General features: G+C 28.3%; 5 protein-coding genes across 5 annotated transcripts; 3 read left to right on the plus strand and 2 right to left on the minus strand.

Moving 5' to 3' along the window:
* Positions 1-10655: 10655 nt before the first annotated feature.
* Positions 10656-14349, plus strand: LOC114376519 (zinc finger CCCH domain-containing protein 30-like). The gene is made up of 2 exons (XM_028334681.1): positions 10656-10950; positions 11484-14349. The coding sequence occupies exon 2, from the start codon at positions 11579-11581 to the stop codon at positions 13682-13684; it is 2106 nt and encodes a 701-aa protein (XP_028190482.1). The 5' UTR covers positions 10656-10950; positions 11484-11578; the 3' UTR covers positions 13685-14349.
* An 11071-nt stretch (positions 14350-25420) lies between these two features.
* Positions 25421-26164, plus strand: LOC114373276. The gene has a single exon (XM_028330776.1). The coding sequence runs from the start codon at positions 25421-25423 to the stop codon at positions 26162-26164; it is 744 nt and encodes a 247-aa protein (XP_028186577.1).
* A 1670-nt stretch (positions 26165-27834) lies between these two features.
* Positions 27835-34081, minus strand: LOC114375152 (protein DETOXIFICATION 43-like). The gene is made up of 12 exons (XM_028332902.1): positions 33891-34081; positions 33513-33634; positions 32466-32792; positions 31909-32099; positions 30491-30626; positions 30276-30372; positions 30087-30187; positions 29526-29689; positions 28941-29129; positions 28744-28839; positions 28531-28652; positions 27835-28112 (listed from the first exon to the last, which is right to left on the minus strand). The coding sequence occupies exons 1-12, from the start codon at positions 33962-33964 to the stop codon at positions 28058-28060; spliced, it is 1674 nt and encodes a 557-aa protein (XP_028188703.1). The 5' UTR covers positions 33965-34081; the 3' UTR covers positions 27835-28057.
* An 11741-nt stretch (positions 34082-45822) lies between these two features.
* On the minus strand, positions 45823-48307 carry LOC114375727 (transcription factor MYB83-like). The gene is made up of 2 exons (XM_028333578.1): positions 47939-48307; positions 45823-47147 (listed from the first exon to the last, which is right to left on the minus strand). Exons 1-2 carry the CDS (start codon positions 48226-48228, stop codon positions 46502-46504), a joined length of 936 nt encoding a protein of 311 aa, XP_028189379.1. The 5' UTR covers positions 48229-48307; the 3' UTR covers positions 45823-46501.
* A 16509-nt stretch (positions 48308-64816) lies between these two features.
* LOC114375169 lies at positions 64817-65523 on the plus strand. Its single transcript, XM_028332928.1, has one exon. It carries the CDS (start codon positions 64916-64918, stop codon positions 65114-65116), a length of 201 nt encoding a protein of 66 aa, XP_028188729.1. The 5' UTR covers positions 64817-64915; the 3' UTR covers positions 65117-65523.
* The last annotated feature ends 6566 nt before the right edge of the window (positions 65524-72089 follow it).

The following is a 72089-nucleotide window of genomic DNA, read 5'->3' on the forward strand; positions in this document are numbered from 1 at the left end:
ATAAGTAAAATTTTGTGTATATAGAACATGAATTGTTTCCTTTTTTTTTTATAGAAAAAACAAAAGAAGAACATGAATTGTTTAACCCGCAATTTATGCGGGTTACAGACCATGTAATATGTGACCCATTTAAATGTGGATCTTTTTAAATTTGGTTTGCCTAATTCATGAATTTAACGGGTTTAGTTCGTGCGTTAGGCTAATGGGCCTTTGGATTTCTAACTTTTATTTTTTTAAGTAGTGCTTGAATGAATTATTTTTAATTAATGTATAAAAAAATAATTATTTACTTGAATATTGGTTTTTGTGCTTCAATATTTGGCCAGGTTATATTAATTAGTATATATTTAGTGTCTGACTAATTAAGACTTTTCGTCAATAAAAATAATTAAAACTTTTTGTTAGTTATTTGATTGGTACTTTATCTGTATATTTTTTATATCATAAAATTTAATCAATTATTAATAAATAATAAAAGACAAACAAAACAAAATATCACAATTCTTTAGAAGTTTTTCATATATTTTAGTTATTTTTATTTTTTAGTTAATTACACATTTATTTATTTAATCCTGAATTATATAGAACAGGCATAAATTAAGAAGAAGTATATTTTTTCATATAGACAAGATCAATTCAAATTAATTATGGACAAATATATTAAGAGGATCTAGTTAAATTACTTAAATAAAGTAAGTGAGTGTTATAACTAAATATTATGATATTGTTTTCAATTCTTCTTGATAAAAAAATTGCATTAATGTTTAAATAAGTTGAACTGAATGGCACATTCAACTCTACTCATAAAATAACCAACCTGTAAAAAATTTTAATTTTTAGAAGTAAAGACTAGTTCTTATTTAAGATTGTGTTTCCTTTAAAAAAATTATGAGTGTATTGGCATGAAGGAGAGAAAAAATGTATCAAAAAAATTTTGTATTTTATTTTGTAGAACTTATATTTTTTACACTTTATTTTAATTTAAAAAAACTTTTATTTTTGTCCTCTAAATCAAATACACACTAAAAAATCCATTTGAGTAAGCTGAATTGGAAGTTAGTGTAAAAATTGTTCTATTATAAAAAAATATTATTTTTAGAACACGAAGTATAAAAAGCGAGATTATACGTGAGACTATTCAAAAAAATTAAATAATTTTATCATTAAAATAAAATAAAATAGTTAAAATTCTTATATTTGATGTACTATCATAATAGGGCTAAAAAAGTTGAGAACCGAAAGAGAAAAATAGACCATTAAAGATGCTCTCACAATTCTTAATTTTCAGTCCTTCAAGTCCACACACGTGGCATTTTTCAAACCCATAAATGGGTCCCACCCTCAATTGCAACAGTGTGTATGGTAGCAATGATTCATCATGTATACTTGCGTAATCCATTTGCCAACGTCTAATTTTTGGTCGTGGATGTGAAAATTTTGTTATAATTGATAAATAATTTTTGTAAGCATTTATTGAGTTTTGTGAGATATTAGAATCTCGATCTGAGACTTAATAATAAAATTTATTTTGCCAAATTTTTGAATCAACGGTTCACCTTCATTGTCAGATATTATTCGTTTAGATGAATTTTCAATCGAAAGTGCAACCCACCATGCACCACCGTCCCTTAGCCACATAGTTGGTTTTGAATCATATATTATATTCCACAAGAGACACCTTCTGATGTCACCCTGAACCCGCCAAGTGTACGATGATTATTGAGATCAATAATGCACAAATAATGGATAGTGACATTATTATTATTATTATTATTATTGAAATATAATGCTTCCTTGCTTGGTGAGAGCACAATCTTTTCCCTATTTATGTGGGGATTTCGGTATTTTTCACCATGTAGACATTGTCTACTCTTGATGGTGTATTGGATGTGACACGGATATTATTATTCTCTATACTACTCTTGATGGGTTTGAGAAATCATTTATTATTGTTGATTAGGTCTAATGAATTTCAGGTATTTGTGATGGGAAATCAAACAATGATTAATAAATATTAAGTATAAGAAAGATTTCTTGCACTTTTTGATGCTTAGCTCTTGTAGATGTTTTTTGGTTTGTTGAAAATATGGGGATGATTAATTTTTTGGTTTAATGATAAATTTGTTCTATATATGATCATGATGACATTTATGAGATGATATTTATTATTATTATTATTATAAGTTTAAAAGCACAAGAAGGGTCCAAACTAAGACCCATACAAAGTATAGTTCGTACATAAATATTTTGATGAGATGGTATCCAGATCCACATGAATCTTTTGATTTAGTTTATCTCTTGGACCTTGTACTAGGATGCCTTTATTTTTCACTAGATAAAACTAAGGTGCCTTAATTTTCAAATTTGAGTATATATTTGTCCTCTAGGTACAGTGCTTGAAGCAAAGTTATAAACAGAGTCGAATTTGGACTTTATATGAAGCATGGAGCACTACAATATTATTAAGCTAAAAAAACAAATATATAAGTTCATAAAAAAAGTAAAAAATTAATGTAGCTCTTAAAGGTCTTAAATATTAGTTGTATTAGTTTATAGGTGATCGAACACATTAATCTACAAGAAATGTTAGCATGACCAATATTCGTAAATATTAGAAATTAGGATATAGAACTTTTGAGGGAAAAAAATGAATTTGCCTAAAAAAAACATAGATAAAGGATTTTTTTTTTAAAACAATTTTACGTAGTGAACATCATATGATATGCTTCAAATTAAATACATCAATGAGAAATAAGCATGTGAGATGCTTACTTTAGTGAAAATAATTAATTATTTAAATTTTAATATTTCCATAAACTAATGTGCAAATTATGAACTTTTTTTATAAATAAAATTAAATAATTATTTATTAAAATCTGTTGTGAAAAACTGAAAATGACTTTTAAGGATAAGAATAGAAGCAGAAATGGGTGTAGGGGGGCCACATTCGAATGGTACCCATTAGGGAGAGCTAAAATAGAAAGTTTGAAAGAGTCCAAAAGAAAAGCCATCGTTTTCCATTGAAATTGAAATTGAATACAAAGTAGGTTTCATTTTCATGAGAGAACAAAGATGGGGACCATATTAGGTTAGGTATTGTCTATTTATGAAGCATTAACCTAACCAAGCCCACAACGCAGAATCGATTTCCCGCCTTCATTTATCTTAAGGTTGTTTAGGTTGGGGAACCTCTCTGCCTGCTCCTCCATGCCTAACACCAACTAGGACATTTCCTTTCCTTTTTGGAGTCTTATGGTTATGCCCTTATGGCTGCATTTCATTCATTTTAATTTCTATCTACTTTTATAAATGAGAAAATTTTTGTACAAATTATCTCAAGTATGTGTATAACGTAAATCATTAAAAAAATTATTACTGAGTGATTTATAAGTTTGTGCCACTATTATGTCTTTTTCAATTAGTAAATGATATATAGTGACTTTATGGTATTAGACCATTAGTTAAGAAAACAAAACTATTTTTTATTAAAAATATTCTTTTTACTGCATTTATTAAAAATAATGCTGATTATATATAAAATTCAATAGTAATTTAACAGTAAATTTTAAAAGATTATAAATATATATATATATATATATATATATATATATATATATATATGATGCTTCTTCATTGGTATTTCTTTCTAGCTGAAATATAAGGAAAAAAACGCATTCACACCAATTTCATTTAAAATATTAATTCATTTCTTAAATTATACCTTTTATGTTTAACGGCATAGGAAAAGAAAAAAGGTTGTTGAAAATAAAATACTAAATGAAATATTTTAGAGATGATATTATTAAATGAGAAGAAGTTAGATAAAGTTTATTTGTATTTTAGTCCATCTTACATGATATTTTTTCATATTTAAGTTCGGAAATTAATTTATGTGAATATTTTTTGGGTTATTATGATAATTCATTTTTGTTGTTATCCATCACTTTGATGAGGATTTTATAACATTTGTTAATTTGGAAAATAAAAATATTATTTATTTAAAATATTCTTTTACAATTTAAGTTAAATGCTTAATTAATTCATAATTATATTTTTACTTTTTTAAATAAGGATATTTCAATTAAATAAGATTTTTATGTTAACTGATATAATTAGTGATTGATAAACCATATTTTGCATGTGCTAAGAAGTGAGTTTTGCTCCCATTTTGTTCCTATTAATACATATTTTATTGACAAAGTCATGTTTTTATGTCAAGTGTGCACGAAATATTTGGACACTTCCTAAAAGCACGTTCATGCTCAGTACAACACAATTGTGTTAGGAGCAACACAACTATGCTACAAATTTCACAAAAAGAGAATCAACATCACTTTTCCAAGCACGGTCTGTTATCCCAAAGCATAGTCGCATTGATCTATTAAAGCACAAAACAAATTCAAATTTTAAAAAGTTTGCACCTTTAGCACAACCGTGCTAATGTAAGCATAGTCGTGTTGGATTCCACGTCGATAAATCAGAACATTTTTTTAAATAGAAGAGGGGGAGCCAAATTAATTATCTTTTTACTTTGTTTTGAAAGAAGAATAGTGTGAGTGAGAGAGTGACTTTGAGGGAGCTTTAGAAGGTTGGAAATACCCTGGGGGTTCTAAATTGTAAAACTTCTTACTCTCTTTTATTTTTCATCTATCTGGGGTTGTTAATTTACCTTCCTATGTCAATGACCGACTAATTTTCCCTTTTATAGGATTATGATGTAGTTGTGCTTTATTTTAATTGAATTTTGCATTATTCAGTCAAATATGAATTAGATTAGGGGAAAGACGATTAATAGCGTTTGTTCAAAACATGTAAACTATTTTAAGAGAAGGTTAGCAATTGTAGAGTAATTAAAAAAATCAATTGAAAAATTACATTGATGGTTGAAATCATAATTCTAATCTTTTCTAATTGATAATCTCTTGACTTATGAATCTTCCTTAGATTTGCACCTATTCCACTCAGTATCCCTTCATTTGTTATGCTTACAGAAACCCCCTGATTTTTCATCAATTTAAAAGTTTAACAGAGATGACTCATGTGCATTAGACATGATATATAATGATTTTTCGTTCCTAAAATATCCTTTTCTTCTCCTCTAAACACATTAGGAAAAATAAAATAGGTTGTAGGGGGGAACATATTGTTCTCGCCTTCTTCTGGTAAGGCTGTAATTTATCCAACCAAATATTGAATTGATAACTTAGTGAAATTAAATTAACTACAGTACATTAGAAACACACTCCAGGAAAAATCTCACATAAACAAGGAACTAAAACACACTACAAGGCAAAAAAAGTATAATAATAAAATGAATAAAAAAATAATAAATGAATGCAGAGATTGATTTTCATGGAAAAGCCAAATGCAACTTCCTTCATCAACAAGAAGATCCAATCATTTCACAAGAAGCCTAATCAAGTCGTAGGATTTTTCGACCGTGGAGACGAAGTCGATGAAGCAAAGACACATCACGAGCATCACCGTCTGCCAGATCTTGAGGTCGGCCAGTTATCAGCAAGTTTGCTTCCGATGCCGGAGCCGCCTCCAACGAAGGCGAATCTGCTTCCTCCGACCTCCGCGTTAGAACACAAACCCACCAACAAGCCTTTGCCTTTGGCTTCGACGCTACTATTCGTCTGCTCCACGCTCATCGACATGTTCTTCAAGTGCGGCCGCGTGCCACCTGTTTGATGAAAAGTGAAGGGCTCGGAGAATTCGGAGAATCCGCGTCGAACGACGCTGTTTTGCGGCGGAAACCTAAAACGAGTAAGAGAGAGAGACCCCAACCCTAATCAATCCACGTTGAATGAGAGGGACAAATTTGGGTTATCATAAAATTAATGTTTGAAAATGAAGGAGTAGATGTAATAAGAGCAGAACTACTCAAGGAGAATCGATGTAATTATCTCTTTAATTAAAATCAAATTATTTAGTTTATTACAAAATTGGATTATTTTGGAATTGTCCCTAATCCTTTGGATATGATATCCAGATATAGGCTCGAAGTTTTTAGCGAATATATTTTAGGTATCAATGATCACTACAAGAAAAACTTACTTCTAGCATCAGCCAAAAGTTAATGCTACATTACAAAAGTTGAAACTACATTGAACGTTAGTATCAATTTATTGTGACCAAACTATAGGAGCAAATAAAATTAAGAAGAGAATTAAATTGTATTTTTAGAAACTGAAAATATTTTTATCATATCTGATGCAAACAAACCTAAAAACCAGCTATATCACTCAACATGTTAATTTTTCTCCCAAGGTTTATAAGGTGTTTTAAGAGTTTAATATCTATACAGAAATATACAAAAAAGTTTACAAGAAAGAATATTTTTGCGCAAGATGGTTCGTATCTTGTTTCTTTAATGTTTCTTCTATTTACAGTTTTCATTTTCAAGTATTTGTTGTCTCACAACAGTTAAATTCTTTATTTTGATATTCGTATGAAGTTTTTGTGTTTGTTGAATCATTTAATGCTTGCATTAAATGTATGTTCATTCTTCATGCAAAATCTATGTTGATAGGCTAACACGTCTTGCACTTCGGCAAAAAATTCACTTTTTTCATTAGAGCATATCTACACCTAAAGAGCGCACCTTTTAATGAGGATCCACGCTTCCAAATTGCGAACTCCATTTATTCTTCACAGGACTTTGACAAATCCTAGAAAAATATTTTCTTTATGAAAGAATCTCAGACATAAAGTATTAAATAAAAATCTTAAATGTACTTCTTAGATGCTATGCTAGATCATCTTATGGATGTATCGTTTAAAAATACAGACACAAAGACATAGACCATGATTTGATAACTTATCAGACACAACTTTTACCATTTATATTTATCTGTATTAAATCAAAATAATTAAGAGTCGTGATTTGTCCTTAAAACATAAATATCTTTTGACTTAATATCAGTGCTACGTAACATTAACTAAGCTAACGCTGAAATAGAATCTATAACTATTAAAAAAGAGTTTGATAATGGTTGAAGCAAACTTAACCATTATGCCAATACTAATTTGACTACATGAAATTGGTTTCATTGGCCTTATGCACCATCCGAGGAGAACAAATCAATATAAGACATCCATCTTAGGGGGAGTTATTCATTTTCTTCTTTCGTGTTATTTTTATTCATTGTACTCAAAGCACATCATCTTGATATGAAAACCTTCTATGAATAAATGAAATGCTCTTTAGACTTTGTCCTAAAGTTTTATAATCTATATGCTTTGTCTTGACATATTTGTATTTGCTTCTAACTTATTTTAATATGTTTATCTTATTAGGCTATCTTGCATCATTTTAATTTGCATTTGTTTAACATCATAAAAAATTGAAAGATTGTTGAGTCATAAGACAATAGACACAAAATTTGCATTTGTTTAACATCATTTTAATTTGCAGTGAGACAGACACGTTATACAATAGACACATTATACAATAAATCAGACGAAAGCAGACAAATGTTAAGTTCTTATAAAATATTAATACTTTATTTAACACTCTATGTTTGATACTCGTTTTACAGGAAATGTGTTAGAAACCTTTTTTCTAGGATTTGTCAAAGTCCAAAGAAGTAAGAGAACAATCAATATTTATAAGTTCAAACATCTCAAAAGATGTTCCTTGCTACACCTACTGTGATAGACATGCTCTGAGTAAAAACACATGATTTTTTTGTTGAACATGCTTCAAGAAAGCTAAATAGAGTAATTTCTTAGCATGGACAAAACAAAACGTACATTTAATGCAAACATTAAATACCTCAACAAACAATTTTTCAAACGCAAGATCTCAATGAAGGAAAATTATCCATTTAGAGACAACATACACTTGTTGAAGATTACCTATAAATATGATAAGTTTGAAGAGTTGAAGTTACGAATCAATGTGCAAAAAAAAAAAATCAAAATCTTTAGTTCCCTCTTCTCAAACTTTATCTCTATAAATTTTGAATAGTTATAATTTGTAAAGCTCTCAAGGTGTATCTTGAGAGAAAATATCAAGTGCTTCATTTGTATAATCATCTTTAAGACATTAAGAATTAGCCAATGAGCAAACTAACCAACATAAAATCTTTAGATATGTTTAGAGCTAGTAGTGATTTGATAGAACAAAAATACTAGGTGAAGTTTAAGCTTAGTGATAAGCTTAGGTTGTAAGAGTCAAAAGTAACAATGAATAATACTTATAACTTTGCTTAAAGTTAGTGAAACTTGATAGGTTATCAAGAACTAAATGTAATCTCAATGATAGAGAATAATTAGTATGAAATTCTTCGTATCTTATATATCTCTGTCTCTTATTTTTACTAACTTAAGGTTTCAATTTGATCTTGTTTTGAAAAAACGTTTTTACAAGATAATTGACATAGCCTGATCTTATATGTTTGTGAAAATTACATTATCTGCTTTCAAAGCTATATCGGATGATAACTTTGTTTTACAAAAAAAGTTTAACAAATTTATAAAATTATAATTTAATCATCTTTCTTGTGATATTTGCCTTGACAATAAGGGATAAGTGCTCTTGGATGTTTCGCAGGTAAGCTTGGTATTATTTACTCATTGCATATAGAGATTATGATGGTAGTTAAATTGGTGTAATTTTTTTTTACTTTAGTGTGATATAAAAGTAGTAATCTTAACTTTTCACAATAGTTATATCGTTCCTTGGAGGCTAAAAAACAAGTACAAAATTGCATGCATCAACTTGTTTGAGAATATGAATTTTTATTTTTCTCACGTATACATGGAAGGCAACACTCGTGCAAATAAATGAGCTCTATACCAAATTTTCTTTTGATGGGATACAATCCCAACTTTCATTAGTGAGGATTTCTTAAGAAATATATGAATAGGCCCCCTAATTATAGGTTTTGTTGATTGTAATCAACATATTACATTACATTATATTATCTTTGTCTTCAATATTTATTTTTAAAATTATAATATTTTATTTTGAAATTTACTGTTACATTATATTATGTTAATTTAATATACTTATGACTTTTAATATTGCTAGAAATTCTGAATGGAGAGTTGTTTGAAATGTGTGGGTTTAAACTTTGAAAAACATATGAATTTAATCTCTCCCCTTTTGTACAAATGATCATTTTAGGAATTAAATTCACATGTTTTTAAAGTTTGAGAACCAAAATGGATCATTCGTGTTAAGAGGAAAACTAAATTTACATGTTTTTAATGTTTAAGGATCAATATGGCTTATTTGCAAGTATATGAACTAATATCAAATTTTTCTAAAAGTATATAAACCAAAAACATATTTTATTGTTTTTAAGATTAACTAATATTGAACAATTGTGTGAATGAGAAAATTTAGCTTCATTAAAGAATTTAGGCTTAATAATGATTCATTTTTTCAGCTAACCATTATTATCTTTTTAAAAATTTCACTTAATTTTTTTTGTAATTTTACCAATCAAATTTTTAATTTCACCTGTCAATTATTGATACGTGTCATTACAACTTTTCTTAATTGAAAAGTTGGATAAAATTATTATGGAGAAGGAAAATTATAGTTTTAAATATTTATAATTGCATATTTACAATTGAAACTCTATATTATTAATTATTGTTAAAATAAAACAACTCATTATCCATGTAAAAAGTAAAGAAAAAGAGCTATGTAATAATAATATAAAATAATTTTATATCAATATTTGATCATAAATATTATTTTACTTTGTTAGTGTATCAAAGTTAAATCCTAATAAATAATATATAAAACATGAATTAAATGTTAGTGAAAAGTATATTAAAATTTTGCAATATTTTAATTTTAATATTGATTAAATTACTCATTTAGTCATTATTATTTTACGATTTATATCTTTTAATTTTTATATTTTGATACTGATTTTTTTAGTTTTAATTATCTTTTAGTTCATAAAGTGATATTTTTAATTCTTATAATTTGTATTTTAATTAATTTTTAGTTCTTACTATAAAAAATATAAAAATAATTAGTTATAAATTATCAACTATTTTTAATTACAAATGTTTTTGTGATAAATTAATTAAAAATTATTTCTAATATTTTTGTAGTTAATTATAATTGATAATATTATTAGTATAATAACTAAAAAATTAATCTCAAATTACAGGAATTAAAAAAGTTAAAAATATAAATTATAAAAATTAGAAAAACTACTTTAAAACTATAAAAATTAAAAGATAAACATGATAAAATTATAACAAACAAATAAGTAATTAAACTTTAATATTTAAATATGAGGTTAAAAATGAAGATATTTTCTTGTTCCGGTGCTGTTTTGATTTGACTCCACAAAATTAACACAATTTGACTCACTTACCCATCATTGGTGCAGGAGTCGCTCTCCCATTGGCGGATTTCAAGCCCTCATTCCATTCCGGTTCAATCTCCCAATAAATCCACCCGTACCGGTCAACCGGTTCAACCCCTCCTCTCTCTTTAGCAATCCCTTCCACTCCCCACTTTCCCTCCCACCGACCCACCCGGTTCCCCGACACCCCACTACTCCAGAGACTTCCTTTGGACTTTCATTTGGCGTGCATTTCAGCACCATTTCATTTCACTCTCATCTCGCATTTCATTTCACTTTCATTTGTTCTTTAAATAAATTCACCCTAAAATTTTCTTTTCTCCGCATTTCATTTCCATTTCAATTTCTTTCTCTCTAGACGTTACTTTCTCTATTCTCAAAGTCACACACAGCACTTTCTCTCTCATCTTAACTCTCTCCCATGTTTCCTCAGTTTCATCGATGGAGAGTGAAGCCTTAACTCTGCTTATTCCGTGTCCCAGATCTCGTTGTTGCTTCCGATTCTTTGATTCTTCGCTTCTTTCTTCTTCTCACTTCACATTCCGATTCGTCGCAGATTCTTTTGGTTTCTAAACATCATGATCGTCACTGCCTCCATCTGTAATCGGTGATTTTCTCTCTTTTCTCTCAGCTCATGAATTTTTCCTTTTTCTTTATTAGCTGATGAATTTACATGATCATCGAGTAAATCACTTTTTTTCCTTCTATTTTTATAGTTTGAATTGTTTTTTCTATTTTCAGTTTCTTTTTACACTTGTTTTGTTATTATGTTTAATCTGTTAAAGATGATTCTAGATTTACCTTAGATCTGTGCTCTAGTTGTGTTTCATTTTTTAAGATTAAAGGAATGCATTTATATATATATATATATATATATATATATATTATAATTTTCAGCAACTTGTTTGTTAACAATACTTTAGTGTGGTTGTTATGCTTCCTTGTGATTTCTTATTAATTATTAATTTTCTTAATTAATTTTATTGTTTATGTTAAATATTTCCAATCATGCATGGTATTTGCTTAATCTGTTGTTAGAATCCATAGTTAACTTTTGTTTGATTGTGTTTTTTCTATGCTAAATTTAGGCATTTTCTTTAATTTGTCGATTTATTATTTTTTATGAATATTGTGGTCCAGCTAATTGAAGGCATGGGAGGTGGTCCAGAGAAATCAAAATCTCCTTCAACTTCGTCTTCCCTTTAGGTGTAAAAGTCACAGCTAACGATATAGAAATGAAATCGCTAACTGTTAACACTGAAGATTCTTTTTCCAGTTTACTGGAACTTGCTTCTAACAATGATATTGAAGGCTTCAAGGTCCTTTTAGAGAAGGATTCTTCTACGATCAATGAGGTTGGGCTCTGGTATGGCCGGCAAAACGGATCAAAGCAATTTGTTCTTGAGCACAGAACCCCTTTGATGGTTGCTGCCACTTATGGTAGCATTGATGTTATGAAGATGGTACTTTTGTGCCCCGAGGCAGATGTGAATTTCGCGTGTGGGGCGAACAAAACCACTGCCCTCCACTGTGCTGCTTCTGGTGGGTCTACCAAGGCTGTTGATGCCGTCAAGCTTCTTTTATCGGCCGGGGCCGATGTCAATTGCGTGGATGCAAATGGGAATCGCCCTATTGATGTGATTGCTGTTCCTCCCAAGCTGCAAGGTGCGAAAGCCGTTCTTGAGGAACTTCTTTCGGACAATGCTTCTGATGTGTCTGTTGGTGAATTCTCTGTCCCGGTGTCTGTTAATTCTTCCAGTCCGGGTTCTCCTGCCCATTCGTCGAATGGGATGCCGTACACTCCTTCGGTTTCACCGCCATCCCCCGTGGCTGCAAAGTTTACTGATGCAGCTATTTGCTCTTTGTCGGAGAAGAAGGAATACCCGATTGATCCATCGCTGCCTGATATAAAGAACAGTATATATGCGACTGATGAGTTTCGGATGTTTTCGTTCAAGGTGAGACCTTGTTCCCGGGCATACTCTCATGATTGGACTGAGTGTCCTTTTGTTCATCCCGGAGAGAATGCTCGGAGGAGAGACCCCAGGAAGTTCCATTACAGCTGTGTGCCGTGCCCTGATTTTAGAAAAGGGGCTTGCAGGCGTGGAGACATGTGTGAATATGCTCATGGGGTGTTTGAGTGCTGGCTGCACCCGGCTCAGTATCGGACACGCCTCTGCAAAGATGGCACCAGTTGCAATCGAAGGGTGTGTTTTTTTGCTCACACTGCAGAGGAGCTTCGTCCGCTGTATGTGTCCACTGGATCTGCTGCCCCTTCGCCCCGTTCATCTGCTTCAGGTCCTAATGTCATGGACATGGCTGCTGCCATGAGCCTTTTTCCAGGATCGCCTTCATCGGGCTCTTCCATGTCGCCGTCCCACTTTGGGCAGCCAATGTCCCCATCTGCAAATGGCATGCCACTGTCTTCTGCTTGGGCTCAGCCAAATGTGCCGGCTCTTCATTTACCAGGAAGCAATCTTCAATCTAGTCGATTGAGGTCTTCCCTAAGTGCTCGTGACATTCCACCAGAAGACTTGAACATGATGTCTGATCTTGATGGCCAGCAGCAGCACCATCTGAATGACTTGAGCTGTTACATACAGCCTCGCCCCGGTGCCAGTTCTGTGAGTAGATCTGGTCGGTCCAAGACCCTAACTCCATCAAATCTGGAAGAGCTCTTTTCTGCTGAGATTTCTTTGTCTCCCCGGTATTCTGATCCAGCAGCCGGTTCTGTGTTTTCCCCTACTCACAAATCAGCTGTTCTCAATCAGTTTCAACAGCTCCAAAGTATGTTATCACCTATAAATACTAATTTGCTGTCTCCTAAGAATGTTGAGCATCCTCTTTTTCAGGCTTCTTTTGGTGTCTCTCCTTCTGGAAGGATGTCACCAAGAAGTGTTGAACCAATCTCTCCAATGAGTGCTCGTTTATCTGCATTTGCTCAGCGAGAGAAACAGCAGCAACAGCTGCGCAGTGTTAGTTCAAGAGACCTTGGTGCCAACAGTCCTGCCTCACTTGTTGGCTCCCCTGCAAACCCTTGGTCAAAGTGGGGTTCTCCTATTGGGAAAGCTGATTGGTCAGTAAATGGAGACTCCCTTGGTCGTCAGATGCGAAGATCATCCTCGTTTGAGCGCAAGAACAATGGGGAAGAGCCTGATCTCTCTTGGGTCCAATCTCTGGTGAAGGAGTCCCCACCTGAGATGATCAAAGAGAAGTTTGCATCTCCTATGCCTACTGCATCTGCTGATGGACCGAATTCAAATTCCCAAATTGAATCCATTGACCATTCTGTTTTAGGAGCCTGGCTTGAGCAAATGCAGCTGGATCAGCTTGTAGTCTAGTCAAAATTGACCCTTTACATATCTTGTTGAGATAGGTATTTAATTTCGTAAGGTACATATTCTTTTGGTGAAATTTTTTGGGAAGACAACAAGGAAAGAAGTGTAGTAAAAGGAATGGAGGATTGGTTGGCTGCGAAGTTACCTGAAGGATATTCTATTTTTTCTTCTTTTTTTAAATAATAATTGTCATTCATTATTTTACTACAGAGCTTCAAGAGAGTTGAAGAAGCTCTCTCTCTTGGGGCTGAAATTCAATAGTAGGAGAAAAATCCTGTCGAGGTTATCTATTTTTCTTCCAAAACGGCCCCGTTTCAGGATTTTTCCCCTTGCTATTTTACTTGATTTCTGAGTTCACTATCAAGCAAGCTAGTTTGGTTTATAATGGAACAAAAACCATTATTAGCCTGCGTTTGTTTTGAAAGATTTTTCTGAAGTTCACTAAGTTAAGCCAAGTCAATGATTTGCTGTTGCCTATGGTTGAAGTTGTTTCTTTCTGAGGGAATAATTAGAGATGATCTGCACTGTTGAATATTTACGGCAGATAAATGAGATAGTGAAGTTTACATTGTTCTTCCTGTTAAGCTGTGTTACCTTGAATTGTACTGGTTATATATATCCATTTCGTTTCTAATTCAAATCAAATGTAATGTTTTTCTTTTCTTGTCTCTTTTATTGTCCTCTTCTCTCTTTTCTGTACCTACTTTCACATAATCTGTGTAACTACTAGCACACTGATGCATACTCTTCACTGCAAGTGTTTTAAAGGGCTATGGGGTGGCGTGGAATGGTTCTGTGGTCCTGCTCTGAAATCTTGCAATCTTTTTTATTTTTTAACTGTGAAACTAGTGTTAGGGGGAATATCTTTTTTGGCTTTTTTGTTGCTTTAAATGATAAAATTTCAAGATTTGGGGATATGGTGTTAATTATGTTGCTTCTTGGCAACACTGCAGAGTGGACTAGTGTCATGAAGGTGGTGGTTGGGTTTTTTATTGGGGGGATTCTTCCGTGCGCCAACTGTAGTTGGTGTTTATGGGTGCACCTACTTGATGAGCCGTATCAACAACTATATATGTATTTTTTTATTTATGCAGGTTAGCAAATTATAAAGGGTGTGCTTGGATGTCTGGTTATCCCTCAAAAATCTGTGACTGTAAATTTTAATCTGCAAACCTTAATCTAAACTGGTTGTAATTTTTCAGTCTATACTGCTGAGAAATTCAACTTATCCAACTACCCAAATAATTCAATAAAAATAATTTCTTTAGCAGTTATTGAACATTACATATCTTTCCTTTCAATTTAAGTTCCGTATGTGCCGAAATTGTCTCTGCGAATCCGTTCAACACCGTAACTGAAGAACCACTAGAGAGCTATTTTTGCTATCCATTGTGGTAGACATGCAGGCATGACGAAAATAATTGAGTTGATGAGGTACGGATTTGAATTTGGGAATTATTTAATTTTTTTAATTGGGGTTGTCACGGTTAATTATATTAATTATTTATTAATTTTTATATAATTTAAAATTATTTTTTTAATAATTTTTATAGATAAATGTGTTATAAATTCGTTAACTTTTAAGTATCGAATGAGATAATAAATTTTAATTGGTTCAATTTCGGGACAGGTTGAATGGAGAAGACAGCAGGTTTCTTTTTTATAAATATTTATGGATTTACTTTTTTTTAAATCGACTGAATTTTAGTTTGTTAAAATGAGGTTGAACTCACAATTTATTTTTTCTTTTTCCTTCTTTCCTAACGGACTCACCTTATATTTCCTGGATTCACTTGGTGAGATTATTTCCTGGATTTGCTTAATGAGATGAGATTTTATGTTGTAAATTTGTGATGGTCTCGAATTTTGAAGAGAACAGAAACAGGGTGAGTGAGGGGTGTTTAAAATCGTCTTTTCTCATGCGTCGAACACAGGAAGAATTTGGATATACTATTTCTGAGATGTTAAAGTGAGAAAGTTAATTTATTTACGGTTAAGTTTAAATTTAAAATCTGTTTCGTAATTTTTCCTATTACATTAAATTAGTTTATTTTTTAAATTATTATTTGAGTTCCTTATGTTTTAAAATATACTATCTTAGTGTTTAGGACTGATTTTAATTGTTGATCATTAAATTTTAAATATTAATTAAATTAAAAAGTTAATTAATATTTTTTTAAAAAAAGAACTTAAAAACTGTTTAAGGAATGATTAAACTCATGGTCCTTAAAATAAGAAATATATTTTTTTATCATTATATTTAAGTGTTTATTTGAGTATTTAACATAAAATATAATATTAATATAAGTTTTATGAAAAATATAATTTAAAATTCAAATTTTATTTTTTTAATTTATTATATTTTTATAATCTTATATATTATCTTTTACAACATAATATATGAGATTAAATTCGGTTTTATATAAATTTAATTTTTATTTTATATATTATATTTATCTTTTTAAATAATGTTTATGATTTAGTGATAAAATTATTTTATTCATGTTATTTATTATAATATAAATAAAAAAATAATGTCAATAAATTATCATAAATATTTTAAAAAATAAAAAACACTGTTATTTTATTTAATTATGTATATTTATCATATAATTTAATTCTTTAAAAAAATTTATATATGATTAAATAAAATTAAATATAAATAAAATATTATTATAATAAATAACAATAATATCTTATATATAGATAAAAAAAATAGTATCATTAAATTGTATATATAAATATTAAAAAGATAATAAAATTTTATTTTATGAAATTATAATTTATGTAAAAAGTTATACATTAAAGATAAAATTTATATTATATATTTATTTAAAAAATAAATTTTGAATAGTATGATAAAAATACATAAGATTATAAAAATATAATATAAAAAATAAAACTTATATAAGTATACATATTTTAATTTATGTGAAAATAAAATTTAATCTTATATATTATATTTTAAAAGATAATATATAAGATTATAAAAATATAATAAATTAAAAAGAATAATATTTGAATTTTAAACTATTTTTACATAAAACTTATATTGATTATATTTTACACCAAATATGTAAATGAGTACTTGAGTGTAGTGATAAAATGGTATGTTTCTTATTTTATTTTAGTCTTTTCTTAAACATTTTTTCAAGTTCTTATTTTTTAAAAAATATTGGTCAATTTTTTAATTTAGTCAATATTTAAAATTTAGCGGTTGAAATACATGAGATTCAAACAGTGAATTAAAAAATAGGAGGACTGATTTAGTATAATATATAAAATAGAAGGACGAATTTTGTAATTAAGTCTTATATTAATTTGATTTTTTTAATATAATTTATTTTGAAAGATTTTTTTTTCTAAATATAATATAATTTCAATTAACGATAAATGTTTTTTTCCTCTCTTTTTACATATTTTTTTCCACCAGTCAAATTCGAAAAGAGTTTAAAGAGGAGAAAATATTTGGACTATAACTATTTGAGTTTAATAATTTGTTTGAAGTAGGTATGGAATTGATTATTAACATTTAAAAAAGTGTACATGATAGTTTGTTCAGTTTTTTTTTTTTTTGTTTGTTAAAAACTTACAAAACTCATGGCGAGTGATATGACACCCAACTTTCTTTTAAGATTACTTTTTTGGGCCGTATTTTAAAATTACTCATGTTAAATTATTATTGTTTCAACTTAGAGAAATGTTTTAAAACAGAATAAAAAATTATTATGTAATATTATTTTATAAAACTAAAAATAAATAATATTTTTGAAATCAATAAACTTTCGTTTCTAAAAATTTGTTTTATAGACATGCATGGGAGTGTGGATAGTATTTCAGTGCATGGGTCCCAAGCTCTGCTTGAAGGGATGATTGCTTTGTTTATTGTGTTTGACAGGGTTGATACTTGATTTCAATACTTTTATTATGAGGTAGTTTTTAGGGTTCTTTATTACGTATCAATTACGTTTATAATTGTTCAAATTTTAATAATTTCTTAATTTATGACACATATACACATGTTTTTATTTTTAACAATCATAATTTTTATTTTTTAACCAATAATCATAATTGTGCATTATTTTTTTAATCTATATTCTCATTTTTAAAAATAAACAAATTCAATTTCTAAACTAAGTTGGTGTCGCAACAACCCATCGTTATAATAACTTCAATATTTTGAAATCTCATCCAAGCTGTAGGGTCTCTAAAATCTAAATTCGCATCGTTCACTTCTTATTTTAATTTTAGGCCAGTAAAAATAAATGAATTTCTCATCTCTTTCGGCTTAAAATATCCATGGCGCCAATTTTTTAAATTAAAACACTTGACCAAGTTTAATGTGTAAAAAAAAAATAAAAAATTGTATCCAACACCTGATCTGAACTTTTGGGTTTGGCGTTGGGGTAACGTGATTTTTTTTTTTCTTCTTTTGATAATGGGTGGTGGCATGTGCACTCTGCAACTTTATCAAATGAAATCGCGTGGTTCTGACTTTCGAGGCCAATAACGAAAAAGGCAAAGGAAAATGATAATGTCCTAAAGTCTATGCAAGTCTAAAACGTAAGCTAAACTTGCATTTCATTACTCTAAAAATTATTGCATAGAGTGAAGTGTGAAGTGTGAACATTGGGTTCATAATGTAGAATATAGGAGGTAGTAGGGCAAGCGCGGCGCAGGAATGATTAGGCCTGTCACAAATAATGTTATCTATCTTTTTCTTTCTAAGCAAAATTTATTAAAAACACTACCCAACATACCTTAGTACGAGTGTGTTTCAACTTTGAATCTCTGAAATACGATTTTGAATTTGAACTAGTGGACGAAGGAACGAAATTGAGAGAAAAGATTTTATTAAAAATGATTAATCAATTTTTTTTGTAGAAATTAATAATCATTAACAAATTAATGGATACGTCACATTGATAATATAGTTACCAAAACAAAATTTACTAAAAAAAGTACTTAAAAAGTCTAATATTAATTTTTTACTGTATTACCTTTTTTTAGTGAATGAAAGGGAAGAAAACCCCATTAGATGTTAAAACAGAAAAACCAACCCAAGAAAAAACATTGAACATTTTATATTTTAAAAAAATACCAAATATATGATTGTTTTTTTAATTCAATACTATTCAGATGAAAATCAGAAAGATTAACAAGAAGAAATTATATATAAAAAAATAAATACATCTTAGTCCAAGTTATAATGAGAGCTCCAAACCAAAGGTACAAATGATAGACTGCGTAGGAAATGATTTCATAATGACTTGCAAAGTGTAGGACAGACAAACCATATAATTTCAGTGTGTTCCTAAATGTCCTTGTTGAAGATGACAATAGATCTTTACAAAAGCTCCCTGCCAAAGCTTGAGCAATCAATCATGAGGCAACTCCATTAAGGGGAGCATTAGTGTTTATTGTAATGGAGTGGGAAAAAATCAATTTGGTTAGGCAAAAAGAGCATCCTTGGTATCCGTTCTCTCTTGAAAAGTTATGTAGTAGTGGAACAATTATTCTTTGTCCTATTGATTGGCTTTTTACTTGCATCAATTGAGAACATGCATAACGTTTCTACATTGGTAAGGGTCGGGATAATAAGGGTTGATTTTGTTTGGATTGCGTACTGATCCACTTCATGAGATAAGATTGAAGGATAAGATGAGAAGACTGTGTTTCTATCTTAGTTTTAGTCAGGCTGAGTATAAAAATTACGAGGCCTAAGGTAATTTTTTTAACTATAAAATTATTTATAAATAAGTATTCTAACATATGACTCTTAATATATAAAATAATAAATTCATTTAATTATCATTTGGCATTATGGATAAATAATATAAGATTTACAATGAAAACTATCACAATATATGTCTCCACATAGGTGACTTGACGGTTTTTGCACGTTTTATAGACTAGATAAATAAATAATATAATGTATATTTAATTTATCAAGGTCATTAATGTTAAAAAGAATCAATATTTATATGGTGAGTATATTATTTATAAAAGTCTAAACTATATTCTTTTTGTGATAAGTAAAAATATAACAATAAGATGAAAACTTTTGGATATGATCAAATACGAAACAAATTTATATATTAAAAAAATATGATATCATGGAAAATAAGAGCAATCATAGATGAAATTCAAATTTAATATATTACAAGCAACAATAAAAAGACAAATATGATAAAATATTTTGGATATAATAATATAATGTTATATGATAAATTGATCTAATAAGACATGAGGATGATGGATCAATTTTTATAATTGAGGAAACAAAATTAAAAAAATAAAATAAAAGACTAAAATGTCCCCATCCTTTCTACTAAAAATGACTACTATCTTGAAATAATATTTGTAGATTTTTTTTGTTTAATTTTAAATTAAAACTAATTTTAGATGCCATTATATTGAAAAGCCATAAAAATGGAATGATTCATCACATAAACTCAACCCATTACAATAAAAAATATCAAGTCTCATAAAAAGATTAAATATATTTATAATATTTATAGTTTATAAACTATAATTAAAACTAAAATTAAATTAATTTAAAATATTATTTAGTAAGTAATTTAAAACTATTTTTTATCAAAATAATATTTAATAAATTAATTAAATATAATTTTGTATATTAATGAAAAAAGTTAATATTATTATATAGATATGAATCAATAAAAATTTTGTATATGATGTTATTAATAGATTCAAATATTATTTTATAATAATTATATTAACTAACTAGGTGTAAATTATTTTTTAGTAAAAAAATTGAGTCACAAAATATGAATATTATTCAAGAAAAATATCTATTTATGAAATTATTTAAAATTATTTTATACAATTTATAAGTAAAAATCATTTTATAGGATTTCAAAATACATTAAAATATTGTTGAGTCTTTAATATGTGATTGTATTAAATATTTAAAGAAAAAAGTTTTGTCGTCTAAAATGATTTTGAGTAGGATTGTTTCCCATCACTCATATTTGTGTTCTCTCTCATAAAAAATAAACTATTTTAATTTATAATATTATTGAGTCATGCACTCTTGTGAATTTTTCAAAGAAATTTTTTTATCATTCATACTAGTCTTAAGTAAGATGGTATATGTGAACTATATTTCTGATTTCTACCATAAAATTAAAACTAATTTAAATTATGATATTAGTGAAAAATAATTTAAAATTATTTTATACTAAAAATATATTTAATAACTTAATTCTAAACCTAGAGTTAAATTTATATAAAGCATAAATTTGATTTAAATTAATTTTTTATACAAATCTCAACCTTATAATATAAATATTAATCAATAAATTTTTTATTTATGAAATATTAATTTTAATTTTTACAATTTGTAAGTAAAATTAATTATATATAATTTTAAAGTAAAAAATAGTTAATTAAATTATAATCAATTTTAATAAGTAATAAGTAATTATATAAATTTTTCATTCTTTTATTAAGAGTAATAGATAGATAAATTAATAAGATATAAGTAATAAGTAGTTATATAAATTTTAAAGTAAAAAAATGAATTTAATTAATTAAAGTTATAATATTAAAAATTAGAGAGAAAAAAGCTAGAAAGAAAGAGAAAAATTTTCATCTAGTGGACACTTTTCCAACCAAAACTTTGTTTTATTAAGAACAATAGATAATGATGTGAGTAATTTTACTTATATAATTTCTCACTCATATAATCAATATGAAGTAAGAGAAAAATATGATCAAACATTTATTTTTTAAGTCTATTTTCAAGTATAAATTCAAAAAGAGTATAAAATGATAAATATTAATATATAATACCATATAATTGTTAATTATTTTATGTTATTTATTTTTGATATAATTTAATATGTAGTAATTTTTCAATACATTTATTATCAAAATTAAATTTAATTTAAATTTATTGAAATAGTGTAAATTTTATTAAATAGATAGAAAAATGGAGAAGTGAACTATTTTGGAGTAGCTATATTATCTCCTATTTTATTAGCTAGTTTTCTCAATGTCTATTTAATAAAAATAGTAATCAAAAGACATTCAATCATAAATATCTTTTATAAAAAATATTTATAAAAAATTAAATTTTAAAATTAATAATTCTCCATTAATATTTAATTACACTGAATCATATATTAAAGTTTTGATTTGATGACTCAAAATATTAAAATGAAGATTACATAATTAAATTAGATCGATGATTATTGTAAAATTAAAATATTGAGTTGATTACTCTCAAAGGTTCAAGACAAGTTTAATTATGTATATAAATTGTATTCTTAATTTCTAAGGTTTGGATCTTTTAGCAAGTTTTTATATTTTATATTTTACTTTTAAATTTATTTTTGCAAATGTCATCACTCTCCGTGTACTACTTGCAGAATAACTGCATTTGTGTATTTGACTCACCATCACATTTGTGCCTATGCTAATTGTTTCTTCTTGTTCAGGTTACGAAAAGGTGCGGGAATATGACCTTAACCTATTTCCATGTCATCAGAAGCCTCTTATTAAGTCTAAGTTTAAACTTACAGGACTGTTAAAAAAAACTTTAAACTTTAAACTTACAGGTTACAGGACTTTTATTCTTCTTCCCCCAAAACCCACGTGTATATTGGGTTGCACTGTTTGTATATTGTGTCGGTCAGTTCAACAGACAGTCTCTTGTTCCAAAATTACCTTTAATACATGTTTTTATATATATGATCCATATCTTCATACCACTTTATTTAGTTACATCTAATGTTCCTATGAGGTTGACATTTTTTTAAAATTATTTTTAAATACACTTACTTCCATGAAGATTGGATATTAATAAATTAACTTCAGTTGTTTATGATTTTACACGATCAACAATATATAAAATATGTAAACATTCATAGTTTACATATTGATAATGGGGAGCAAAATCTTAAATCACATAATCAATATTAGTATATATAGGATACATTTCTAATTCTCAAAGGGAGGAAACAAAGTAGGATGCATATCATACATTTTGTCCAAGATATAAATTTATTACAACGTATTACCAAAGATGATGGGAAATATTAAAATATATAGGACCTGTATAGATCATAAGTGTAGAAATTTGATAAAATAAAAAAGTGCTGCTCCTTGTTGATAAGTACATTTTTTTACTGCAAATAATCGGTTACAGCATAGCATAATCGATTATTGAAATGAAATGTCACTCTTTTGTTAGCCGGAGCATATGCTAGCATCAAAATTTTCCAGCATATACCTACTTGTATCTATTTTCATGTTATGAATGAAATGGCATAATCCTTTTCTATAAAAAAATGATTATTTGAGGGTTCAAGAAATATAGTCACACACAATTAATCTAAAACGATATTCGGTTTCAGAAATAATACCTATCTGAACCTTGAAGAAGGAAAGGTAAAGACCGGGACAGCATACAACCAAGACCTTAAGATAAACTATTCTACCTCGAAAAGATAAAAATGTTTCACTGAAAAACACTTCCGATACTGTTACGCCGCCAATAGCATGTTGGGCTGAAAGACTAACTCTGAGAATTGCTACAACTACTCTTATTAATCACTTGTGTTTCTAGCTTCTTCTTTTTTAATTTTCGTTGAGACTGCAGATATCTTTGGATCAAGTAACTCTTCTCAAGTTGAATAAAACTATAGCTTGTAAAATTAATTCTGCCTTCAAATATTTATCACATGCACAGTATTCGAGTCATCATGGTAGCTAGGTTTATATTGTATCTTTCTGTTATTATCTTATGAATATCACTTTTAGTTTGTATCTTTTAAATTTAAATCTCCTAATTTCTATCTTTAGTCGTTGATCTCGTATATCTGTCTATATATACACTTATTTATCTATTTATAAAACTTATGAAATCTCGAATAATTTAATGAAAAACATCGATCAACCATTTAACTTCTCTACATGGTGTCACGGAGGTAATTGTTTTATCAAACCTTTTTTTTTCTTTCGATCCTCGTGTCCTCTGACTCCGCCACCTTTATCACCACAGATTCTCTCACCACTCCCTTTGCCTCCCCTCCCAACTTTGCTTCTAACCTTCCCATTAAGCTTTGTGTAGCGAATTTTTCCACATGGCACAAGAAAATCATATACCTACTCAAAGGAATAATCTTGAAGGCTGTGTAACTGGATCAATTTCCTCTTTTTCGTCCCAAACTGGTACTAGTAATGTTGCTGCCCCAAATCCAGTTTAATTATCTCCATTGGTGTCCCCAGGCCTCCATGTTATTAGTGTGAAGCATCCATCGTTACCGATTTTACTAATGATATATATTATTATTTTTTAAATAATTTAGATGTTAGCCCTAAAGAATTGGACCCTCTAATTTACAATTACATTTAGTTAGTTTAAATTCCACACTAACATAATTCTCTCAATTAGAGAACTGTGAATTGGTTTTTGTGTATCATCAATTTGTGGTTTGTTTTTGAACCGGGACGCCTAAATTCATCAATGAATTCGTGATGGAGACAAGCCATGTAAGATGAAAAGATTACATGTGTAGTTACTTGAGAACTTTTAGAAAACCATTCAAAGCCAATTAAGTTTCGAAGAGAAATAATCAAATGAGGCGAATCGCTTGAGAAGTGGTGCAATAGCATCATCTCTTTTGGAATTTGATGAACAACATAATTTGAATGAAGTGAGGTTACCAAAAGAACAATAGTCAGCCTCTGTTAGCATGAATAGAAGAGGGAAGACAAAATATTTTTTTTCCTGGTAAAAATTGGTGTTGGTTTCAAAATTATATTCAGTTGATATTAAAGATATAAAAACTGAGAGATTGAAAAAAAAAGATAAGATGTTAATTTAAATAATTCAGTTGATATTAAAAGTATAAGAGAATATATCATATACATATTAAAAGTATGTTTGAATTTTAAAGATAAATATATATTTAAAATTTGATATTCAATTATAACTCGTTAACCAGTTTTAATTTGTTGATATTAAAAGCATAGATAGGAAATATATTTAAATTTTGACGATAATATATATATATATATATATATATATATATATATATATATAATTAGTTTTTTGATATTCAGCTATATTTAAATTGTTTGATTGATATATATTAAATGTACAAAGAAAAATACACTAGGTACATGTCAGGAAAGTGAAGCATACCAACCGTATATACTTATTGTACACTAATACTTCATAGTTTGGTGTAATGTGTATTTGAACCCGTAGCATACAGACAATATTACGAGTGACTATGTAACAGCCCTACATAGTGTTGTATGCCTTCTGTCCTGTCCATTGCATGTATTTATACTAAAATTATTTTAGAACCAAAAATTAAATAGGAGTTAAGGCGAGACTGCTGATGAGTCTATGAGAACAAGATCGTAGGGTTACATGCATGCACCGAATGGAAGTTAATTTGCTGTTATAATCTGATTTTAATCAAAGTGGTTTAATTCAAATATACTGTTACGATTTAGCGGAGAAAAAATATCAGAAGAGATTTCAATTGATCATAAGTCACAACCACGCATCTTAGTTTAACTTAGCTTCTAGATCTTATTCAAATTCAAAAAATAAAAATAAAATTAACAACCAATTAATCCAATGCTATCTTTCTTCGTCCTTATAACTATATATACATTCCCCAAGTCAAGAATCAATCACTTATGACCTATTTTCCTTTTCTGCACACTCATTCTTTCCAAACCCAAAGCCAAGAAATGCAGAGCCCCAACCCCAACGATGATGATGATTTGTTTACTCTCTCTCTCTCTTGGAATCAACCAACGAGAGCATCAAACTTTCCTACCCTAATCATGCAACCGCAACCGCAACCGCAAAATCCATTCATTAACCCTAGGTTGGCACCCTACACTGCTTCTAACCACAACAACATGAATGCTGCTGTTGATCGCGTGCAAGCAAATGCTCCTGTACCCTCTTCTTTGTCGCGTTCTCGCCGCCGCGATGGAAGGAGCGAAACCATCGTTCCACCCTTCCCCTGGGCCACGAACCGGCGCGCCACGGTCCAGACCCGAAAGTACCTCTTGGAGAACAAGATTCTGAAAATCAGGGGGGACATGGAGTGCAGGATGTGCAAGAGAAAGTACTTGATGGTTCTTGATCTGGAGAGCAAGTTTTCCGAATTGTGGAGCTTCATTCAGAAGGAAAAGGAGAGCATGCATGATAGGGCACCCAGCGTTTGGCTGAAACCTGTGCTTCCAAGATGCTATCACTGCGGACAAGAAAACAGCGTCCAACCCTCCCTTGCAGGGACTAAGAAAAAGGCCATTAATTGGTTGTTCTTGCTGCTAGGTCAAATGCTCGGTTGCTGCACTCTCAATCATCTCAAATATTTCCTCAAGCACACCAACCGTCATCGAACTGGAGCCAAGGATCGAAATCTTTATTCTACCTACATGGGCCTCTGCCAGCAGCTAGTTCCTGAGTTCTTCAGTTCTTGATCCTCGTCTTTGTTGCCGATCCATAAATCCAGGATTATCACCATTTCGACTAATCTCGACAAACTAATAAGTAGTTGAATGTGATAATTGAGTTCTCTTTCATAAATTCTAATTAGAGACTACCCAATAATTTCTAGTTGTCTATATTGCTTTTGTTATATCAGTAGTGAATTTGTTGAATGTAAGTCGTTAATTTCCACCTTGTAAGTTTCTAATTCAGATGATAATTTTCTGTTTTCAGTTTGATTGACGTGCTATCTTATTTACTTTTGCTTTGAGCCATGGTTTTAAATTAGGGGCACACAAATGTGATTAATGTTACCACAATTGCAGTTTCATTTGTGGTGAGTCCGCAAATCTTTATAATACGAATAATTGCATATAAATTGGTTGATTTTTACAATTGTGGAATCCTATTTAAAACCATGCTTTAAGTAATGATACTACATTGGGCTTTTTCACCGGGAGACGCCATTATGTAGGCTTCCACCTTCTCACCTGTAAGAGATAAGTGGATTTGAAAGTTTGGACAAAAACATACCGTTTTCTCACAAAACTTGTAGACATTTTGATGTGAGGCATATGCATGTGTTGGTGTTACAAAGATGTTGTGCAAGTATTTTTAATCAAATGAAATGACCATAGGTCCTCTTGTTTTTAGATTTCATAGTCTAACAATTAGATTATAGAATTCTGACATGTTTACCTTGTTTCTAACTCCTATTCTAAGATTAATTTTGACATTTGTCCTTGGAGTTTTGAATTTGATAGCTGAAAAAAGCTACCTTCTGACCCCTTTTTTATGGCACTTTCAGATAAATAACTGCTAAAAATTGTTTATTCTCGCTTTCTGAAATCGCTCCTTGAAATTTCCTTTCTCGAAGACGTGCTTGATCTTCAATTTTCAAAAATCTTTTTTATCTTTATGATATCATCTACACTACTTATTCATTTTTTGCTTTGGGCTTCATCATTTTCTCGAAGAACCAATTTTCAAAAAATGCAGTTTCCGATATTAACAATTTTTTATAAAGTTTCATGTTCTGTAGTCATATTTCGAAAAGACTCTCTCTTACGAAAGTCAATTCCAAGCCAACAAAGATTGCACCAAGTCACTTTTAGATGACTCTTCGAAAACTCACTTTACAAATTTTACTTGGAGCCACCAAACCATTATTATCAATTTTCTCTTCTCTTCTAAGTTTTGTTAGAATTGGTTATTAATTAACTAGATCATTAAAAATCGACAGCTATATTACTAAATTGGTCGACAGACTAGTCACTAAATTAATTCTTAAATTTGCCTTATAAAATTAGTCTCTAAATTAGTTTCTAAGTATCAGTCGTTAAATCAATCACAAAAATTAGCTGCTCCATCATTAATTAGTCATTAAAATCCCTATATTGATCAACAGATTTGTCACTTAATCTCTAATTTGGTCTCTAAAATTATTCTCTAAATCAAGTTATAAAATCTCATCTCTAATTTGACCTCATATGCATATTATCCCAACCCACCACCAAACCAACCCTAATGGTTAATTTCCTCACTTTAGTGTTTGAATTTGTCACGTATAAAAACAATTTTTAATTTCTTGATGTGTATAAAAACATTTATAAAATGTATGCACTAAGAATAATAGGATGGAGAATATTCTGTAACCACAAAATCAAATAAGTAGTATTCACTATATATGATTTGTAAAGGAAGCAATCCTAGATATATTGATGTATCACAAAAGTATAATCGTGAAAATAAAGCAATCCAATATGTATTCCAAGTAGGGGAAAATTAAGAATAAAAAAGTTCTAAAGATCTGGGAAAAAGTGACAATGTGATACAAAAGATGTACTACTTGACAACAAAATTTCCCTGATGATTAGTTATTTATGCTAAGGCAGTGAGCGACCTCTGAGATAGAGCCAAGGTCCTGTCCCAGTTCCCATCCTGCATGTGAAATCATCAAGAATATTGATCTAACCTTGGAATATAAAACTTACAAATTATATCAATAATAGTGGAAGAAAATCATATATTATGAAAAAATAGTAAAATTTGACGAAAGATACTTCTATTTAAATACTAAAATAGTTCTTAAGATTTTCTCGTATATATATATATACTTAATATTAGATCTTATATAATAGGTAACTCTGTCAATGTATCAAGTCCTTTTAGGTTTGTGTCATATATTTCTTCTGTATATCAAGAAAATGTGATTAAGTTCCTGATTTTTTTTACTTGCATATATGCTTATGTTTAATACAAGAATTATAATTAAGCTGTTATATATGAAAATTAAACCAGTTTGAAGATGAAGTAGAAGTTGTTGATTGCTTCTGACAAGGCAAAGTTTAATTACTACCTCCATATACCAGCCAACATGCGAAGAGTCATATAGATGGTTAATGCAATCCAAATCCCAACGAAATGTTTGGTCCTGTAGAGAATGAATTCTGTGGCTACGCTTACTAGTGACACCAGAACCTGCAAAAGAAATTAGTCAAAATTAAACTGATAATTAAATTTGGATAATTAAATATGATAAAAAGGACGAAAAAAAGGCATGTGAACTTGCCAGAGAGTATGCTGAATATGCAAAATCAGAAGCTCCATAGTTCACTCCATCAAATACAAAGGCTAATGAATTGATTGGTTGAGTAGCAGCCACAAACTGGTGGATTATATTTTTGAAATTAGATAATTATCAATTAACAATTCACACATAAATTTTATGGTCAATTCCATTGTTGAATTTATTGTTATAGGGATTACCGGGATGCCTATTTTAATTAAGTGCACAACATGAGCATCTTTTGAAAACACTCCAGCTCCAAAGTATAATCCAAGTGCAACAGCAAGAGAGAGCCCCACTCCCAAAACAAAACTCATTTGCAGTGTCCTTGTTGCTGCTGCTGTTGCTTTCTTATAGTCTTTCTCAGTAAAAGAACAAGCTAGAATTGCCTGCGAAGCAGGGAAAGTGATTAGTATTATTTGCTTGATTTTAATTTATTGCACAATTCGGAGAGTTTGAGAAATTAACAGCCGTTTTTCATAGATAAAAAAGATGTACAAGAAATTAAGAAAATATTTTTTTATTTAATAATTACAGAAAATGTCATATTATTTTAATTTTTTGTCTCCTGTTTTAAAAATTTGTAACAAAAATGGTGAGAATAAGAACCAAAGTAAAAGAAAAATAAAAGTAACTTTTTTGTTATTATTGAAAATAGAAATTGAAATCCAACATTTCCTGTACACATGAATTTGAAAACAAGAAAAAAAATATGATAATTTTCTCAAACTAAACAAATAAATATGTTATATTATTCTAAGAAATTGAGGGAAAAAATTCTGTACCTGAACAGCAACAGCCAAACCATCTGCAAGAAGGGACGATGTCATCCAGACCTGTAGGCATGTTTGAAATGCAGCCATGGGAATTGAACCTAGCCTTGCAGCCAATGATGTTGCTAAGGTAACACAAAATGTGACTGCTATTACCTTTAGCATCAACAATCCTCCTGCAATAATTGATCAAATAATTGAAAACAAAATCGAACATAAGTAATCTTGCAAAGTTTACCATTAACTATGATTCACTAATGTATATAATATGTGAAAAAAATAAGTGAAATAGAAAATAAAAAAATGGAGTCTAGACATTTAAAATTAATAAAGCATTCAGCTAATATGATTTTGGAGTTAAATTTTATTTGTCTAATCCATATTTTATATTGGGCTAATTGAACAGTAAGAGTCAACCCATCTTGTTAAAACCTTTATATATATGTACGTATATGGTTAAATTATGTTTAACTGCAACATATTTGAGCTTATTGTGACTAACTTTTTCTCTTTCTTTCTTACAATACTTATAAACAATTTACAACCTCAACATGCTATATTTAACCACCTTACCATTTTTAAGAAATCGGAAAATCTGTAAATCCTTTATTCTTGGAGGTAGGAGATGCACTTTTTTCATTAATATCAATAAGAGAGTGAATGCCATCATGTACCTACAAGGGTATGGTCGCAGATTTGTAAGTAAGAACTCGGAAAATGATTAACGATTATTCTTCAAATATGTAACAAAGTAAGACTTACTGGGAGAGAACATGTGCAATGGCTGCACCTTTGATGCCTAACTTCAATGTGAAAATAAAAATTGGGTCCAATATGACATTCAATGCATATCCCGAAACTATATAATAAAACCAAAGAAACAAATAAACCAAGTTAATAAGGGAAAAGATGCTTTAATTTACACTTTATCTCTCAAAATATACTTCATTATAAACAAATGGATAATTTGAACCAACCGATGACATATAAAGGAGTTGTTGTATCCTTGAACCCTCGAAAGATGCCTTGCATGGCCAAGGAGAGAAGTACTGCTGGTGCCCCGAACGATCTCAATCTTAAGTAGCTCTCTGCAGGTTTTAGCATAGGAGAATCCTAAACAAAGAAGAAACAAGTCCACTATAAAACATATATATAGCTAGGCAAAAATAATGTAATTGATAATAAAGAAACATATTTAACATTCATCTTTATATTATATTACGATATGATTTGGGTTTTGATTCTTGAAAACGGGACGACCATTATACTTTTTTCTTTTTCATAAAGTCACAAGCATGTCATATTTAAATATGTTTATTTTTGTCCGCAACATATTTAAATTTGTGACATATCTTATAGATTTTTTGTTAAATTACTTATTTGGTATCTATAGGTTCATGATTTTTACTTTTTTGATCTCTATAATTTGAAAGTGATCTTTTTAGTTCTTATAATTTATATTTTAATTTTCTTTTAGTCCCTGTAGTTTTGAAAGTTATCTTTTTAGTCCTACGATTTTATGATTCTTACTTTTTTAGTTTTTATAGTTTTCAAATTATAGGAACTAAAAAAAATTAAAATACAAACTATAAAAACTAAAAAGAACACTTTTAAACTACAGGGGCTAAAAAAAAGTTAAAATGTAATCTATAGAAAATAAAAAAACCACTTTCAAAATATAGGGACTAAAAATATAAGAATCATGAAACTATAAGAACTAAATAAATAATTTAACTTAGATTTTTACATCAATTTAATAACTCAATATTTTTTTCTTTAATTAATCAAATATATAATATATTTAACTAATTTTTAATTAATTCTTATAATCCAAACTCAAATTTCCTCAATAACATTAACAGTTTTTCTCCCAATTAGTTATCTAATAAAAATAAATTTATTTATTTTTAATTATTTTAATCAGTACCCTCAATATTCTTTGATTAACACTATATATATAACAAAGTATTTTCAAATCATTATTAAAATAATATTATATTAATTAAATTAACATTTAAGATTTATCAAAATTAAAAGTTTCAAATGCCTGGTTTTTTTAATGATTTTTATCATTAATTAATATTTTAAAAATAATTTTAATTTTTTTTATTTAATATATATTTATAATGATACTTGGACATCCAAATATTTTAGACATTCAATTAACATCCTTTATATATGTTAATTAACTCTTTTTTATCACATCAAATATTTATTACATATATTATTTTCTTTTTTTTACATCAAATATATATATCACTTTCCTTTATCATTGCTTTCTCTTTTTAGATGTATATTAGCATAGAGGATGTCCATTTAACATTTTCTTATATTTATATATCATACGAGATTACTAAAAGCTTGTTACCATACTCTCAATAAAGAAGAAACTTACTCGTTTGACACCCATAACACCTAACAGAGGTTTGGTTGCAAATATAAGAACTGCAGCTTGAATGAGACCAAGGATTGTGCCAAAAAGTAGTGCTGTTGATGCTGAAGCAATAAGTCGCTTTTTCTTTCCAACTTTGTCCTTACTCTTCTTACTGCTAGTAACCGATGAAAACTTGCATATTGTATTGGCTCCTAAAAAGTAATTAAGGTAAACATATCATTGAATTAAAAAAATGTAAGAACATAATCAAACATTCATATACATATTTGCATTCAATCTCTCTATACATGCATGTGGACAACATATGATTAAAAAAAAAGGTTGATAAATGATCATAACAATAATGCATGTGCTTAATTTGTCTAGGACTCTACGTACTTTTGGGTTATGTCTAGCCATAGTAAAAAAAGGGGATATATATATATATATATATATATATATATATATATATATATATATATATATATATATATATATATATATAGAGAGAGAGAGAGAGAGAGAGAGAGAGAGAGAGAGAGAGAGAGAGAGAGAGAGAGAGAGAGAGAGAGAAGTACCATCTCCAATATTTGTGTCATTGTTGCCGGTAGCATTATATTCCTTTGATTCATCTTTTTCTTCCCTAAATTCTGTTGGAGCGTCAGTATTCATCACTTTGGGGGTACCTTTTTCCATGTCTTGAAGCATATGATCCTCTGGCACAATTGTTTCGCCGAACTTGGCCTTACTATTACCATTTTCAGCTGCTTTGGTGTTCAGTTTTTGAATGGTATCTTCTTCAGCCACAAAGGAAGTGGTAATGCTGACCAGAGGGAATATGGTAATCCTCGAAGCTTGGTTAAACAAAGAAATGGAAACTCCAGCAGCTGCAAGTTCCACCGGTCCTAAACAGATGTGTCAAATGAAAAAGTTAGCTTCAAGAGCTAAAATTGCGAAATGATTCTGGAAACAATATTCATTTAATATGAAACATTTGAAAGAGGTTATTTGAGCTTGTAACAGTAACTTAATAATAGTCTTCCTACATGCTGCTTTTTCTTCTTCTTTTTTTTTTGTGAATAATTAGTATTCTTTTATGTATCTTTTTATTTAATAAATGCTTAATTAAGTTTACCACAAGAACTTGTACGGCCTGCAAGTTGCAATTGGTGTATCACTCATTGTGATAGCACAAAGCCATCGGATGGCTGAATGTGCGGGAATCAAGTCAAGCTAGTTATTTTTATTATATGTGCATCAAAGTGGCTAGTGAAGTAATGAGTGGGTAGATCAATTCACATAAGGTTATTCTTATTTAACAAGAGATCTTGAGTTCTGACTTTTGGTTATATAATAAAGTTAAATATTTTAAAATAAAGTTTTGTTGTATATAATAATGTCGTTTGATTCAAATAGATTGTCTCCAGGAATATATATATATATACTCCTATGTATTATTAGATGCATACTTAGAAAGAAATAAAAATAAAAGAGAAGAATACATATATGATTGATAAATGATATAATATATTGTAAGAAGAAAGATAAAAGAGAAATTAAAAACCTTATATATATATATACTTGCTATGAAATGATTGTTGACAAGAAAATATATCTATACATACCTAAACGGCCTATGAATGCTGTGTCTATGAGAGAAGCAATTGGATCAGCAGAAACGGCCAGTGCTGAGGGGAGTGCAATCCCTAATATCTCCCGAGATAGAGCATCCAGCTTGAAAACATTCCTACATTTATTTACATTAGCAGAATCATATCATTCAAGTATTAGTAGTTCATATATAAAACTACGTACATGAAGAGCTTCGTGTAAATGCAATAATATAACTATGTCAAATAATTTTCCCCATCAACTATACACACAGATATATATATATATATATATATGACTAAAAAATATCTTTTTAATTGAAATATCATATTGTTCTAGATAGCATAATGTTCGATCTCTCCTGCAAGAAAAAATGGGTAATGAATATATACCTTGCATCTTTGAAGAAAACGAAGAGAGGCATCTTCCACTTGTTGGGTTCGTTGGAACTTCTATTCTCGTCCATTGGATAGTGAATCTCATACAAGCGAGAGAGATCTACACTGAAGTGCTTGAAACAACCAACCTGCCAAGTTAATCATAATTTGAGTTTGAGATCGTCCAATATCAATGTTTAAATATGTCCAATATTATTGTTTATATATATATATATATGATCACACTGCATGTAATCAAGGTTGGCAAACTAGAATAAACGTGTAAGAAAGTATAATGTGGTACCTTTTTTGGCTTTGAAAGATCACTAGAGAAGTGATGGGTTTTTATAGGAATCATTGGGGATATCGAAGAGCCAACTAAATAAGCCTGGTAAACGTTACAGTCATCATTACTTTGTTTTGTTTTATAGTTGGAACCTTCCTCAGTTAAACTATAGATTTCATCTTCTAAGTATAAAGAAACCCTTATAACTTAAAATAATTTCTTGCTAATAATCAGTGATCACACACTAATTATGGAATCAGTACATTTGGAGATGCTACGGAAATTTCAGCTAGGTGTATTGATAATTTTTTTAATAAAAGTTTTCTATTTTTTATTTTTAATTGGTATACTAATTAAGAACACTTGATGACATTAAATTGCTATAAAAAAATATGTAGGCTAGAGAAGGATCCATGGCATGCTATCTAAATATTCAAAGATGGGTTAGTTGAATGAAGATCGTGACAGATCCTCACTACAGTAAGCACCGTCCTCAGTTAGGTCCCTATATATCCTTGATAGCAACATAATAGAAACTTCGTAACAACTATCAAGTAGAAACAAACGAAAATGTATATTATTATTTTATATATGCATGCATCGAGAAATATGCAAATGGCTCCCCAGTTAGAACTGAAATATACAGAATTGTAAGAGCCGATCGAGCATATAGTACAAACTACAAATAGGGACGGGATCACGTTATATATCCCTTGGTTTGCTTGAGACGAAATTGATGAGAAAGGGTTGGACAAATTTTTTTTACTATTTAATATAGATCAAACATCTTTTTTACACTATTTTAATTCAAATGTTTTTGTTAATTTTTTTTTCATTCCATATATTCTACACAACCAAGCCATACCTATATGATACAGGGGCATTTCCCCCCTCCCCCTCTAAATTATGATATCGTCTCTCTTTTAGTTGATATACAACCATTATATCATACACTTATTTTTATTTTTTATTTTTAAGAAAATCATATAATCTAGTTAGCGTGCATATATATATATATATATATATATATATATACACCAACGGGGCAACAAGAAACGAGGGCTCTTGCACCATAAAGGGGTAATTTTTTTAAAAAATTATCATAATGGGTATATTTTTAAAAATTACGAAAATGAATAAATCATACTTTGAAATACGATTTCACCTTGAAAAAATCGTGCTTTGAAGTACGATTTTATTTTTCAAAAAATTGTTACAATGAAATCGTATATGCACATATGATTTCAATTTTTTAATTTTTTTATTATTAAAAGTTGAAATTGTATATGTACATATGATTTCAACAAGTTTTTTTTTAATATTTTAGAAACCGCGTATTTGAACATGATTTTGGAAATAAGGATCTGGTCTTGGCCTTAATATAGGGTTTTGTTTCTAATCCTAACATGCAATGATTTCAATCAAGTAAGTCAATTACTAGTCACATACATAATGAAATGAATGAACCAGTTTTAAATAAGTTAAGAAATATTCAGTATATCAAAATAAAGGTTATCATTGTGATAATTTTTCATATAGGCAATAAATTATGTCGAATATTTTGTAATATTTAATTTTTTAAGCATAATTAATTATTATATATTATTCAACTTATAAATTTTGTCCATATACCACTTTGTTTTTGATATATTATTTTTCTTTTTAAAAAAAAATCATAATTTTTAACGTAAAAATGAAACCCATTAAAAAAATATAACTAAAATGGTGCACTACAATATGATTGATTCTTATATATATATATATATATATATTATCAAACTACATATAGTATTTTTAAGGACTGGACACATTACATAAATCGTTATAATTTCCCATATTAATTTTAGCTATAATTATTTTATTTTACATTAATTGATTTTAATTATATATTAATCGATATGTAAATTATTTTATTTTCTTATATTAATCACATCATCACTATTTGTAAAGACAAATATCATAAGGTGTTTGAATTGTGATTCTATAGATTTTTAAAGCCTTTTTTTTGAAAGAATAAAGTTATCATATGAAGAAAAAAAAAATTAAGACAAATAACAAATTCTCTCAAAAACACATTCAAAACAATGCAAACAGGTTTTGCAAAGCAAAAGAGATTTTTCAAAACATAATCAAATTTGAATACCTAGGTTAGTTTGAAATAGAAGAGCGATAAAAGCATATAAGACACAAAGAATTATACTGATTTGTCTCTATCACTAAAACTACGTCCAATCCTCGGCTAACCAACAAGTACCACTAACTTTTTCAAAATTATAAGTATTTTGTCGCGATCACTTCTAGCTCTACAAGTCAAGCTTTACCCCAAGCTTGTTACAACCCAAAATTCTTTGTCTTACCAAGTCATAACTTTTTACAAATTTGTTTGGTTGTTTGCACAATGACTAACTCTTAAGCGTCTTACAAACAAATATATAATTTCAACACTTAGTCTTTTCTCTCAAGATACTCAAGGTGTTTTGAGAGTTTTTTCAAACTATACATAAATTTACAGAAAGGATATGAATCTTTGCATGTAGGTTTGTGTCTCATTTCTTCAAAGCTTTTGGTATTTATAAGCTTTCTTCTTAGAGTGTCTGTCATCTTGCAATAGATAGATTTCTCACTTAAGTTTGTGTATGATGCCTATGGTTGTTGGAGCTTGCATTAAATGCACGTCCTAATCCATGTAGTAAAACCACTCTGATTTGTTTTCTTGTAAAACACTTCAGTAGAAAAAAATCACTTCTCTTTGGTCAAAGAAGGTCTTTTCAAAGCAGAGTATGTCTTTTGATGTTGTTTGGTAATTTCTGAACTTTAACTTCATTTATTCTTCATAGAATTCGACCAATATTAGGAAAATGTCTCTACAAAACGAATCTTAGAGACAAAAAAATAAAGGAAGTCTTAAATGTTATCTCTTAAATGTTGCATCAGATCATGACTTTGGTAACTATCGTATGATATTTGTTCGCAACATCGGCAAGTGTATCGATTCGCACAAGTAGTATATAAAACGATAAGACCGAGTATCGTATCCACATGAAATTTGTTTCACTCAAATGTTGTACATCCAGTATGCAAACATTTATAGATATTAAAAGCAAGATAAATATCAAGTTGAATTCTGTACTAAGGTCTATTTGAATATAAACTAAGTATCTAGGATTTTAGAAGTAAAAACAGTCAAGTAAAAAGCGTTGGGTTGTTCTACTGAGTTCCTCTTGATGTTATTATGTGTTTTTCTCTATTTAACGTTATCCTAGTGTTCTTATGCTGAAAAATTACTCAAATCAAGATCCCTTTAGTGAATGAGTCTAACTCTCTTTAAACCTCATCCTTGATCCCTCAACAAACTTAACTTAAAAGTGTTACATTAAGTTTACAACATAATATGAACTAGATCACTGCACTCCATTCCTAGACATATAAATTTCTAGCTTGCTCTACCAAGTTCTAAGGCTTTAAAGCATTTCTCAATGCTAAAAATCCTAATTATACATACAAATGGGTGATCAAGCCACAAGCATGTAAAAATAAGCATAGATAAAAGCAATGAACACATAAAAAAAACATTAAATAGATAGTGAAAAAGTATTACATCAAGGGTCCAATAGAACTTCCCAACCAAGAGGCTTAGCCTTCCATTACAAAAAATATGCTTTCAATACAAGGAAGGAACAAAGTTTAGTGAAATAAAATGGCAAAGAATGGTTGAGGATGTCTCCTCCAACCTCTAAAACCCTAACTCCACTCCTCTAACCTAAGCTCTCTTAGCAACTCTATTTCTGTCGCTTCAGCTTCTCCTTTTTGCTTTGTTTTTCAACCCTATCTAAAACTCCGTCAACTTCAGTGTTTTAAAGGCTCTTGGACCTTTCAGATTCTGAAGGCTTGCTTAGCGAGGCTGGCTCGCTAAGCGAGAGTAAGTAAATTTTGGCTTAGCGAGCTGGGCACGCTAAGCGCGAGAAGGGACAACGACCTCGTTGGGCGAGCTGGTGGCGTGCTGGGTGAGCACATCTCTGACTAATTATCTTCTAGGGTTTCCCAACCCGCTAAGCAAGCTATATGCCTCGCTTAGCGGATGTCACTCGCTAAGCGGATTTGTCACGCTTAACAAGTCATCAGTTACTTGAGCCTTCTCTTCTTTTGGCCTAAAACTGAAGTGATTTCAACAATAATTCACAAAATGAGAGTATTTACTCTATAAAATCACACTAAACATGAAAATATGTACAATTTCTACAAAAAGAATCATAAATTGAAAGTAAAGCGCTAATTCCATGCAAATATTCAATGCAAAACTAAGTCATGAATAGTGGCTAACAATATTTTAGACGTAGATTCGCGAAACATGTTCTAATATCGCATAATATACAACTTTTAACATTTGTATTTATTTACATCTAATAAAAATAATTAAGAGTCTTGATTCATCTTAAGGCATAAATGTCTTTGAACTTAACACTAATTATTTAATCGATTATATAATTTTAGCAATTATACTTCCCTCCAAATTGACATTAAATGGAAAAAAAATATTTTTATGACATAAAAATAATAAATAATTTTATGCCTTTTTTACTGCAATAAATTTATGCTAAGAACGCATAGTTAAGTACAAAATATTTTTTAATTAATATAATTTTTTATTAATATAATTATTCTATTTATTCTCTTATCTATTCATTAAAATAAGTGGAATGGATTGTTTCCATTTTTGATATCCACTAAAATAACATTTTTACATATTCCTTTTCCATTTCCTATAATTTTATTTTTTTTCTTTTTATTTCATTTCACTCTCCAAACAAAACATAAATATTATACCTATATAATGATAAAAAAAAGCATAAATACTATAGATGATTTTTTATAATCCAAATTTTATAGAAGATAAATAAAAGCAACTCAAAGATAGAGGTGTATGTGAGTCGGTTTGAGTTGGTTTGGTGAAATCTATGACCCAACTCAAAGATAGAGGTGTATGTGAGTCGGTTTGAGTTGGTTTGGTGAAATCTATGACCCAACACAATCAAATTTAGACGGATTAGTTAGGTCAGTTTTCCAAGAAAAAAAATCCAACCTAAACCAATTTGTTTGTTAACGGTTTGGATTAAGTTGGGTTAACAAGTTAAATCATTTAAATTTGTTTGTTATTTTCAAATCCAATATTTCTTATAAACTAATTTTTTTATCAAATGAAATATAAAATACATTACTTATAATTGTTATGGGTAGTCAAACAATGAAAGAAAAAAATCACTGAATGAATCACATTGTTGTCATCATCATTACATAGATTAACATAGTATGTTAAACACGGTTTAAAAATTGAAATACAATAAACAAGTTCAAGCAACACACCCATGAAGCCTAAAGACCCAAAAATTAAAACTATTATCGCATAATTTGAAAATTTTCAATGTTTTCAAATAGTCTAATGAGTAGTGCAAATGAAACTTCAAATAAATCTAAAATAGCTTGGAACAAATTAATAATCCAAATAGATGTTCTACAACTAGCTGAGAGTTGAAACCCTAATTTAGTGAATGATTGAATGAAATCATGAAAACTAAGGGGGAAAAAAGAAATAGACTCACTCTTAGTTGTTAAGTCTGATAATAATAGTAATTGATTTTTTTATTAAAAATATATATTATATAATAATTTAATACAAATTAATTGGTCATTGAATTTAAATATTAAAATTTATGACCTAACCCAAAACTTAATGAATTTGAATGAGTTGTGTTAGATTTGATCTAGATACAAAAAATATAAACCTTAATTATTTGGATTAATTTGAGTCAATTCAAGTGATTTATACCCATAAATGTCCATACCCAAAAGACATGACATGTCATTATCGCATTAGCATATCAAGTCTAAGTTAAGAATTTCACCGGTCAACAAATACATACGAGAACTTAATAACTAATCATTTACTTCAACTCTAAGTAAAGAATGCTTGCGTGCATATATTTTCCAATATGGGTTAAAATATTTTTTTCTCTCTAAAGATCACATGTATGGTAGTGTGAAATTTTTTATTAAGTGTTAAGCCAAAAAATATTATTAAAGATCACATGTATGGTAGTGTGAAATTTTTTAAATGCAAAAAATATGATTCAAAGTTAAAAATAAAATATAAACACATTAACAAAAGATTAAAAAAGAACATTTTTCCTTTGTTGGTTTTAATTATTAATAATTACAAATTACTTTACAAGAAACTGAAATATCCTTTTTGTCATTTTAAAAAAAAATCACGTTATGGATGCTTCCAAGCATCTTGAATAAAGTAACCAAGCATTAATTCTCGACAGCATATGTTGCATAAACCGTCCTCAGTTATGCAAACCCCTGATAGCATCATAGACGTATATAAGTTCCCCTTACTAAATGACAAGGTAAAATGAAAGGCACGCATATTAACGTATCCCGAAAATGCCGCATTCGACCTAATGAATTCAGTCCCATCTTTTCCCAGTTAAACCTAAAATTATTATATATAAAGATAAAATTATTTAACGGACCAATCTGTGTTTGATTTTTATCGTATAAAATTTTCTTACATCAATAATAATTATATATCATTGGTGAGATTAATTTCTATACGTAAATTGAGTAAGTTAAGAAACACCGTACCGATCCAAGACAAAAAAAATAATATAAAAATAAAGATGTATGACAAGAAATGTAAATCAATTTCATTACGATAGATATTAAATAATCTATCATAGCCACCTGCAGGTATAACATTCAAACCTATGGCTATGAGTCATACTTAACTTATTAAACAAATAATCAGGTACAAACAGATGGGAAATTTTGCGTATGTGGTCAAGAATAGACCATTGAAGAGTGACCGAAAGCGTCAACAAGGAAATAAAAAAGTGCGAGGAAAACTGAGACATGCATGCATAAGAAAACTTAGAATGGGAATAAAAAAGAAAGATCCAATTAATATCAAATACTACTATTTCGGTATTTCAGATTTTCTCGTATCCAAGAATCTAGGATTCCCCTTTCGAATATGACAATCGCAAGCTAGCTAGAGCTATTAAGACTTGAGAAATTCTACATACGACGTGAAATCATTTGCATATAAAGATCACCAAACAAAGAAAATAAAGAAAAAATATGCGGAAATATAGGATAGAGTTTTGGTGAATTACCAATGAAGAGTAGTATATTATAAGAAAGTGATGAGAGAAAGTTCCAATGTTTACAAAGCAAAATCATAAGTAAAAAAATAATACTCTCACGCCTCATTATCATTATCGTCCTAAATTTTATCACAGATAAAAAAAACTAATAAAGAGATATAAGAGATTAATAATTTTACTAAATTAATCTTATTATTATTAATCTTTGTTAAAAGTGATGTAACAAAATAGTAGTTATTAGGTATAAATGAAAAAGGAGTAATTAATATTCTATATTAAAAAATTAAAATGAAAATTATTTTAAAATTTATTTTTTTCTTACTTAATAATTATTTTGCGACAGATAGAGTAATTAACATAAATACTTCAGGATGAAAATTAAGTTAAACAATCATCATTTTGATTATTAACTAATCAAATAATGCTAGAGAAAAATATATTTTTATCATAATATTTAAATTGTGTTTATGCAAAATCATCATGTGCTTTATGTGGAAGAAACTCCTTTCAAAGTGCATGTGCTTTATGTCTTCAAATTCAACAACCAAAGACGGAGAGAATCTAGTTTATTTGGCTGAAAACATATTTGAGTTATTATAAAACTTTCAATACCAGCCTTTAATTTTTATAAATAAATAAAAAAATAATACTTGCTTTTGCTTATAATGGATTGTCTATCCTTAAATCTAAACTCGGATAAGGACGCTTTAAATTAAATTAAGAACGAACAAATACACTTATTCACTGTAGAGATAAGCTCACTCGAAAAAAAATATGTGCGGTCGATTCCATTTTGGTGTAAAGAGGAGAAGAAAGAGATAAGAAGAAAAAAAAAAGGTAGAGAAAGAAAATAATAAATGCAATAATGAAAAAGAAAGAGAAAAATAAGTGAAAATGCACTGAAAGAAAAAGTAGAAGTATGAATATAACTGTATTTTAACATGTGCATTAATGCACATGATTAATGCGTTTTGTATAGATAAAATTTATAATAAATAAATACTTTTTGAACATATACACTATATTATAATTAAAATTTGTAATGAATAAATATTTTTTAACATTACTTCAAATTTGTAATAAATAAATATATTTTAACTTTTAAATTATATTTTAGATTTCTTTTAATTATTGATAATTTTTAAGAAAATATTGAAATTTAATTTAAAAAAAAAGAAGATGAGAAAATAAATTAAAAGAAACAACGAGATTAAGAAAAGTTCTTAAAAAATATTTTCATTGAAGAAAAATCTTAAAAACACTTCAATTCAAGAAACTTCTAAAAATATTATCATTTAAATTATTTATTCTAATATATATATATATATATATATATATATATATATATATATATATATATATATATATATATATATATATATATGGAGACTTGCAGAATAATTTAATTTTCATAAATCATAGGTATCCTTTATAGGATTTTTTTTTCTTCAATTGAATAAAAGTACTATACATAATGAAACTATCCTTTCAAATATTTAATATAAATATATACTTTAGACTCAAACTCATGGCCACATATTAATTTAGTACGTTTGTGTGTTGTTCAACAAACTCAATAATATTTAAATCATTTAAACTAATATTTTTTTAATTTTAAAATTAACATTTAAATGTTTATGATTTGCCAATTAATATTATGATTTTTTTTTCTTTTTGCATGGCTATCATTTGTTTAGTCCATCAAGTATTTATGAAACTAATGACATGGGTTCCATGATTGGTCCCTTATAGATCAACCAACTTTATTCCTAATAGAGGTACTCTAAATTATGTCCTTGTTGCTCAAGAGATTGTGCATCACATGCATAAGAAGAAAGATAAAATAAGTTACTTCCTCTTTAAGATGGACTTTGAGAAAACCTATAATAGGGTGGGTGCGATTTTCTTTATTCTATTCTTATGGACTTTGGTTTCCCTTATGGATTGTACTTGTTCAACCTCTCTATATCTTTGAAATGAAATAATAAGACTCTTAAAAAGTTTTCAATGCAGCACACTTTCTAACACAACAGAATTTAAAACAAACATTATTAGAAAAAGTATTTTTCACGTTGATTCTTTAACACATTTCATGATGGTTCAAAAATGATCTTTGAAGTCATCATCATGAAAAGTCAACATTTTCCACGATGATTTTTAAACCATCTTAGATAGGGTCTTCTTCAACAACATCCACCCTTAGTTAAGTGGGATACTTGTCCATATCAACTTTGTTAGCTGATGCCTTAGGAGCCTCTTTTCCTAGAGTGTAGTACGTTCTTTGTTTTCTTACCACATAAAAAAAACTATTGACATGGGCTTTTATTTGAACACAATGATCCTACGTAGCATTTATATCTAGGTTTTGCTATTTTTTCGCTCCCGTTTTCTTAAAATCAAATTATTAAAATAACCTTTCTCTTTCAAACTTTCTTCTCTCTCTCGCACACTTCCCATTTTAGCAAAACAAAACTCTTTTTTTATAGCAACAACTTATTTTTCTTCTCCATCTTTCATCACACTCCATCCTTTCTTTCACTCCCTCCATCCCCCTTTGATATCTTACTTTGGTCTTCATTTGTTCCTTTTTGTTTGATCTCTTGTTCTGACGTTAGAATTTTTTCATCCTCCAAACTCCAATGCAGTATGTTACTCCCAACTACTTTTCTTCCTTTTTTTTTATATTTTTGCTTACTCACACAACATCATTGATGCCTCTCATTTTATAAATGCAGTAATTTATGACTAGTTCTTATATTTGTCCCAATTGATGTCAAGAAGCGTTTCTTGGAGTTATTTAGATTGACTGAACAATATCAATTATATACTTCCTCCACTTTAATATATTGCTTCACTGTAATAAAAAAAAAAAATTCTTTATATAGGGTTTTAATAGTCTTGTTTGAATTTTTTGGACATTTTTCTTAATATTTTGAAAAAATAGTTTCCAAAACACAAAACAGTAAAGCACTTTCCAAAATGTTATGAAAAACTAAGTTATTCCATAAAGTGTTTTGAAAAAGTACATTCAAGAGTAATGATTATATATAAATGTTATTGGTATATATATATATATATATATATATATATATATATATATATATATAAAATAACAAAAATTACTTTTTTTCCTATTTATAAGGATCAAATTAAAAGTAATGTTTTCTTATAACACTCCATCCATGTCCCATGCATTAATATTTTTAAACTAAAATATCCTTAATAAACAATTAAATAGAAAAGAAAGAAAAGACAATATAAAAAGAAGAAGAAAGAGAAGAGTATTAATGACATGGATAGTTTGAAAAATAGTATAAATTTAGAATAAATTTATTGTTATCAACTAAATTAATCACTTTCTTTTATCCTATTAATTTAGATAATTGAATCTTATAAATAAGAGCGAAATAAGTAAAAAAAATGAAAATTTGCTTAGCAAAAAGAGGAGTGTACATAACCAAAGCCTTTTATAAAAGACTAAAAGAGTGATACGGAATTATAACACGAACAAGAAACCTTAAATCCTATAATTGAACCCAATTAGTTATTTCATATGAGTTTCCTAAGTATATCCCAACCTTCTTTTCCCTTACATACCCACATTAGAAAGCATATTTGCACGTGAATTGTTTTTTTTTTTACTCATAAAAATCAAATTTAGATACTACAAAAATCTCAATAACTCACAGACAGGACTCAACTAAGACCCCCCTGAATCTTGATACAAGTGAGTCATCTAAACACAAGATTAGTATTATAGTTATCCTTCTGATTTTTGCTCAACTTTTACAAGAACAAACTTCTTTTTGACCAAGTTGAAATACAGATTTTCAAGGGCCTGTAAAAGCAGGGGTGGGGGTAGGAATGTAACCCTCGCCGTACACCGAACCTCTCGGCTGCATCTAATTTTAATATAAGGTTTAAATATATTTAATACATGTCATAAAAAGATCAAATTAAAATTTGTTTTAAATTCTTAATAATTTTTATTATGTTGTTTTGAGTCTATGATATATTAAAACTTTTATTATGATTCTATGTGTCATGATTATGTGATAGTATCACAATAATTAATAATATTAGGAAGATCTATTTATAAGATGACATGTTATCAGTTAATTAAACTAAAAATAAAAATTTTAATCTATCAAAAAGATTCAAGATTTTAAATATATTTAAGAATTATTTTATTATATAATTATTAGTATAATTTGCATTTTTTACTATTGAAATAATTAATATTTTTTCTAATTATAAAAATAAAATTCTGACTCTAATGTTATGGTTGATACGGAATAATGAGGATTGAAGAAAGATGAAAAAAGAACCTCTTCTCTTCGTTCCATCCTTTGATATGTCTTTTATATGGAAAGATAATTTAACCTGTGACTACAAATAAATATGATGTTGCCCCATATACAGAGAGGGGTGGATAATTTAAAAAAAAAAATGAGAGAGAGAGAGAAAAGGATAGATAAAAGAGAAACCATAAAAGAAATGAACTAATTTCAAAGTTGCTACGTGTTGATGTGTTTACATCATTGTGTACATCTGTTTACATTCACCTTACACTAACTAACAAATTCCACCTCCACATTATTTCTTTCGTTATAATAAACATTACTACATGCAACTCAACTAATCTTTATTACGTTGTTGACTTTATAAATGATCACTATTTCTCTTGATGAAAGGGCACTTTGATTATTACACCAACCTATTTCCGCAAATTAACACATTCTACAATATTTTCATTACAGAACTATGCCTAAGGGCTAAGAAAATTGGATCGATGTGTGTGAGTGTACAATTTGTAAAAGGCTGAAAAGAAATTAACAATCGAAACAAAAGTATGAAATAAGGATTGAAGAAGGGGAAAATTATTGGTGCCTAACATTTCGTAAGGTGAGCTTTGTGTTGTCTTTGTGTATAGCTATGTATGTGGTGGGTATTTCCTAGAGTCATGTGTATGAAAAAACATTTGTAGGGAGAGATTAATCCCTTAAATGAAATTTCATGTCTTGAGATATTAGCTCCAGGGATTGGTCTTTGACTCTCCATTAGATACCTTGAGAAGAAAAAAAAATGGGTATTTGGTGGGTATGTGAGAAGGAAAGGAAAAAGAGAGAGATCCAAAAGAGGAAATGAATTCCAATGAAGGGCACTTAATCAACTTAAAACTCAAGGAAAGGAAAAGAGGTTATGTCTTGCATCAAATTCTCCAAATCCCACTCTCCCATTTTTAAATCCTCCCCTTGGCCATGATTTCCAAACTCAATTAAGTCCTCTACTTTGGAGCCCTGAATTTTATCAGTGTGATTGAAGGAACCATAATTGAAGTGGTTGTTATGGCTTTTCACATCAATTGGGACACTATTGCTTTCAATGCTTCTACTTTCTAGTGAAGGAAGGGAGAAATCTCTTCCTAACCCCATTTTATTTGGCTCCAATATCCCATAATTCCCTTCATGCCCCTCTACCATGCCAATTTGAGTCAAGTTGGGAAAATCTGCTGAAACATTAGTCATGTCACACTGATTATTTGCCAACATGGAAAAAGGGTCAAATTGGTCAGGCAAAACCGTTGCTTGCATGGATGATATGGAAGAAGAGGAATCCATGCACATGGTCATGATGTCATGTTCACTAAAGGGCATGATCCCACTCAAAACATCCTTATTAGACTCTGATGAGCCTGTGCTGTTGTTTAGTGAGGGAGTAGAAGTGTTTGTTTTCAACCTTTTCTTCAATGTGGAGTTCCAGAAATTCTTAATCTCATTGTCTGTGCGGCCAGGGAGATGTGCTGCAATCTGAGACCACCTGAGATTTACAACAATATTTGAAGAGATTAAAGAAGAGAAGAAAGAAAGCAAATACTAAGTCCCAAGATAATCGTATACTACATATCCTACTTAGAGTTCCAATATTTAATTATTCATGGCTTAACAGATATTTTTTAAACCAACTACTATACTGAATAGTTAATATATTATAGGCCATCCTTAATTTAATAAAATGCAAGACCTAGCTATCTAGGTGAAAACTGTGACATGCTACCAGGTAAACCCATTTGGTCTAATTATGCAGGGTTGATCTGAGCAATAAATTCAATTTCTTCACACAATGTGCCAAATCATTCTGTATTACACATTTCAAAAACTCAAAATTATCATTGTCCATGTAAAGGTAACACAATAATAAAAGAAACAAATATTGGGGTCTCTTTGGTTTCAAAAAAGTTAGAGACAATATTTTGATTCCATGTTTTTACCAATAATTACAAGAATTTAATCTTGTTTTCACTTGTTTCTATTTTTCATTTCTTCACTACAATTACTAGCCTCATAAATCACTCAAATCAATACAACATGACTATAATATTCATGGTATTTGTAATACTCAGAGCTTAGAAATCTCCCTATAGAGGATAGCCTATACAAGTTAAGATCTTCACTGACATTGCATTTTTGTTTCTTCTTAATATAAACACATTGTAGTTTATCCATAATAGTAGATCATATATAGGTATGTTAAACTTGATACTGATAAGAGCAATTGATTAAGCAAACAAGGATATGAAATCACAAGGTGACAATTAAGAGGGTACGTACCTATTGCCAAGAATGGAGTGCAAATGAACGATGAGATCTTCCTCTTGGGGCGAAAATGCACCACGCTTGAGGTCAGGTCTCAAGTAATTGATCCAACGAAGACGGCAACTTTTGCCACACCTTTGAAGACCAGCATTCCTAGCAATGTCACTCCAACACCCTTGTCCATTTGTGAGCATGTACCTTATGAGCCTCTCATCTTCATCTGGTGACCACAACCCTTTTCTCAACTTGCTCTTTATGTTGTTGTTCACTTTGTCCTTGTTGGCCATCAGATCAGGTTTCCTCATTTGCCTACAAACTCAACAATGCTTGTGGAATGATATACCAACAAAGCTATGTGCAATGTGTTTTGTTGTGTTTTTTGAGTGTGATATGATAGAGGCCTAAGAGAAAGGACTATATAGGTGAATAATATTTATGAGGGACAGATAAAAGGCTTCATAGGGTGGGAAATGGTGATGATGATAGTGATGGTTATGGAGTTTGCTTAAAATATGAATATGCATGAGAGAGAGAGAGAGAGAAGAGGGATTGTGTTTGTTGGTTGATGGGTAGAGTGGAGAACGGATTGGAGGGGGACCTCCCTAACACGAGAGAGAGAGTGGGGGGGATGGTTGATCTTCTTGTCTTTGACTCAATTCCTTGTTTTTTGTTTCCATATGTTTTACTTCACTCACAAGGTAATCATCATCTTTTATTCTATGAAGCTGAAACAATTTTGCTTCCACTTCACATAATACTCTCTCTCTCTCTCTCTTTCTTGGTTTTAAACTTCAAATTCACGTGTGTTGAGACCAGATATAGAGAGGATGACTATGCTACTTTTGGGATTTAATTTAATAGCATATTGTTGCACGCTTGACATTTGTTTGTTAATTTTCATGTTCTTTTATCATTGTGTGTAGTTTACATTCTATGCATGAATTTCAAAAGGGCTTAACCACTGTGTTGGCATATTTCTGAAGCAAATTATGTGCACCATCAACGAAGCAACACCATTTTTTTAATCTTTTTTTTCCTTTTTTGGCATAATGTTACCACTGTCTTGTACATTAGAGATTACGACTCCATCAATGACTTAACATGAGATTTTAATGGTTTTTGGGAACTAAAGTACAAAAGCTAACACTTGCAATGTGTACTATTTAGTTTACCACTCTAATTAAGGATGTACATTAGTTATAATTATGTTAAACTGCTTTGAAGAAAATGAATGAATAATTCCTAATTAAAAGTTGAATGTACCATACTGAGTAGTTAATTACATCAATTAGAGTATTGTCCTTGGCAATAACAAAGGAAGGAAAAGTGATGTGACTTGTCTTATGCAACTTAAGATAACATAATTATGTGGTTAAAATTTGTGTTCTATTTTTAACAAATTAAGGACTTCTACTTACTAATAAAGGACTATAAATGTATTTCTTATATATCCATAAGAACTACTACTATACAAAATCTCTCTCTCTTTTACTGACCCTTATTTTATTATAATTAATATTGGTATTTCCCCCTACCAATTTTGTATTATGTTATTCTTAGCATGCATTACAAAACTTTGGCAAGAAGTTTAACAGTTAATACCAGGACCTATCTTCTAAGGAACCACACGGTTTTCATTTAAATTGACCTTGGGTTTTCTTTTTTACCATGTAGAAAATTCCCATCTAAAATTTGAACTTTTGAATATATATAATATAACAATTAGCAAGAACCATTCCATGAAATCATTCAACTCTTACAGATAAAATCATGGACAAATGTATCATTTTCTTCCTAGCGGTCAAGGTATATATCTCTCAGGGTGATTCCCTTTCCTTTACCTAACATTTTCAACACAAAAGTTTCATGAATCATAAAATAATTTTTTTTCAAAAAAAAATCTTACTCATCAATCTCAGTCATTGTCCAATCCAAAACCAAATAGATACATAACATTGGAATTCTTTGTCAGTTCCAAGGGCAATATAGTTATTCACACTCCAATCTCTATAGTGACAGGAACTTCCACAAATTTCTGATGAGGAAAAAAAGTGAAGCAAAAATCTCTGAAGCTACTCAAATGATTCAAAAGCCATCATTTTCTGCATCCACAGCTGTCATGGAATGAAGAGGGCCACGTTAGAAACAAAACCAACTGAAAAGAAAGTGCTCATGCTTATGAGGGTGTGCCAAGCAACATTCTACTTTGTTACAAAGACAAGAAAAAACAACTCAGCTGGGGATTCTACCTTAGCCCTGGTATCACATTATAAGAATGTCTTAGCAAAATTGCAGAGGCCAGAAAAAAGTGGTAATACTTTAACACAAATCATTAGCTAAAAGGTGAAAGTGCTCAAAATAGAAGGCACATGTGGGCATAGAGGCTTACCCATTTTAACACAGAAAAAATGTCTAGGTACAGAATCTAGTTGTTCTTTTTTTTTTTTCCACTTTGTCTATTTCAGCTTTTGTTTGTAAGTTTATGCACTCAATCATCACAGAGGGGTCATGAGAATCAATTATGCATACATAAAGAAGTTCATCACTAAATTTCAGTCATCCAAATTCAAAACATGTTAAATTCTACTCTTTTTTCTATTAAAAAAATTAAGTTGGGACCAAGGAAGAGTAAATTTGGTAGCATAAACCACTGGAGAAAAAATGATGATACAGAAATTTACATATATTGTTGTGCCAACTCAGAAGTATCAAGCCTCAAGCACATTTACACCGGAGCTTTTGCACAACAGGGAAAAGAAAAAAAAACAATGATGAACAGGGCCTGCAATTAGATGGATTTTGCTGCAAAACATTTTTAAAAGGGTAGTTCCTCAAAAAAGCAATTGGTTTTATACAGAGAGTGCGTATTCTCTGATGCTTCCTTTGGATGAGTGGTGAAAATAAGACGAAAGAAAATAGAGAGAAAAAATAAAGAAAAAAACAATATATTAAGTGAAAATAAATTAAAAGAAAAAAGAAAATGCTGGCAGTACATGAAAATTGAACTTTTATCTTAAAATGTTATTTATAATCTGTATCCCCGTATGAAATGTATATTCAACTATTTAAATAAAATAATATATTTGTCCATTCAATTCCTTAGAAGATGTAATGTTCTTAATTTGGAAACTACAAAGCTATGTCAACGCTCACTATTTTGATTGCAATCTGGAATAGAAAAGTTATATGTGAGATCCATAAGTATTAGTATTTCCTTTTTCTCACATTTTCTGTATAATTCAAAAAAGAAAAAAAAAGGAAAAAATCTTAAAAAAAGCCATGTTCTTTTTAATCTCATTCTTTTTATCTTTCTAAAAATCTCATATGATTTTTTAAATGATCACATAACATTAAATCTTGATTATTTATATTTAATTATATAATTCAAATTTAATCATCTCAAATATCTTCTGATCAGACAAATTTCAGAAATACATCCTTGACCCAATCCCTTAGTTCATTTTGGTAAATTGCTGGAGCATCTCATAGATCTCATACCACAACCCGAAGTTGCAATTGACTAATTTCTGAGAATTTTTTTTGCACTTCTCATAATGCTTTCACAATAGTCATTCCGAAAGTAATATGAAAAGTGCAGAAAATAATATGGGAGTCCAAAAAGCAATTGTCCCAATGAGTAATTACAAATCACATATAACACACGCTTTGGCCCAATTATTGACGTCAAAATAATCTTCGAAATTTGACGTGCATACCCTCCTAATTGTCATGTAATTTATATTATTATCATTTTAATTTTATATTATAGAAATTTTATTTTTAAAACAATATCAAAATTTTAAAAAAAAATCAAGAAATTAAATATGTTTTAAGTTTGACTTAATTATTAATTTGATTCCCAAATTATTTTAAAACATTCAAATTGGACTTCAAGTTTTTAAAATATTCAATTTAGTCCTTTTTTTTAAAATGCCTATCCTTTTTGTCAAATTAAGTTGAAACCATTAACATAAGAATTGCAGTAATTTTTACTTATGAATGATGGTTAAAAACAGTCACTATATTTATTATTATTATTATAAAATTTCATTAACATTGTCTTCAACCTATGTCTTGAGTTTCGCCTCCCACTCTTCGACCCCATCAGCAGCGTCTTCTGCAGTGTAATTGTCACCTGTTGTCAATTTTATGTATTTATAAATTAAAAAATGACAGTTTAATTTATAAATTAAACTATCATCTAACAACGGTTACTAGAAGTAGTAACAGTTTATATTCTTTATTCAAGTGGTCTAAGGTCCTAATCCTGATTATTGCGTATGAAAAAAATTATTTTGAAAGAAAAATATTTATCTTATACAAGATTTTTAACAAAGATAAATTCTTATTTTTTACGAAAATTATTTTATATCAGGACCATGGTTAGGAAAAAAAAATTGTCAAAATTTGTATCTAACGAAGTTACCATTGAATTGACAAAAAAAAATCTAATTGGAACATTTTTAAGAACGGATAGACCAAATTAATTTTTTAAAAAACTTGGAGACCAACTTTGAATCTTTTAAAATAATTTGATGACTAATTTTGATAATTAAGCCTTTAAATTTTTGTAAATATAAAAATGTTTGTTTTAGTGTATAAAAAATTTAAAAATTATCTAATGTTAGTCCCTTATTTTTTTAAATGTGTCAATAGTAAACTTTATTGATCTTTCATATTAAGAAAAAAAAACGACTTTTTTTATCCCTCATTTATATAAAACCTCTATACCTGACCCATTTTCATACATAAGAGATAAAAACAATATTTTAGTAGTGGGTCCCACAAATGATCACTTTATGTTGTTGGTTAAAAAATTACTGTTGTGTCCTTGTATCTTGTTATGCATATACGTGACCCACAAATGCATCTAAGTGAATTATATTATTGTACGCTTGGGTTTTAGAGTACTTTTATACTTTTACAATTTTATTTTCATCCTATTTATGACTTATTTCTCTTAAAGTAAATAATTCAGCATTTAATTTTATTTTTACTCAATTTTTCTTTTTTCTAAGAATAAATTAGTTGCAATTAACCACCCCCCACAAAGTTAACTAACAGAAGCTGTCATGTGATTTGCGCAAATATTATTTCCAAAATGTCCACTTCTTCTTCTAAAAGGTCACACTAAATGAGAATATAAAGGATAAAAAAAATGCATGAGTTTCCTCCCTACGTTGCCATTAAACCAATTTTTTTTTATCATTTTACCATCAAAAAGAGAAAATAAAGAAAACAGAATAATTTAAACCATTAAAGCAATATAGATCCAGAGAAACCAACTTATGTAAGAATCTCAAATCTCGATGTACATGCAACACCAGAAGAACAATATGAATATACATCAAACAAATCTCAAAATTCAACATATTTAGAACATCAAAAGAAAAAAATACAAAGGAATTAATGTAACTAACCAATTAGGACAGATTATTGCCTTTAGTGGTTTGAATGGATAGTCAATGCTACTGATTTTAGTGTGGAAGCTATGATTGAGGGACTTGGTGAAAGTTGTTTTGGTGATGTTGGAAACGGTATCGGCACAAGTCATAGATAGTATTTTCTAACTTGGGATCTATATTGCTGACACTACATCATCAAATTAAACATAGGGATATAAGTGTAATAAATCTAAACTTTAACCAAATTAATCTAATTTATTCTTTTTTTATTTCTCTTCCTACAACCAAATCAGAACATAGTTATTGTTGTAATATTCCCGGTCCTTGAGTGGCCGTTTAGTAAATATGATTGTTTGGTATTTTGCCTCGGAAAAAAATGTCAATTTTGTTAAAAAAATTAAAATTATAATATTTAATATTATTAATATATTTTTCTGTAAATTTTCATTAAAATTTTATTTATTAATTTTTAAACATTATTCTAAAAATAATTGTTAATAAAATTGAAATATATATATATATATATATATATATACACACACATACATACTATAAGACAAGATTCATAGAATTAAAATTACTGAAATTTTAAAACAATATAATTATATATAACACTGATATACTTCCTTAAGTTGTTAAATAAGTTACAAATTTTATCTCTATTAGAAGTACTATCAATAACCTACTTTAAGTAAGTCTCAACAAAGTTAACTCAAATCTTGTAAGTAAAATTTTTCAGCTTTATCAATGAAAATAAAAATATTTCAAAGCAAAACCTGTTAAAAATAATCAGTTAGTTTTTTTAACATAAATTACTCATAAAATTACCAATAACTACTTCATATCTATTACATAGTAAAAAATAGTATGAATAATTTTGAGCCAGAATAATACCGTAGAAAATCTTCTTATAAACGTCCCAGCTTAAATTAATATATTCAGTATTGCTGAAATAATTAGCAGTTGTTGAAGTCGCAGCATGCCAAAGACAAATCTCGAAAACTTGCAATTATATTCGTGGCTATGAAGCTCTCATTCATATTAACGAATAAAATGTTACCATTCTTTCCTTTTGCATGTGGATGCTTTCGGCCACAAATTTGATACCAATATTTGTTGTGTGTAAAGGAACGTGAAATTAATGGCGTATTTTGTTTTGGGATATATTGTTGAATAAACGTGATTGTGACTTGAGAAATCCTCAAATAAAGTCATAATCGATTCTGAAGGTAGAAATACTTGTTTATTATTCAACAAACAAAAAGAAATACATATTAATTCGATCGAGACTCTTCAGACTTATTGTAATATCCTATTTTTCATAAATAAATTTAAAAGGTTTTTTTAGCAAAAAAATATTTTAAAAAATGGTGAGATTTTATAATTAAAAAAAAGAAAAATAAATGTATTAAAATAATGGTTTGAAAAAAAAAATTTGATTTATTCATTTAATAGGAAATAAAATAGAGTATTTGTTTTTAAAATTAAAAAAAATAGAGACATCTTAGGTTTTGAGACTAATTATACTTTCTACGCCTCCTCTCCCTCTCAATTTGGTTTTTCTTTTTACTTCTCCCAAAACTCTCTCTTTTTCTCCCATATCACCAACTCCCATACCACCAACCCTGTCTCAGAAAAACGACGATTTCGAATTCATTCACCGTTGGATCATCGTGAAATTTAAGCACATGTTTGCAACTCATTTACAAGCATTCTCATAATTGGGAATTGTGAAAAAATGTCAGAGCTAAGAGAAATCTCATTTGCATTGTAGCTTTTTCTTTTTCCGTAGAAACCCAAAATTGTCTCAGTAAAATTACGATTCCAGATACGTTAACCGTTGGATTTTTGTGAAATTTTGATACAAGGTTCAAGATTCATTTTAGCACATATTCAACGTTTGGATTTTTAAAATAACGTATGTGAAGAGAGAAATACTCATCGCACGTAGACAGTAGAATGGAGACTTCAATCCCTTTTCATTCTCTCTAACGTTTGGGAACCTTATCAGAGTAGTTAGAGGAAAAACTCGAGGAATCTCAGGAAATCATTAGAGATGTCGCTATCGCTGTCACAATACACACATGAGTCCGCTTAGAGGTAAGGGATGAGTTTATCACAATTGAGATTAGAATGAACATGTGTAGAGATCCTTAGAGGATTAAATTGGGGTTTATTTTGGGATGTTTATTGAATTATAATTTTTTATTTATGATTATAAATATAATATTGATGTTCTGATGCGAATTGGTTGATAAAATTGAGTTCTCTTGATGTTTTCGTTTTTTTATACCTATAATTTTGATTAATTAATTATTATATAATTGTGCCAAATTATTTGAGAGGTTTACTCCCCATATTGTGATAAACATTTTGTATAAATTGTTATATTGAGATTATGAAATTGTGCTTCAAATTGTGAGTATGTGATAAATTGAACCTGTGATGAATGGAGGAATACATGTGTATTGAGATGTGTGTATTGAGCTATAAGCTATGAACTGTGCAATCATACAAATGTAAGACTCTTTAAGGGCGACGAGTTTTTACGTGATGAGTATTGTGATGGGATCCACTGTGGGGATCCGACGAGTTTAATCACAAACACGACGAGATAAAATTATTTTGAGAACAATTGAGGAGTTATGTGTATTGCATAGTTCATAGATAAAGTGTACATGATTCATGAGTTGTGATAACATGTTAAATTGAGATTATACCATTGTAATTGAGACCGAGTGTATGTGATAAATTGTGTATGTATTGACTTGTAATGTATATGTGCATTGAGATGCTGTGTGCATTGAGTTGTGAGTTATGAATTATACAATCACACGACTATAAGACCCTTTAAGGGCGACGAGTTAATGTTAAAACCCTTTAAGGGTGACGAGTTAATGTTAAGACCCTTTAAGGGCGACGAGTTAATGCGCAACGAGTATTGTGATGGGAACTACTGTGGGGACTCGACGAGTTTAATCACAAGCGCGATGAGATAAAACTATTTTGAGAACAATTGAGGAGTCGTGTGTTTTGTACAGTTCATAGATAGAGTTTGTGTGCTAAAATGTTTTCTAGGTTGGACCTGAATCGGGAGGGAGAAGCCCTGGCTGACTCTTCGGAGTGTAGGCCTTAGGAGTAAATACACCCAGTTTGAGTGCTCCTTTAAGCCTATGTTGATCCCATATGATTGGAGCATTCTTACAAAACAATGTGACCCTGACTAGTCTCCCTATGATTTTACCTAGTGAGAATGACCTTACTTGCTAGTGTGTGGTTTGCCTTGTCATTTACTTTTAGGCGCCCAGCGAGGTTTTTCACTGACATGGTACCACATTGCATATAGAATTAAGTCTTAGTGAATCTATTGCATAACGCTTGTGTATTGATCGATATTGATTGATTTAGTCATATTGTGTTTTGATCATTGAGTACGTGAATGTTGTGAAAATGAATGAGACGTGTGATGTTATGATGTGATGTTGTGCGACAAAGTGGTGAAATAACGTGAGCTATGCTGAAGTAAGTTGTATTTTGTTTATATGATATTTATACCTACATGTTGTCTTGTTTCTTTCTATTAGTTAGGAATGTGATAACTCACTCTCCGTGTGTTATTTGTATTTGGATCCTGTGATGATCTCGAACCTTGTGTTCGTGTGAGTAGATTGTTAGGTGGATAACTATAAAAAGCCTCATGCTAGAGGACACGGGAACACAATGCTCTGATAGGATGTGACATTGGGATATAGGTTTCTATATTAATTGTATGAAGTCTAGGACAACCCTGTTTTGAGCCAAAATGATTTATTATTTATTTGGACAATTTTTATTATGATGTTAGAAAAATGAATGTGAGTCTTTTATCCTTTTGAAAGACTTGTATTTAAATGTGTTTTAAGAACTTTTAATTAATTGTGATTTCTTATTCATTTATCATTAGTACATATATATGAGGGGTAGAGAGTGTCACACTTATAAATATAAAATTCTAAATAAAAATGAAGAAAAATACATTATAGCAAGCCAAAGACAATTCATTGTATGTGACTTTTAAAATAGTCGGGATAAGACTTATTTTAAAAATGTGATATTTTATAATTGGTTGATAGTGTAAAAAAATATAATATTTGAAATTTAAGATAAAAAAAAGTTTAAATATGTTTTTCATTTTCATAAAATTAGAAATGTACATTTTTTGTTTCTATAAAATTTTTAATATGTTTTTCATCCTCATAAAATTAAAATGTTATTTTTTTTTTGTCTAAGGGAAGATTTGGATATTTGAAGTTATGTGTATAATTTTTTTATATTAATTATATGTATAACGGATGTAAAAAAAAGTTACATTTATATAGTTATATACATAATTGATGTAAAACAAATTATTAATATGAGTTTGGATATAATTGAAAATTGCTCTTGGAAAAAAATTGACATATTTCAATTTCACGAGAATAAAAAATATATTAAAAATTTTACATGGATAAAAAATATTTTTTTTAAAATTTTATGAGGACAAAAAATGTATTTTAGCCATAAAAATAAAAGAAAAAATTAATATTAGAAATTTTATTATGTAATTCAATAATTTTTTAATATTTAATTAACTTTACTTTAAGGGATATTATATTTTTTAAGATGTAAGAAAAAGTCAACTATAAATGGCATATTTATTAATATTTTATTTTTTTATTACATAATTATTAAAATAATATAATAAAATTTAATAGTTAATTAAATTTATTATATAATTTATATTTTATGGAGATTAAATATTTAAAACTTATTAATAGGATCAATAAATGATATATGTAGAGAGAAACACTGATACACAAAACTCTGAAGTATAGGGAATACAACACTAGCACAACTGAAATTAGTGCAGCTAAAAGACAACCTAACAAGGCTGACTTTATTTTTCCTTATTCCATTGCCTTTCCTCGTTCTTAAAGTTTAAGGCATTCTCTTGAGGCGGCAATTCCAAAATAATTACGGTAATTCACGATTAATCCTCCCAATATAGTACCAGACTCCATGATCTAATTGATTTTTTTTACTGCAATAATTGATTGATTATTTATCCATAATAAACCTGGCACAAAATATTAATTGATTGATCCTAATAATTTCCACTATCCGTATTCACTAAAATAAGATAAATTTATTTGGGACAATTGTTTTACGGAATCATTTTTCACTAATTTTTTAGAATCATATTCCCAAGAATATTATATCTGAGGAAGTTATTCCAGAACATATATAATATTATGTTTGGTTCATTTTTAATATTCTTATGAATATTTCTAAAGTTTTAAAATAATAAAAGTAAAAGTTGTGTACACATTAAAATGTAATTTTCTTGAGAATAAAAGATATTTAAAAATATTTTTCGATAACCTTCTAACAAACATGAAAATAAATATTCTCAGGAAGGCAAATGATTCACTGAAATAAACTCTCCCTAAATATTACATCTTATATCCCATAATATTTTTTATAGAAAAAATGTTAATAGTTAATATGCTATGTTAGTAGAAGATTCAAATCCCATAATCTCATTATCAGCACCCAACCCTTATGCCCCTTCCCCAAACCATCATATGATTCCCTCACGTTTCATCCCATAATAATTGTCTATAAGAAAAAAATTAAAATAATTATTATTTAATTTTTTGTATATAATATTAATTATTATAAATAATCTATTTGTGATTGTTTATATTTTTTTATTATCCTATATGATCTTCCTTTATTACTTTTTTTTATTTATATTCTTTGTAATATTAATGATGGATATCAAAATTTATAAATAAATTAATGATGATAAAGTTAATTTAATAAAATTGTCAATTTTTTATTTATTTATTAATTTTTCTTAATATATGTAAAAAAAAAACTAAGACGACAAATATTATGGGATGAAAAAAGGACTGCATTCCCTCCTCTATACTCCCTCAAGATTGAAATAGATGCAAAAAAAAAAAAAAAAAAAAACCTAACTCACTCATTAACAAAATTAGTTAACATGATTTAATGAAGTCTCAATAATAAAAAAAAAGAAGTTATTTCCCAAAGTACTCTTTACATTTAATTACATAGAACAAAAAAAATAATGTTGGAAATAAAACTATATTTAAAAGAATGAAATATTTTAGAGATGATATCATTAAATGAAAAATAGTTGATTAAAATTTGCTTATATTTTAGTCCGTTAACTACATATAGATTTTTTTTTCTTATATTTAAGTTTGGATGTAGTATAAGAAATATAAAACCAAATCATCAAAACTAAGAAAATTGATTAAATTAGTTATTTTTAATTAATATAAACATAAATTCAAATTGTATTCTGAAAATGCCTTTAAGATTAATTTTTTTAAGTAGTTAATAGCTATAATGATATTACTAATAATTCAAAAAGTACTTTTTCAACCAATGAAAATGAGTTATATTGTTGACATATCATTAAATGCATCCACTTTTATGGGAAATAAGTAATATCTCTTTAGGCTATGTTTGATAATGCCTTTGAGGAACTTATAAGTTCCTTTGACCAATATAGGTTTGTTTGACAAGCTAGCTATTTCAAGAAGCTTATTTTGAAGCTACCTTATAAGTTATTAGTTTTTTTTCTTTATTTTATTTTTATTATTTTATTTACTTTTTTATTCAATTTAAAAACCCTCTTATCTTTTTTGTTTGTTATCTAACAAAATCGTTGCATCTAATTTTATTTTCTTACATGCACACAATATACATAATAATCAACTCATCAATTGTCATCACAATATTATTCCTTAAGGTTAGAATTTTTTTAAATCATATCAACTTTACAATTATTTGTTGAATTATTCTATATTTTTTTAATAATTATATGACCTAATTTGTTTCCTTACATGATTTTTATTTTATCAATTCAATTTGTAAAAGAAAAAATCCCTCTTTTATTAACTAAATTAAATCCTACTATACACACAATTGAATATATCATTTTATCTCATTTGACATTTATCAACTAACTTATTTAATTAGTCTTATCAAATACTTTCACTTAAATTAGCTTGCTTATAAGCTTTTAGCTTTTTGACTCATAACTTATACCTTATAGCTTTCAACTAGTGTGCTAATTTGGTTCAGATAAACTTCATTCAAGTTGTTTGTCTCCTACTTTCTATTGCTGCAAATGGCTTGTTTTAGCAGTTCAAAAGTCGGAGACAATATTTAACTAATAAATCGATACTTAAACTCACTAATAAACTTAACAATAAATTTTGGATATAAATAAAATTAATTATTAATACATTTAAAAATATCATATATTTATTATAATTAAGTCCAAAAAAATACTATTTCGTTCATCCCATATATTATAATTTTTGTCTTAGTTTTACACAAATAATTTTTTTAATAAATTGATGAAAGATAATACAAATTTTATAATTAATTTTATCATCATTAATTTATTTTTAGTTTTTGGTTTCAATCATTAATATTATAACAGACATAATTAAAAAATAATAATAAATATTACATTAAAAAATTAAAATAATAATTATTTTGAAACTTTTTATTACACGATGATTATTGTAGTGCGGCAGGAGTAGCACTCGTTTCTTATTTAAAGAACAAGAGGTAGTAAGTGAGTTTAATTTTAGTATACTATATCTCTTTACTGTGTTATAACAATTTTCATATTTATCTCATAACAAACAACTTTTTTTTCTTTCATAATATTAAAATTCTTTCACTTTCTATTCTCTCTCTACTTTCACAACCAAACAAACTTTTGGTTTTTGTAAGAAACAAAGTAACTAATTTAATTAAATTCATGTCCAATATATATAGCAAAATTATGAAACAATCAATTCGTAAGCTTGTGATCATAAATTATGAACACGATAAATATAATTTTAATATGGTTTATATGTATTGGTTTCTTAATTGAGAATATATGACATATATATATATTTTTATTTTGATTCCTTGAAAATACAAGGTACATCTCTTTACATTATGACAACCTTCTAACAAATACATGTGAATAGATTTAGGGCAACCACCAAATGCTAAAGACAATGTACTTTTTTAGTTGTCAACGTGTTCATAAAATTAAGACAAACGTTACTACACGATACCCCTTTGACAAAAGATCAAAAAGTTTAGGGACACGGGACAATGGACAATTATTACATTTTTTTTTCTTTCTAGAGAAATAGTTACAGACGAGTTTGAATTTATGATTTTATGCAAATTAATTAGATTTTTTTTTTCATTAGCTCTCTATAGTATATATGTTCTAAATGAAAATTATTGTATTACATGCAAAGTAAAATAAAAGCATTGTATATAACAAGAATTAATCACCTCAAATCAGCTAAATATATATTGAAAATACACGAGAGGTATGTGATTAACCAAGCTTAACTAAAATAGTTTATTTTTTCATTTAAAGTTGTCCATCCTTTCCTTACATCACCTTGTAAAACCTTGTTGAGATATATAACAACTCATAATACATAGATATACATTCCATTTATATCGTACAAACCATATATTAGATGACAAAGAAAGATTTTCAAGCTAATTAAGCAACATATGAATAATACTATACTCTCGAGCAATACGGCACAGGTTGCAATTCTTGAGGGTTTGTATTTGCTAGATAAAAAATAGATCAAGCTTAAAGATTTGTAAGTAATTTTAATTAGTGTTTTTTTAATAAAACTAAGATTTATTTATTTTTATTTTTTATAGCTAGTATTATTCTAAATACTTTTCAAAAAAGAGATAATTAAAATTGATAATTTTATTTTATAAATATAATATATGAATTTCAGTTTATATTAATTACATTTTGTTCCTGGTTTCCTAATATTACAAAAAGCATCGATAATAAAACATTTATTTGCCGATGAAATTATATTCATAAAAATAAAATAGAACATAAAAAAAAAACTGGTATGAAACATAATGATTTTGATTCATTTAATTAAAAGAAAAAATATTTTTCTCCTTATTTTGATATAATAAAATAAGCATATAAAATATGTCAAATTTATTATTTCATGCAATAGAAACAATAATGAGTAAAAGGAAATTTTAATAACATTAAAAAATTTGTCCTAAACGTTTTTTTTTCTTTGAATTCATTTTCTTAATTGCGGAAAAGAGAGGAAAATGTAGCGTGGACTAAAAGATATAATAAATATTTATTTGAATAACATTAAAGATACCAGCATATACTAAGACGATATTATATTACTTTAATTGTCTACCAGATTCATTAATTAAATCACTTAAGATATAACACACTAAGTGTAAACAGTTAATATAATATAACTATTAATAAAATATAAGTCCACTGTTCAATAAGATATAGGCACAAGTCATTAGCTCAAATGATATTAAGTTAAATCTTAAATAATGTTTTTAGTTTAAGTTTTTTATATAAAAAAATGTAGTTGAAAAAAAAAATCTATCAAAATTAATATATATATTTCACATCAATATAATAGTAATAAAAAAAAATAAAAAGAAAAAAAATTTCAACAACAAAACCTTCTTACATGTAGTGATCGTAACCAAACAAGAAAAATATTTTGTTATACTTTCTATTTTCTTTGTTTTAGCTTTTTAACCCTTTCTTTTTTAACTCGACAAATTGTAAATATGTTTTTATACTTTGTATTTTCATAATTTAATAAAAATAGAAAATAAGTACTTAAAATATTTTCATATTATAACAAATTACAAATGAAAATAAATTAACAAGGGATTAAAATGAAGATAATTATATCTAGATGAATTCAAATATATGTAATTAAAACATAAAAGTATATTATGTTCTATTTTTATTTAAAAACAACACTCAAATCATATTAAAAATTAAAAACTACTTCCTAATGTCTTAAGATTATTGTTCAAAAATTAAAAATATCTTTTTATGAAATTATACTATTTAATGTTTTAATATATTTGATAATAATTTTTAATAAAAATATTTGTTAACTTTTTAAATCGATATCCTGTTAACATAGCTAAATTCTTAGATAAACAACAACAACTTATAAAAAAGTAAAAAAAAAAAACAAAAAAAATTGAAAATTAATCTTTTCCTTTTTTATCTCTTGAATGAAAAAAGAAATTAAAGACATGACTATTCATATTTTTGGCATTCTTTTCTTTGTATTTCCTAGACAACAACATAGTATCCAACATAATTATAAATTGATGGCTCAATAAAAACCTAAAAATTTGAAAACTAAATAATTCAAAAACAATTTTTTTATTGAATTTTGAATTTGATTTTGAAAACTGATTTGATTCATTTCAAATCATACTTATACATACATATTTATTTATAAATGTGTAAAAACTTTCATAAGCCCATCGAACTTACATATATAATTTTCTCTTGTTAACATAATTACATGTGTCCAAGATTCAAACTTAATTAAAAAAATTACTTATATTAAACTGAAACAACTTTACACATTACACCGATTGATTCACATATTTCCTTAATGATTATTCTCTTATTGTATATGCTACTTTATCTAATATTTTCTCTGAAAAAAACTTTGTAAGATTAAAAAAATTCAATCCAATTCAATTAATTTAATATTGAATTAATCAAAATAAATTTAAATTTTAAACCAAATTCACTAAATGATAAATTAAAATAACTATACCATATTATATTTTTTCTCTTTAAAACCAATGTCATTAATATGCAAATATCCTACACGCAAGCACCTACATCTTGCCATTTTCTCATATTTATCTTCGTAAGTAAAGTAGTACTTTCTTTGTTTTTAATTATAAAATTATTTTTAGAAATTTGTTTGTTGTTTTTAATAAGATTCTTTTTTTAATTTTTAGATTCACTAATTAATTTTTCTTACATATATTTACTTAATTATTTTTTTAAATATTAATAAAAAATAATTAAATGGATAAAAATATACAAAAATAATAATATAAATAATTAATAAATTTAATATGATTAATTAAACTAATTATTTTGTTAAAAGACGTAAATTAATTAAAATGATGCTATAAACTATGAATGACTTAAAGAATATTACTTAATTTAGAGAAATATAAAGTAACTTGAATGATTAGGGTATAAGAAAAGTGAGAAAATCTCACGACTTTAATTTTGTATGCTAACAAACTTTATAGATAAAAAGTTACTTAATTCACTTACCATTTTTTCTACAAAACTTAATTCACTTACAAATTTATTTTTTTACTAAACTTAATTCACTTACCATAAATATAGTACTGAGTTTTAGTTTTAGTTGGTTCAAGTAAGTCTCATTAAGTTTCCAGAAGTTGCTATTCGCTCACTTTCTCTCTCTCTCTAGCTACCTCCAACCTTATAATAGTCAAACACCCTTTCTTTCTTCTCCCCCAACCTTCTTCCTTCGACACAAAAATTTCCCAAACTCCAACAAAACCCAAATCCAAATACCCTTTTTAGTATTCAATCCAAAGGATTCACCTTTGTATTCTCCTCACAGTGGGGCATCATCTCTCAGAAGAAATTTTTTTACAAAGAAAGAGGAAAAAGAAAAGAAAAATGTTGCAGTTGTTCTTCACTGTGGCTTTCTCTGCGGTTCCTCTGACCCTTTACGTGCCACCAATCCGAAGCCTAAACCTGTTTGTGGAAACAATGGAATATGTTGTCAGAGAATCAAGAACCCACAGGAACAGAGTTTATCCTCGCCTACGCGTAGCTTGGTCTAGGATGTTGGATATCATGCTCTGCAACACAAGGTAGATTCATATGTCAAAGTTTCATGAATTGAAAAAAGAAAAGAAAAACCACATCTTATCTTATTGTAAATATGCTTTTCCTTCTTTATTTTTTTTTTGTTTTTCTTGGATCCTTTTTGTGGTTCTTGATTTTTTTAATTTTCGTTTCTTTTTTTAAAAAAGATTTCTTTGATTTAACATCAATTTCTAATAATCTACAATAAAGCCTCTACGGTGTTATGAGTTTGTTTTATAGCAGTTTTGCTCTTGCCACGGATTATTATGCAGTAGACTTAATTGTTGTAATTTTAAGACTTTTTTTTTTTATTTTTTTGACATTTTGTGTTGATTCCATTCGGTGGTTCCTGTTCAATGTTCGTTCCTTAATGAAACCTTAGAAGGAATAAATGGAATTTTCTGTGTTCATGGGAATGCTGTGTAATTTTAGGACTTTCTTCTGTGTCAATGAAATCTGTGTTTTTCTATAATTTGGTCCTTAGCTTCAAACAAGATTTGGACCACAAAGGTTTGTCTCCATATATTTCTTACCGGTGTAGAATGGCAAAGGATTTTTTTTTTTAAACAAAAAAAAGGACAACTCTGTTACATTTTTTTTATAGTACTGCCACTCGCTTACTGTGCTTTTTTTAAAATAAAATAAAAAAACAAAAAATGGGAAACGTCACCTTATTTTGAGGGAATGAGAGAGAAAAAAATACAAGGAATAATTGTAATTGGTATGATAATAACAGGAGAAATAAAATGACAAATGAAGTGAAAAAAAAAAGATGAAGGAGAAAATAAATATATATTAATGATAACCTTATTTTTTTTTATGTATGTAGGGAACTTGATATAAAATTGTCTTTAATTATAGAGTTTACAGCATTGCTTGTTAATGTAAAAGAGAAATAAATATGAATATTGTGAGATTAATTACTTTTTAAGATGTTACTAGTACTATATTACATTTGAAATGGAATTTTCTTTTTAATAGATGTCAAATGTTTGCGTGAGAGAGAGATTTACTAAATAGTAGTAGTATTCCTTTAATCCTTTACTTTCATCTTCATTGGTGAAGTCTGAAATTCCGTCAAGTTTATCTCCGAATCCCTTTCCCATTTTAGACATATCAAAACACAACCTAGAATGGTCCTTATCTTTCCATAGAGAATGTGGGTTTATTTTTTAGGGTTTATCTTATCTCTAGAAAAAGGAAGAAAAATATAAAATGTCTGCGGAGCTGCTTGAGACGACTTTGGATTCCCTGTTTGACGGTTCTCTATCTCTGCATCTTGGTATCTTTAATGACCATGATTATGCATATATGAAAAAAAGATTAATTTTTTAAAATTAATTATTTTGAATTCTTTTCAAAACCTAATTAAAATAATTTAACATAACATGCATTTGACATCTTTTGGCTTTTAAAGAATATTTAATACTAGTAAAAAAAAAGTTAAAAAGAATTAGAGTTTAATAGTCACAATTTTTTTAAGAAAAAGTATACCATCAAGCAGTTACAAATTATTTTTGGTATGATTTTTAATGTGGTTATTATAAAGTTAAAGACAAAATATAAAAATATTTTGTCAAAAAAACTAAACATATTAATATGTAATTTAGACAAAATATATAAAAAAACCTTTATAGTGTCATTACATTTTAATTAAATTCATTTTTTATCAGGAATTTGTAAATATATGTTCGGTTATTATTTTAGAATGAGTATCCTAATTTATATTTTTTATGATGTAATACAAGAAACTTAAAATTAAAATACCTTTTTCTAAAGAAATAAGGGGATATATAATAGCACTTATGAAGTAAGGATGAACTTATCTATCACCATATGTGGGAGAAGAAAAATAAGGTGTAATGTATGAATTTTTTACAAGTTAAAGTTGACTATGCGTGCACCTTAGCTTTACGAAAAATTAAATGAAAAAAAATTCAATAAAACTAGTTGATTTAAACTTATGTGAGAAACTCATTAATTTTTATAAATATTTATAGAAAAAATTATCCAAATTAAGATTTAAGCGTGCGTTAATATTTATAAATGTTAACATAGACCACATGTATTTTAAAGAAATAATTTACAAATTATACTTTTTTTTACCAATTTACAAATACATATATTTTACGAGTATCAAAATTGTAATTTATTAACCTATTCTTTCTATAAGAAAGTATGTTAGCAACATTTTTATTTCTCAAAAAATATGTAAACTTTTCAACTAAAAAAGATACTGTGCTCCTTTATTTTCTATTTACTAAATATTTCATTGTTTTCAAGAAATTCCTTATTCCCTTTCAAGACAAGGAGTTGGCACTATCTTTTTGTAAGATACAAATATTTTCCTTGGATCTTTTGAATTGCGGCTTAAGATGGATTTCGGTTTTACAAGTAATGTACAAAACGAAAAATTAGCCCACAGATTGGCGCTAACATGATTCTAGATTTCTAATAGTACTTGAAACTTGTATTACATGTTTTTTATTTTACTAAGTAATTTACATGTGCCATCATTGGGTGCACATACTAAAAAGACTGAACATGACAGCAAAGCCTGAATTTTTTGGCCTTTTTATTTTTCTCTCTAATAGAGTAGCTAAATTAAAGAAGGCAAAGTGAGAAGCAAATTCTCTGCATTCTTCAATCGGAATTAAACTTCATTATAAGCCTTTATAGAAAAAGAAAATGAGGAGATCAAAAGGATTGGACCTGTCTCAGAAATAAAAAAACAACTTATGCACTAAAATGACCGAATTTTTATCAAAATTCTTTCATTTAATTTATATATGCTACTAACAGTGATTGGATCCAACCAAAGAAGTTAATCACCCACAACATGGTGGATGAACTAAGATTCAAATTTTCGCAAGAGAAGTGTCCATATTCAGTATTTGGCCATATTTCACTAAGCCAGTGCCTTCAGATGAGGATACCTGTAAGAAAAAAAAAAAAAAAAAAACTTATCCCAGCTGAAGTACATCAATTAGTTTATGGGAAAAATTCAATTTCTTTTACTTTCTTATATTTTCCCCTGTAAATACTTAGAAAAGTTTATCGAAACATGATTAAAGTCTTTATTATCACAAAATCTCTTATCTCTTATTGCAGGTATTGAACCCATGATACAAGAAATATGAGAGAAATAGAAGATAATTAATTATCAACCTAAATAATATCGCCCTGTTTTATGAGAACATTATTTAATCTAGGATAAAAACATAGATAAAGAATAAATAAATTTTAATCACTTCCAACAAGTTTAATATATTCAACCTGAGTTTTATGGGTAAGGCTTCCAAAAGCAGCACATATGTAAAGATTAGTATGTAATAAATCTCTCAATGCAGAAGATAGTGAATGGAGGAAATTCTTATTTATAATGCTCATGATTGTGAATTGTGCAGAATGGATGGTGTTTCAGGCATAGGGTTCACCCAAAATATCCATAAAAGGAAGCTTAATTAATATGTTGATGTTGTCTTCCATTTTGCATAATCAACAGTGTCACTTCTCCTCTACCCAGATGTTATGATCTGCTTGAGTATAAATAGATCACTAATTAAAGAAGGGGATAAAAAAGGTCCTAGGCTCCTAGCATTTTATTTTCTAGGAAATGGCAAAGAAGAAAATGCTATTTTCAAGTACTAAAAGATGATACAAATACAATGTTATCTACCTTGCTGGCTTGATATCAGACTTAAGTCAGAGTAAGTTTGTGAAAAAATTATGATGAAGTAACTTGATATAAAAACCTTTTAGGACTATCTTCATCTTGCTTAACAAATAACCTTACAATGTAATTGTCGGGCCATTTTGGAGAAGTATGTCAACGAACTTCTTAACTTGATTCAAAATGCTTTTGATCTTTAATCCTACTTTGAATCTAAGTCGCACAACTATCTTGTGCTGATAGCATATTTTCAACTTTCAATCCTTGTAATCAAATATTGTCATTGTGATTTCGAACATAGTCTGTTTAATTAAACTTTTATATAAGTAGTTGTAGGAGAAGAAGATATAATAAAATGAAGGTTTAAATATTTTTTTCTTCCTTTTAAATTAGTATTTTTTTATTTTTGTTATTGTAATTTTTTTCGTTTTAATCATTACTTAATATGTTTGTTTTGTTTTTCTTTCTTAAAATACTTTAGATAACACTTTTTTTACTCTTCAAAACATTTTTTTTATTATTCAAAATATTATCTAATGTTTCTTAAAGGGCGAAAAACAAAACAAATACATTTTGTAAAAAATAAATTTACAAGGATGAAAATAAAAAATACTATAAATTACATGAACGAAAAATATATTTAAGCCTAAAATGAATTGAAATTTTATAAATATTTAAGCCTAAAATGAATTGAAATTTTATAAATTAAAATTAACATGTGCATCTCAGCTTTTGTAGAATCTCTCTTATCTAATTTCTAAAAAAAATAAATTATATGTAAGTTTTTCTAGTCGGCAAATTATATACATAAGTTAATTATAACTTAAGGGAGAAACACATTTTATTTCACTTTCATATTTATTTCTCCTATTAATTGTTTACCAAGAAGTTTATCGAAGCAGGGCTATATTTAACTATAATTTTGAAGAGTGCATGTTCTATTGGGCCAATTGGAGAATTGGGTTTCTCTAGCATTTCTTGGTCAGAATCTATGATTTCATCACTCATCAGCGAGTGTTACTATTTTAGGCAGGATTTGAAAGTCTTTGAAGGAGTAGCACATGGTGATTGTTCACAAGCATGATATCTCAGTCTGAAAATGTTCCTTGAAATGATATGGAGCTTATGGGCAGTAAATCATCAAAATTCCCATATATCGGTCCTTGACATGTGAAATGCATCGAGAATATTTGCATAATGCTATTCAACATGAAGTTCTTTCTCAAAAAGATAATGTTTGTGGGAATGAAGAATATATTGATCAGATTTAATGGATGAAACCAAGTTTCTATGTTCTGTCCAACTAATGCAGGTACTGTTCATGTGAATAACCACCATATGTTATCAACAGTCCTTATTCCTTAAATAGTATATTTGTCAATATTGTTAGCATTTGCAATCAAGCACAATAATTCTACACTGCCCCCAAAAATTGATACCAATTTCTCTCCATGTGATGTGAAATGTGTTCAGTCGTTTTCATTATTCTTTGTGTATCAAAGCTGATATATGGTACATACATTTAAAACGTTGTGTGTGAGTAATGCTTACATAAGAGTTATTTTTCTTGTGATTAATCCCGTAGCCCTCACTATGTATTGTTGATAAATATGTCTTATGTCTTCAATAAACTACTTCAAGGAATTATTGGATAATATAGGAGTATTATAGTTCTCACTGATTGTCATATGATACATAGTGAGTGTTATTAATTCTTCTTCAAAAATTGAAAAATTTAAGTACGTGTCAGAAAATTTTTAATCAAGACCATGGATATATTGTGATCCTAGATTATTTAATAATTTTTCACTTCTTAATAATTCGTCCAAGTCCGAGCATCTTGATTCTAATCATGTGTCAGGATGTTCTATCAAACTCTAGTATAATATTGGGCTTGGATGCTATGTAGAGCATAAATTGTAAGACATGTTAATCTTGTACATTCTTATTTGAATTTTGGAATGTCCTTTTCGGATTATAAATTTGTATTTTGAAATGAATTTTCTGAAATACAATAAGAGATGCCAGATTTAAATAAGGAAGTGCAGAAACAAATGTCAAAGTGTAAATAGCAGGCTTCGATGTAAAAAAAAAAAACTATGTCCATTGAAGAAAAGAACATTTTTTGACTTTTGTGTAACTGTGTCATGTCATATTCATTGCAAATGGTAAAGGGTAATGAATGTATCTCTTTGTTCTTATAGATCTAAGTTTAAAAAGATATTTGTTCCTTTTTGTAAAAACCAATATATAATGTCCCTTATTTCTTAAAAAAGAAATTTATGATGTTCCTTGCATTCATTATTTTTAAACTAAATTGTCCTTAATTAAATTAAGAGAAAAAAATGTATTGACAAACAATTAGAAGAAAAAGAAGAATATTAATGATAAAGATGATTTTGGAAAAAGTTATAAATTTAAAACAAATTTATTATATTTAATTAAATTAAATATTTTTTGTAATTTTTATGAATTAGATAATTGAGTTTTATAAATAGAAATGGAGGAAGCATATCAAAAACATTGAATAGAAACACTCCACATAAAATAGTTGCCAAAATCTTTAGCCTTCCCCATTATAAAACAAAAGAAATGTTAGTATTTTGTTAATAAAATCAAAGCACTTGTTTCAACTTGTAATGTGTGGACTAGATAGCAATCACTATACACAAAAGTTCAGTCCAGAGTGATAAATGCAGGCACACTGACCCTTATCTTCATTTTTGCATTTCATTGACAAAATTCAGCACATACAAATTAATGTAGCCAGTGAATACTTATCTCAAATTGCATTTAAAAGGGGGACGGGGGCATTAATTGTAAACTGAGCCTTTTGTGTGTTTTCTTTATTACTCCTATTTTTAATGTACTTATGGTAGTGAGAGAATGAAACCTGCGTTCCACGGATAAAGATAGCCAAGTAACTGGTACTACTATTGAATTCCTCTTACAGTTGGATTTTTGTTTTTATACCAAAAGCAGCACTGAGATTGGAATCTATCTCACTTCCTCCAAACTTTTCAAACTCATATCATTTAGTCATTTTAATGATTTACACCCAGAGTGTTTGTTTCAAGATATCAGGAAAAAGTTTCAGAAAAGTGGACTTGGGATTATCCAATTCTCAATTTTGGTACAAGTTTTGTAAAAACATTTTCAAAAATGGTTGAATTCCATAATATAATTTACTCATATTTGTGTTATTTCACTTTTCACTTCACACATTCAATTAATTTGAGTCGGTAGATAAAAATTCAACTGTTCATATATTCTTACTAAATGAAACTTCAAATAGCCATAAGAATTTCA

This window comes from Glycine soja, chromosome 11, assembly GCF_004193775.1.
Source record: "Glycine soja cultivar W05 chromosome 11, ASM419377v2, whole genome shotgun sequence".
Taxonomy (NCBI): domain Eukaryota; kingdom Viridiplantae; phylum Streptophyta; class Magnoliopsida; order Fabales; family Fabaceae; genus Glycine; species Glycine soja.

What these genes read in the sequence shown, in the direction of transcription:
- LOC114376519 (XM_028334681.1), top strand. Translation starts at nt 11,579, where the DNA reads ATGAAATCGCTAACTGTTAACACTGAAGATTCTTTTTCCAGTTTACTG.
- LOC114373276 (XM_028330776.1), top strand. Translation starts at nt 25,421, where the DNA reads ATGCAGAGCCCCAACCCCAACGATGATGATGATTTGTTTACTCTCTCT.
- LOC114375152 (XM_028332902.1), bottom strand. Translation starts at nt 33,964, where the DNA reads ATGGACGAGAATAGAAGTTCCAACGAACCCAACAAGTGGAAGATGCCT. An exon ending in AACTCCTTTATATGTCATCG is followed by an intron (nt 30,373 to 30,490) that starts GTTGGTTCAAAT and finishes TTTATTATATAG; the next exon opens with TTTCGGGATATGCATTGAAT. An exon ending in GTTTGGCTGTTGCTGTTCAG is followed by an intron (nt 29,130 to 29,525) that starts GTACAGAATTTT and finishes CCTGCTTCGCAG; the next exon opens with GCAATTCTAGCTTGTTCTTT.
- LOC114375727 (XM_028333578.1), bottom strand. Translation starts at nt 48,228, where the DNA reads ATGAGGAAACCTGATCTGATGGCCAACAAGGACAAAGTGAACAACAAC. An exon ending in CACTCCATTCTTGGCAATAG is followed by an intron (nt 47,148 to 47,938) that starts GTACGTACCCTC and finishes TGTAAATCTCAG; the next exon opens with GTGGTCTCAGATTGCAGCAC.
- LOC114375169 (XM_028332928.1), top strand. Translation starts at nt 64,916, where the DNA reads ATGTTGCAGTTGTTCTTCACTGTGGCTTTCTCTGCGGTTCCTCTGACC.